Source organism: Juglans regia, chromosome 14 (assembly GCF_001411555.2).
Source record: "Juglans regia cultivar Chandler chromosome 14, Walnut 2.0, whole genome shotgun sequence".
NCBI classification, from domain to species: Eukaryota; Viridiplantae; Streptophyta; class Magnoliopsida; order Fagales; family Juglandaceae; genus Juglans; species Juglans regia.
Genome location: NC_049914.1, coordinates 18,475,749 through 18,533,868, shown reverse-complemented (window position 1 = coordinate 18,533,868; position 58,120 = coordinate 18,475,749). Strand labels below are relative to the sequence as shown.

Genomic DNA, 58,120 nt, shown 5'->3' with positions numbered 1-58,120 from the left:
ATGTTGTCAAATTTGAGGCATAACACAAAAATTTTCAAACGAGAATCGAGATTTTTAACACAAAATTGTTGCTACTATCATCAAGATCATCATCGTGACAGATGAAATCCACGAAAACGGATCTCAGATATGAAAGTTTTTTTATTTTATCCCAAAAATAAAGTTTTTGTTTCAACGGCATCACTTCATACAAACTCAAATTTGAGCAAACAACACTTTAATCTACTATCAAGGAAATACAAGACAGATGGTTTACAGATAAAAGAAACATTTGCAGATGGTTTACAAATGTATCTCACATTTTCCAATCAATGTTCTCTGGAAAAACTATTGCCATTAGCTTCTTCCCACTGCTTGGCCTTGTGGGGCTTTTACTTCAGTGGATCAGTTTGCTGTGCTCCAAGGCTACATAACTCATTCAGAAGTTCCTGGCAAGGGTTGGCTTCATGGAAAGTGGCCTTCATGGGAATGAGAATAGAGTTAAAAAAAAAAAAAAAAAATGAAGGAAGAGGTTGAGAGGGAATAATCAAATGAAACGGTGAGTTTCTTATTCACGTTGGCGCCGATTCCCCGAGGGTTCCCCAAGACCATTACACATAACATTTTCTATAAATAATAGGTAATGCTTCAGTCACTCACAAAAATCATCAAAAACTTTTTATTGATGGTGTAAATTTATTTTTTGATTTTTTCAATATTTTTTAAAATCCATAAATATTTTTTAAAAAAAAATTACAAATTTATTAAAAAATACTTTCTTAACTATTAAATTAAAAAAAACACACAATCGATAGGCCGGTAGCCATTGGGAATATTATTTCCCTAAATAATATGTTTTCATTGCGTGAAAAAAGAAAAGAAAAAAGGAACGCCATAAATAAAGCCTAATTGATGCACTGGAATTGGGGGTCAAATCCTTGAAAATTAGAGCCTGCCTAATTGCTTGAACTAGAAACTTTTATTTTTTTATATTTTAATTTCCTTTTTCTGTGGGATCCTTTTTACTTGATGTCGGTAGAACCTTCTAACATTAAAATAATTTTATATACAACTGTAAAATATATAATTATTATATAATTATTTTGAAAAAAATAAAATTTATAATTAAAAATTAATTTTTTTCATTTAAATCTCATATTTTATTCATTTTTTTCAAAATGATTATGCCGCTATTACATAATTTACTATTGTGAATGTCTTTTCTCATAACTTTAACTGTTGTTTAAATTTAAAATTCATCTTATCTCATCTCAATTCATCTTATATTATTATTATAATTTTTTTAAATTTTTACATAAAATATAATAAATAATTTAATTTTTTTTTAATTTTAAAATAATAATAATATTATTAAAAATAATATTTTAATAATACATTATTCAATTTATTTCTAAATTCAAACCGACAAAGTATCGTGATTTGCAACAAATTAAATAATAAATATTACAAAAGGCACATGCTTTTGTCAGCTAGCTAGCTATTTCAACAACTTCAAACCTTACATCGATGTATGCATCTACGATTGTTAATTCTCTTCTATGAATGTGTCGATTGTAGTAAGAATACAACAAGAAATTAAAAAAATAAATAGTATGTGATATAGAAAATAATGAATAACAAAACTCTCATATAAAAACATTTATACAAGACACGATAATACCTTGTAAGTTCATTAAGGTACTTTATCACAACACGTGTACACTTTTTAATAAGAGCCTCTTTATTAACTTAATTAAATGTATTTTTAAAATTTAGTCAATATAATATTTTTTTTATATTTATTTATTCTATTTAAATTTAATCTTTATATTAAATTTATTATTTACTCTCTATATAATAATAAAATATTATTAAATTAATAAATTTTTTTTAATTTATTTATATCACATTTTATAATTCTACCAATTTAATATTAATAATAATTATATTCTAATTAAATATTTGATCAAACTCATCTAAATTTCTTAATTACAAACCAAATAGTATTTTTATTTAGAGTGAGAAATTAACATTTTAATATTTTGTGAATCAATTATAGTTCTTTATTTTTAGTCAACTACTGTAGTAGAAGTCTATCTTATTTTAGATTTGACCAAGTTAATGTGATGCTCTAAATTTTAATCTATTTAGATAATGAGATGAGTCGAAATAATTTATAATTAATAATAAAATTAATAATTAAAATAAAATAAAATAAGGTGATATAAAATGATTATTTCTCTATCTGCAAACCGACCTAACGCACCTAGTTTGATTATGGAAAACTCTAAAGTCAAGCGAAATTGCGTACCGAAGTGCACCCATGTGCTGACATGGATCAATTTAATGAAACGAACCGTTTTTTATTTTACTTGAAGGAGCTGAAGTTTGGGCGGGATCTGAAGATAAATAAAATATTTTGACAAAACGCATAGTTTTGAACGAAGGGCACAGTCTTCGTGCCTTCTCTCTTCCTCTTTCTCTTCCTCTTCGTGCCCTCTCTCTTCTCTGGTTTTTTCCCCTTCCCGTCCGTGCCTTCTCTCTTCTCCGTGTGCCTCCTCTGCTCTGCCTGGCTTCTCTTCAGGTATCGATTTTCTTCTCTCTTCCACCTAAAAGCTTCCATTTTTCGTTTAACCCCCATTTTTTGGTCCAAGCCCTAATCTTCTCCGCGTGCCTTCGTTGCGGCTCTTTCCCGCGAACACAACTACATCCACTGGTATATCTCTCTCTCTCTCTCTCTCTCTCTCTCTCTCTCTCTCTCTGTAGCAGATAATCATGCAGTTGATTAATTTTGTATTGTGTATATATTTTGATTTAAGAGTTTTCAAAAGTTAGGTTTTGAATTTAGGTAATTCGTGGAATTTTTCGTCGAAAAATAGTCTCTAAATCAGGTAATCTATCCTTCTTAACCAGGAAAAGTTCTCTGCTGCTTCTCAAATTGGATTTTTACGGATTAGCTTGTGAGATAGAACTTTGCCCTGTTTTTGGTTGCTACGAAAATGGGAAGAAAGTTTTTAGTTTTTGTGTCTTTTTGTTTTGGCTTTAATAGTTGGGAGGTCACTAGATGTATGCTAATTGATTGGCTTCGGATTGAATGACTATAATAATTTTTAACACCCTTTAATTTTTAATTTGCACTGAAAATATCCTTTGTTCAAGTAGAGTGAGTTTACATTTCTTTGGATATTGGTTTACGGGCTTGGGCATTCTCACCATTATGTTTTCTTGTTTAAATTTTGAATATTGTTGTAGGGAAACTTAAGGTTTGTGGAAAAGATCCAAGGTATAAAGTCTTGAGTTGGTTGGGGAAAGTGAGAATTTGGACTTAATCAAGTTACTTCTTTTTTTGGTTTGCACTAAAACCAAATCAGTTGAAATGAGTGTGGTGGGATTTGATATTGGAAATGAGGACTGTGTTATTGCCGTGGTGAAGCAAAGGGGTATTGATGTTTTGTTGAATGATGAATCGAAACGTAAAACCCCGGCTGTGGTATGTTTTGGGGAGAAGCAACGGTTTATGGGATCTGCTGGTGCTGCTTCTGCATTGATGAATCTGAAATCCACAATATCTCAGGTCAAAAGACTAATTGGCAAGGAATTCTCAGATATGGATGTACAGAACGAGCTAAAAAAGCTGCCTTTTGAAACTTCTAAAGGTCTGGATGGGGGCATTTTGATTCACTTGACGAACCGGGGTGAGAGCTATACCTGTACACCAGTGCAGATTCTGGCAATGCTCTTTTCTCATTTGAAAGAGATAATAGAGAAACGTTTGGAAATGCCCATTTCAGATTGTGTAATCGGGGATCCCATCATACTTTATGGACTTGCAAAGATGTGCATATTTGAATGCTGCGACAATTGCTGGGTTAAGGCCTTTGAGATTGATGCATGACTGTACTACCACTCACTTAGTTTTGGAATTTATAAAACAGATTTCCCCAGCTCTGGACCAATTTACGTTGCACTTGTTGACATTGGTCATTGTGACACCATGTCTCTATTGCATTATTTGAGGCTGGACATATGAGGATATTATCACATACTTTTGACATAAGCTTGGGAGGGCGAGACTTTGAAGAAGTTTTGTTTACTTATTTTGCTTCAAAATTTAAAGAGTAGTATGGTATTGATGTGTACTCTAATATCAAGGCATGTATCAAGCTGAGGGTATCATGTGAAAACTATAGTTGCTTATAATAATAACTTATAAGCAACTATGGCTTTCCTTACACAAAGACAGGATCACTTGCATCCATTGTAAAATTCTGGAAAAAACATTGTTGTCCATTAGGCCCACAGGTCAGTCATTTACTAGCAATAAATCTGTTGATCATCGAATTGGAAATAATATGATTTGCAAAGTACTAAAATCTGTTTATAGAATGATCATGGCAAATTGCATGGCAAAAAGAGACCATCCTCAAATGTTTTTAAAATTCCTGCACTCAGTGTCATAAACTCTGAACTTCATTCAAGTCCCTAATTTCACAAACTTCCCTTGCAACATCTTCCAAGTAAAAGAATATAAAAAAGAGCTACAAATATCAACATGTTTTTATCAACTTCCCATCCATGTATTTAACACCAATCGTCCCAAAAAAAATATATTTACATCTGACAATATATCAACATGTTTTTAACAACTTCCCATCCATTCTAAAATAAAACAACTATCCAACCAACTTCTCCAAGTACATTGACTTATAGCCACAGTTGTGTCCCAGACAAGCTATTTGGCTGGGTTCCATCCACCACCCCAAGTTTCATCTGTGAACATAATATAATAGTTAAAAACTCATCCACATGTAACAAAGTCAAATAGAGAGAGTGACGAAGTGGAACAAAAACCATTACACTTTCTTGTATCTCGATCTCTGCCGTGCCAATCTGGATTCCACTAAAGTCCAACACTTCGGTAGTGTTTTGGGGCAACTAACAACAGATAAAAAAAAGGGCATATTATATATATAGTTGAGAAATCTTACAAAAAAATCTGCTCACTTCTTAAGCATTATAGTTGATTTAAAAGCAATCCTATGAATAAAAAGAACAAAACACAATATAATTTAAAAGCACTAATTAAGAGTTATGTAACCTGAACGGGAACACTCTCTTGAGTCCCAAATAAATTATTGCACGTGCCAACTGAGGCATATTGCAGTTGAGGCAAATTACAGATAGCTAGAAGGAAGAGGCACAAGCTAAATAATCATGCAGCTGACTGAAATATGCCAAGACAGATTAGAAACTTTAAGTCATTATCTACATACTAAACTCCAACTTAGCGTCCATGGAATGGTTAGTAGAAAAGACAAAATAAATGGATGAAGAGGGACTAATTTTAAATGCAAGACTATAGAATACACAATTGAGAAATGCCCTTCTTCATCCTAATCTGTCATCCCCAATCACACTTAGAAAATTAAAATTTGTAGAAAAATAATTTGTATCTTATAGAACCCTAAAAGTACTAGAATTTATTAAAAAAGAAAAAGAAAAGAGTAGAAATAAAATATTAAATCCCACAACAACATAACATGAGAAAATTTCCATTGAGTTGACAACATGTTTCAGAGCATTTAGCTGGAGATTCCTAGAATTTAAAAAGCCATCAACATTACTAACAACCAAGCCCATTTACCATCACATAAGCAAGCTAGACCATTCATTTTTTTTTAATGTGTTGCTGGCCTAAAGAGGTACAAGACTCCAAGGAACATTGGATTCAGAAGATCATATTGGCAATGCATTGATTAGTAGTTTAGCAACTCTTGTCAAAGGGAATAATGAGAGGTATCAGACAAGACATCCATCAAATAATGGGGTGGAATACCCTCTCAACATTGCCATAAGAAGCCCGACTTGAGCAAAAGGGATTTTTACAACAGACATTCTTCTGACTCTCTGCCAATGACATAAGCAATCCCTTCCTGTTCAAGAAAAATATTTGGTACAATGGTAAAGTTCTTTCTAGCATACAAGAATCAATAAGAACCAAACTCAGGAAGGGTCTAGTCTAACTCCAACCCAACAAATGGTTTGCCTTGGACATTAAGCTGTCTGAACAAAAGTATATAAATCCACAGAAAACAAAGCCACTTGAGAATTTAAGATGTTGATACTCCAGATTAATAACTGACAGGAAGACCTACTATTTAATCCTCTATACAATTTCTATTTTTTTTTAAGATCCTCTCAACCAGATTTTCAACCGTGACCATAGACAAATTTTATGACGGATTTGCCAAAACGAATATATGTTGAGCATTGAAGAAAATACTAACTAAATTGAAACCACAATGGTTATTTGTGGCACCTGTATATCTATCACTGCCGAGAAAAGCTTTTTGCAAACCAATTTTTTAAGTTGAAGGTTTTAGAGATGTATTGAAGGATTATCCACTCACGGGATGGGGGTGCTTTATTGGAGCAACCATCAACAAAATGTATGAACCAAACCAGTTTGGCAAGAATAGATTATTTCAGACGCATAGATGGCAGCATCTGATTTAAAAAAGAATGCCCTTCTGCGTGAGCACAGAGATGAAATCATAATATTCACATACATTTTTTTTACAGAGGATGGAGTACCTGGGATCGTCGACACAAAGAAGACAGTCACTGTCGTGCGCAGAGGAGACCGTCGCGGTCGCACGCAGAGGAGACCCTCGCCATCCCGTCGCGGTCGCGCACAGAGGAGACCCTCGCGGTCGCGCGCAATGGAGACCCTCGCCATCCCGTCATCCTCGCGGCAGAGGAGCCTCGCCATCTCGTCGTCATCGCGCGCAAAGGAGATTTGGGAGAGATGCCTGCGTTGAGGAAGAAATTTGGGGGAGATAATGCATTGGGATCAATAGATTTGGGAGATTTGAACGCGGGCTGCCTTTTTTTTCCCTCTGTTTTTCTATTCTCTACATTTTCTTTCATTTTATATTTTTTTTTTATTCTCTGACAAAGTTCTCCACGTAGGCCGTTGATACGCAATTGATACGCAGCATCGCTTGCACCCAGAAGAACTGTTTTATTATTGGGAAAACGATTACTGAATAATATTATAATGTATTTAGAAAAAAATTGTCACCAACTGTTGGCGATAGCCCGACAACTCTAGAAGTGGTCGCCGTCACCCTCGAGTTGGCTGTACGACCATCCCATGCTGTGGCTCCCAAGGTGGGGCCTCCAGCCAGTCCACTTGAGGTGCCGCCTACCACTCGATGGCCGAGTCACGGGAAAGTTTTTATACAATTTAGTGTGTACATTCTATATATTTTATTTTTTTGAAGAAAAAAAAAACGAGATTTCTTATTAAAATATAATATTTTTTATATAAATTTCATATTTATCTATTTTTTAAAGAGATGTACTTGGAGCCGTCGGATTAGGATCGGGACTAGCATTATAGTGTTGTACCTACAAAGCATCGTAATAATAACACCTATTATAATTTTTCGTAGAGACTAGATATGGAATGATTATTTTTTTATTTTTTAATATTACATCCGTGATTCATTTAAAGAACAAGAACCACACATGTTATCATAGTTAAAAACACTTAATAAATTATAAAAAAAATGAATTTTTATGATTAATTTATTATAATCAAAAGACTATTCACAACTAATTATAATTATAAATAATAATTTTCTTATAGTGATATTTCCTAGTGCCAAACGACGAGCCAATTTCAATCTACAAGATTGGTGTGCTAAAATTTGGTACTACGATAATGAAAGTTAAATAAACCCAATCATCAACTCCCAAGATCTCCTAGTCTTTATATCATAGATATGCAAATCTCTTCATTCGATCAACTACTTTATGTATGTAGGTTATGCCATATTAATAATTACGTCCCATCACCAAAATGAAGAAGTTGCTCTACATTAAAACACAAGTAGTTGTTTTGGCATGCATATAGGGTTATAAGAGAACTAATTATATATAACTTCAAAAAGGGTAATTTTCTTAGAGACTAGGATTATAGTGTTGTACCTACAAAGCATCGCAAGTTGTTCTACACACATTTATTAACTACCACAAATTGACCATTTTGTTTAGGCATGATAAGTAGTGTTTGTAAGAGGATTGAGTTCTGGCAGGAGAGGTATACTAAGGGATCTTAATTGTCCCATTGTGCCAATAATCGCTAAATCTCTAGGTGTGTGCATGGTCAAGGCCATTTGCAGGTTTGTATAAACTGAATGCTGATGGTGGTTCTTGTGGGAATTCGGGTGCGTCGGGTGGGGGAGCAGTCATTCGGGATGAATATGGAAAAGTTGTTGTGAGTTTTTCACATTCTTATGGACATACAACAAACACAGTTGCGGAGTGTCGGGCTTTTCTAGAGGACTTGAGATTGTGTCATCAACTTGGGTTGAGAGATATTTTAGTTAAATCTAATTCGAATGTAGTGGTGGGATGGTTTTTGTCGGAGACTTGTAATTACTGGTATTTATGGAATTTTTGAGATGAAGCTATGGGCCTCATTACTTCTCTCAATGCTTGAGTGTGTCATATTTTTAGGGAGGCTAATATGGTTGCTGATTTTCTAGTAAAAGAATGGATAAATGGTCGGGCAATAGATTTTTTAAGAGATGTTTTTGGTCCGGAGAGATTTCGTGGGCTTGTTCGTATGGATAGATAGGATATACCTTATATTCGTCGGTAACCTTTGTTTGAGGGGTTGTTTTATGTTTATTTTGGGTAAAGTTGTATTCATGGTTATTCGTCTACCTTAGTGAGGGTTGTTTAATAAATGGAGGTGCCACCCTCCTTTCTTTAAAAAATAAAAAAATAAAAGAAAAACAAACCCCTTGAAATTTGAAAATTTCTAGTAAAAATAGAATCTTTAAAAAAAGAGAGATTGGGCCAAACCATTGAGTTTGAAGATGTGCTGCAAGAAGGAATGTTATGGTTTTAATTGTATAGGGATGAGCCAAGGAGATGAAATTATTGTACCTAGCTACTCACAATTCCAAATGTAACTCTTAACATCTCCCCTTAGGCCTTTTTGGATATAGAAATACTCTCAACTTATATCATTTCATCGTTAGAACTTTTTCAAATTCTCATACAAACTATAATAAATAATTCAATTTTTCAAATCTCAAAACTATAATAATATTAAAAAAATAATATTTTAACAATATTTTATTCAACTAATCTCAAATATCCAAATCAGCGCAATCATGGCCATAGAAATCTCTTTTAGTTTTAGCTAGATCTATAAACAGTTTGTCAAATCCAAAATGTCCATCTACTAGACTACTGTGAACTAATCCTAGAAGCTTGGACTTGAAGGTTTCATCTTGGCCAACATACAACCATACTCTATAGAAGAGAGGTCGGTCTATCCTCGATGCAAAACTTAGAAATAGAGCCTTTTTTTTATTCTACATTAATAAATCGTATCCTAATGCCCATTTATTTTTTGACTATAATATATTGATTATGACGTCATCTATCCTTTAATGCCCTTTTACTTTGACACTACTACATAAATATCCAGGGGTCTGTGTCAATACAAATGCAGCTTGTGAGATTTCTAATTGCTAACATAGAAGGTCAAATTGATGCAAGGACAGAGATCATCAGTTTGTTCAACCAAAAGTTTCAAGATCAAAATTCTTGCAATCAAACTTTTTTAAGAGTGTGGTAATTGCTAACTCAAGGCTGATTTGGTTACACAAAATCAAACTATCACATATCATCTTATATAATCATTACAATTTTTTCAAACTTCTATACAAAATATAATAAATATTTCAATTTTTTCAAATTCTAAAACAAAAATAATATCAAAAAATATTATTATAATAATATTTTATTTAACTTTTAACAAAACATATCATCTCATCTCATCTCATTTGAACTGCATAACCAAACAACTCCTTAGCTTCATCGGGAACTTTTCAATAAATAAACCCAACTATTCCGACACGTGCATAAGTTTACGCCTATTGGTTGGATTTTTTTTTTTCTTTTTTCATAAGTACCTATTTGTTGGATTTGATATAAAATGGTTCTCTAAAAAGCATTGAGAGTTGGGAATGTCTTACCAATATGATGAATATAGGTCGAAAATATGTGAAATGTTTCGAGTGACTTGCCCTGGCCTCTTCATTCTTTTTAGGCTTACAGAAGAAGTATTATTAATATTTATCCATGTACTGGAAAAATCATCCTCCTATTTCCGCGTATTTTTGACGATTAGCTAGATTAATAAAACGGCAAAATAAAGGAGCGTTTAAACGTGTCAAATCAATAGCTTGAAATTGCAGGGCATGTGCAAGCTATTTGTATACAAGGTTAATTGAAATTCTAACAGCTCCTTTCTAAAACCTCTAATCTGATACTCCTGGAATTACATCAAGGTCTAATTTTAATGCTACAGGAGCTCCATCAAGGCTTAAAACTGGAACTGCATCTCGCGAGTGTATCCAAGATCAGCAAGAATGGCAGCCATAGCCTTGTTCATTGGCGGTGGCCCACACCTCAATATCTGTAAAAAAAGAAGACAGAGATTAGTCCTAGCTACTGGCATATTAACTTAACTAATAAGAGAGGCGAGACAGGTTGAAGGAGCCCTCATTCCGAATCTCACCTGAATATCAGGTGCCGGTGCAGGGCAGAGTGTTTGAATCATTTCCTTGGATACAAAACCAATACCACCATCCCATCCTTCAGGTGGCTATAGATTGTATTCAAAGTCAGTATAACAGGTTAACAAATAACAATGAAATCTACAAGAGTATTAACTTTTTATAAATATTCTATGCTTTTCATGGAAGTTGGTGGAGCAGATCAAAAGGGTACGATGCATATGGAATCAGCACCCATTGGTGACAGACCTGGGGCTTACTTGCGTGTAATAGTCTGGAAGATTAGATTTCCTTTTTTATTTCATGATTTTATCATAATTTTAAGAATTCGATATTTATGTTTTGATTCTATGTGACTTGATGTAAATACAAGAATATATAATAAATGAGAAACTCAAGCTTTGGGACTTCATAATCCTTTACAATTCCATTCTCTCTTTTACTCATCTCCTATAATATTTCATCAAGAAATATAATTATTCAACTCAATTACTAAGGATAGAAAAATGAACATTAGATAGTCGTGTCAATTCAAGTAATGAATAATACCTGATTCAGAACATAGTAGACACTGAAGCGGTTGGGAAAGTTAGTGGCAAGGTTATCCAGCTCTTCCTGTATAATTAATTGCAAGGAAATTAACTTAAATATTTAGCAACTTCTGCTATCCATTAATTGCAAAGCCACTTGTAACTTAACATTGTGTCCAATAATTCTCACATGTTGAAACTTCATAATCCACAATATTTCAAGGACACTGTCATCACATAATGTCCAATCTTTATGCCTTCTTTCAGTAGTAAGAAAACCCCTTTTTTTCTTTTTATTATTTTCATATGAAAATCTAATCAAATACTTCCACATTCTTTAAGCATCTACCCTATCCTCATTCTCCAAAAACATCATGTACAGTATGCTTCCAGAAACGATTATTCTCACCTGTCAGCATCAAAATAATTTGGAAAATGCTTCTTAGCCTCCTCAATGTTACCGCTCGAATATTTTTATTTTTTATTTTTTACTTAGTGATTAAGGAAGTGATTATTAGTGAAATTGTATATTTTTTTTATTTTTTCTTATGGTTAAGGATGTTAAAAAAATATTTACAAAAATATTATAAAAAAAACAAACTACACATTTGTGCTAGCGGTATGCCAAGCGGTAAGTGCTGGGCGGGGCCCGCTAGCACCACCCAAATAATTTTTCACCATTCATTTAATAGCGCATTGTTTTTTAAGAAAATGATTGCTTTCAAATTAAGTCATGACGAGAATGTGAAATTTAATCACTGCAAGAAACCACACGTCCCATACCTAAGCCTGTCTATAGGAAGGTTTACGAAATGTGTCAAATATCACTAGAAGGTACAGCATAGTGTGCCCTTCACAAAATGCTGGAGGCTTGGGTTAAGAAGTTTTGTTGGTCTTTAATCAATCACTGACAAAGCTGTGCATGCTAGCTATATTTTATAAGTTCCAGACCGGAAATCGGATACCCAGGCCAGATAACCGACCCATCTAGTAAAAGGCAGATCACAAGATCCAGTATCCACCCTACACCCGGGTGGATAGCAGATCCAGTTCGCATCCCATTTTTTTAAAATAGTAACAAAATATACAATACATAATTAAATTGAGATTAAAAAAAAGTGACCCTCGTGGGTCCTTCGGCAGCCCAGGTGGAGCCTCCTACAGGGTGGCCCTTGTGGATCAGCCCTTGGGGGTGGGGGGGGGGGGCGCGCTCGCAGAGGCCCACTATGAGGTGGCTGATGGTGAGATGGCCACCCCTCATGGGTGGCATTTTTTTTAATTTGATTTTTTTTAATTTCTGTTTTTATTTTTATTTGTACTTTTTTCAAATTTAAAAAAATTCAGTATTTACAAAAAAAAAAAAAAAATCTAGATAAATGCATATCCCAGGATGTAAATGCTTATCCGGATCTAGATATCCGCATCCAGATTTACACCTGAATGCTGATCCGGATTACATCCAGATTTGCCTTTGATCTGGATGAACAGTACTAATCACCTATAGGTAAAAGGTTGTATGGACTAAAATGTGGAATAAAAAGTTTTAGAGGCACATAGCAAGCATCAAACATGGAGAGGATGTCAGGGGAGTCATGTCTTGGTAACCCTAGAGAGAGAGAGAGAGAGAGTTTTACCTTCAAAAGAATGTCCTCATGTGTGACATTGGCATAAATGAGATGCACGTTAGTTTTGTCATCTGAGTCTTCTAGTATGGCTCGTGTAACCTGAAGAAACCAGAAAGAAAAATTATTATAAAACTGAAAGTATTGACAGACTAAAGAAGGGATTCAAGAAAAGCCCTCTAGTCTACACTTCAAAATACAATACCTGGAACATTGGAGTAATGCCAGTTCCACCAGCGAGCATCCCGAAAGCTCTAACTTGGTTGGGCTGATACTTGAAGCGTCCCTAGAAGCAACAATAATTACATTATTAACTATTTATTGAATTTCTATATTTTTATATCAACCGGTGATTCAACGCATTGGAACATTTTCTGACTTATAAAACTTAATAAATGAATCACTCGAAGACCATTAGCAATCCCAGAGAGAGATGGATGCAGTGTGGCATAGTGAGAAGCTGAATCTTCTGACACAAAAATCTCAATCCTTTGTATATCTCAAAGAAACAACCCCAATATCAAAGGAAAACTAAAAAAAACCCACTTAAGCGGATTATACACCTACTGAAAATAAGAAAATAACTAGTTTGGCCAAAACCAGCCTTAATAGTTTAAATAATGAAAGAAGTCAAACTCGGGAAAAATTCTAAGAAAAACAGGATTTATATAAATTATCCATGATAGCTCAACCATAGGTCGCACACGCATTGCATGGCCTGTTTGTTGCCAAGCCATCTCGCTTTAGCCAACATGTAGAAGTTGAGCAAAATTCTCCAAAGAAATAGCCACAAAACTTGCTCAAGCGGGTCGTCACGCAAGGGTAGTGCAAACTCTTGGCTTTTGTAATTTGAAATCAGTCCCACAACTTGCTCAATTCAGGACCGCAAAAAATTCCAATTTTGTGAGTTTCTCCATCTTCAAATCTCATTCTTGCCCTCAAACCTTTCCAGGAACCAATTGGCAATGTTGTATATGCCATCCTCCTCGGGTTACCCGAATTTGGGTCTCATCAAAAGAATCACAAGTTAAAGGAACAAAGGGGTTAACATCAAATCTATTGGATGTTTCAATGCGGCTTCGAAGCTTCAACCTCTATGCACTCAGATTGATCTTCTCAATAATTTCCAATGGCCAAATATTTATTGTAGGCAACTCCTTGTATTCGACCATAGAAAATTTGTCTTTAGATGTATTGACCCAAACAAACTCACCAACATAAAACTCTACCGCTCAACAGTTCTTGTCCGCACTCATCTTATACGTAGCACTTGAATCCTGTAGATGCTTTGACAGTCGTCTTATAGACCTTTTAAATATGAGTAATCAGATCCTCTATGCTTAGGCATTTACCCACTTCAAATCTTGAATAACAGCAAGATCAAGTGGGGCATGTGGATTATAGTCATAAACAATGTACAAAGGTAGCAAATTCCAGTTGATTAAATTCTGATCCCACGATCTGAGATGATAACCTACTAGACCACAAAGTAAATACACCGTGCACAATTGACAACTCTGTCTGCCCATATATTTGCAGATGATAAGCATTGCTGAATTCCAACTTGGAGTTAGATAAATGCAATAGACACCTTTAGATGTGGTTCAGAAAGTGGGTATCTCTATCAAATACAATGGATAGTGCTAACCCATGAATATGGTAAACCTACCAAAAATATGACTAAACAACATTATTGCATTTGAGGTCTTCTTGCATGCTATGAAGTAAACCATCTTTGAGAATCCATTCACTACTACAAAGATAGTTACTATCGGGTTGTGTTGAAGGTAACCCAAAGACTAATCCATGCTAACATTGGTACAAGGTTGATGAAGAAAGGGAAATACATGTAAAACCTGGCATTTGTAGTACCTCCTTTAGATAATTGGCAGACCCGCCATCACAAATATGGCAACCTCTCTATTTTTAGACTAGGCCAATAGAATAGGACGTACACAAGCTTCAGAATCTCATCCTGTTCCACATGACTTTCATTAAGAGCTACTGGATAATCTTTAGGCAAAATCACTCACAAGGCCATAATATAGGTTAGTAGACAATCTCTAAATAGATCAAATCTAAGTACCTTAGCCCCCATATTGACCATAAGGGATGCATTCCCGTTGAGCACATATGTTACCGTGTGCAAAGCATGAGGCCTGTGCTTGATAACAAAAAGAGAATTGTTATACATATGCTGCCCGCCGCAGATGCCTAAATGAGAGCTTATCCTGGTTGTCAAGATGCGTCAAAGTTTTCATGATATGAACACAGGATGAATTCATTGCAGACTAAATAGGAACTTTCCTACTTCAAAGCTTGAATCACCATAAAACTGCAGACCATAGGTATTGTAATTAAGCTTAGACCCACTCAACCATTCACTAAAATAAGCCATAGGTCTGCTACCTTGGTTAAGTATAGCACCAATCCTGACCTTACAAACGTTCATGTAGCTCAAAAGGTTGAGAGAAATCCAGTAATGTTGGTACAAGAGAAACAGTCAACTTTGCCTCAACCCACTCAAATGCTGCAGTTTCTTCCTCCGGTCAAAAATTTCCTAGCCTTCATAGTCTCTGATTGGTGCCATCTGGGAATGAATTCATGAATGAAATGTCAATAAAAGAGCATCAATCCATGAAAACCAGGCATGCCATGAACAATAGTCGGTAATGGTCACTCCATAACATCCATCACCTTACATTCAACCATAGACATACCGAAGAACAACACAGTATCTATCAACAATGAGCATTTGAATATGGCCGTAAATACTTCTCCCTCCTAAAGCCCTTTAATATGTACACAATTATTGTAGGTGCAACTCAATGCAAACATTGTAGATCATCAATCCATGAAAACCACGCATGTCATGTACAATAGTTGGTAATGGTCACTCCATAACATCCATCGCCGTAGATTCATCCATAGACATACCTAATAACAACACAGTATCTATCAACAATGAGCATTTGAATATGGCCGTAAATACTTCTTCCTCCTAAAGCCCTTCAATAAATACACAATTACTGTAGGTGCAACTCAATGCAAACATTGTAGATCAGGACATCAATTAAATAAACCACCAAGAATACACCAATGAAAGGCTGAAAAATCTGAATTACCAATTCATGACTATTTTAGGGAGGGGCAATTGACATCCAAAGGGCATCACCAACCACTCATACAGCCCTAGACAACTTTAAGGCTGTCTTCTACTTCTCCAATATGGATACAGACGTAATAGTAGCCACTTTCCAGATCCAGTTTGTTAACATAGTAAACCCATAGAGTTGGTTCAACAAATCATCCAACCAAATAATAAGAAAGACTGAGGCACTCTAGAATATGAACTTTTGCCAACAAGTTCTCCACCTAACTCTTGAGCACTTCATACTCCTTAGGACTCATACAGTAATGTGGACAGTTAACAAGCTGGACCTTGCACCTAGTCAATCTGATGTTGAATGTTCCTTAAAAACAGTAAACCCCCCGTATAAATCTCCTAGGAAGTAGGAACACATCAATAAATTCATCCAATAAATCTTTTTATGAGCTTTGCTACTATTCCCTTACTATGAACACAACTCTGGAATCCATCAGCTCAGGTACAATCTCTTTCTTTGATAAGAGATTTTTACATTCCCTAACTAATGGTTTAAATTCAACCTCGGTCAATAAGAGTGCAAATTTCACCTTATAAAAAAAAAAACTGTATGTATCATGCTTCCAATCATGTACAATTGCTCTAGGATATGACCAAGGTCTACCTAACAGAAGATGATAAACATCCAATGCTACCATATCACACCACACACTCCCCTAGTATTTTGACTCAATGAAAAAGGCTACTAATCAACACTGGCTGTCACCTTGTTTCTTTTGTGAGCAATGCCAATTTGTCAAGACTAAGATGCTTCTCCGTCTCCAACCTCAACTTCTTGGCAGCTTTCTCAATAGAACATTCTTACAACCCCTAAAGTTAATCAGAAGTCTGCAGACATCACCCCTAACGCGCTGCAAGTGAACTGGAAAATAGTATTGCGACACCAATCATCACCTTCTGACTTCCAAGGTGTAAAGCAAACCATCTTGACTACCAACAAAGTCCATCATCGCCATGGAAGAGTTCTTCCCCCCATTCCTTCTCAATTCATAATTAGGGCTCTGCTCTGCTCTACACCCACCGTAGTCTCACCAATGGTCTCCTGAAATTTTATAAAAACTCAATCCATATTGTTAACTCTTCTTCTTTTCTTTTTCTTTGCTTTTTTTTATAAGTAAGAATTTTATTAATAAGAAACTAGGCAAAGCCCAAGTACACAGTTCCTATACAAGAGGAGAGACCTAGTTAAGAAGAAGAAGAAGAAGAAGAAGAAGAAGAAAATAGAAACAAGGAACCCATGAACATTGAGATCATTAAAATCTCTAGTCATTGTCCAAAGAAATGACGTTTTAATTCACTTCTAAGCTCCTATACCAAACATTCTTTATTTTTGAAACCCTGGTCGTTTTGTTCCCTCCAAATACATTATAGGAGGCATATGGGGACCATCCTCCAAATTACTATAATTTGCTGAATACCATGAATGTTTCTCCAACTGGCTAGGAGATCAAAAACCCTCCCTGGCGTTGCCCATGCTATTGCAACCATGCTGAAAAAATCATCCCACAAGGCCCTGACAACCTCACTGTGAAGAAGAAAATTGTCCACTATTTCGTCACTTTTCCTGCACATGCAACACAAGTTAATTACAACGATCTGCTTTTTTCATAGGTTGTCCATTGTCAATATCTATCCCAATGATGCAGTCCATACAAAAGAAAGCAACCTTCTGAGGGGCCTTACTCTTCCAAATATTCTTCAAAGGGAAAGAAGTGTTCTCCTAATTAGTAATGGACCTATAGAAGGAACAGACAAAATTCTACCTTTATGGATGGAACCCACCACATCTTGTCTACCTATTGATTTATTATCCCCATTGAGTACAACAGGTTGAAGAAACCTGCAAAGAACCTGACTTCCCAATCATGGACAGCTTTAGGGCTGTAAATAAACAATGCTACCCAATAGGTAGCTTGACGGGCACTACTCACTCGAAATCAACTCAATTACAGCCATGGGCAGCTTTGATAAAATTGACATTCCACTGAAGAGAACCACCTGAATCTCCATCCGCAAATGAAGCCTCTTGTCTACCGGCAATTCTATAAACAATTGGAAAGGTGTCCTTAAGAGTTCTATCTCCACACCAAATGCCGTGCAAGAATCTAATCTTGGACCCATCTCTCACCACAAATCTTGTGTCAAGAATATATGCCCCACCCCCTTCTAATGTTTTCCACAACCCGACAACATAAACTTCTTGCAACTCCATGGAGCACCATTCTCTCCAAGGACCACCTATAACGCCGTAATGGAAGACCCAAACCATATAGCCTATACTCCAAAAGGATTAGTCAATGATACAATTGGAGCCCCATTGGAACCTTATAAAGAGTAAGAACTTCCTTCCCAAGCAATGTGGGATCCCATACATCACCTACCATTATCTTTATCAGATGGAGTATCACAATGTACCCTTCTTAAATTCCCAGCATCCTCGTCAGGCCTGTCCTTCGAAGGTGGCACAGCTCTAGTCACAAATTTTTGGTTGGAATAGACTTTGATATCATTTGTAATGCAGGCCCAAACCACATGACCTATACTCCAAAAGGACTACTCAATGATACAATTGGAGCCCCATTGAAACCTTATAAAGAGCAAGAACTTCTCATTTCCAAACAATGTGGTATCACACCACCATATTTAGAATCAATCATTGCCTATCACAAGGCCTCCCTCTCACTGTGATAGTACAACAGTCTTTTCTTTTCTCTTTTTTTTCATCAGTATACAAAAATTTTATTGATGAAATTGATAGGCATCGCCCAAGTACACGAGACATATACAAGAGCTATGCATTAGTGACTAGTGACACAAGGAAGTCATGGATATTGAGGCCATTAAAATCTATTATAATTGACCAATAAAATAAAGTACTAAAAAAGATAATTTTAAGCTCATCCATTGGCTGCTCGTGATCCTCGAAACTTCTTTCATTCCTATCCCTCCAAAGACACCACTATAGTGACCATCTTCCATATTGCTACAATTTGCGCACTGCCACATAGGCCTTTCCAACTAGCAAGGAAATCAGTAACCCTTCTCAGTATCACCCAAGCTAATCCCACTCTAGCAAAGAGTTCATTCCATAGAGTCCTAGCAACCTCACAGTGAAATAGTAAGTGATCAACAATCTAACCACTCTTCTTGTACACGCATTACCAATCCATTACAATAATTTGGCATTTCCTTAAGTTATCTATCCCAAAGAAATCATCCATACGAATAAAGCTGCTTTTAGGGGGCCTGGTTTGGATAGTGAGTTAAGATAAGATGAGATGAAAATTGAAAATTGAATAAAATATTGTTAGAATACTATTTTTTAATATTATTTTTGTTTTGTGATTTGAAAAAGTTGAATTGTTTATTGTATTTTGTTTGGAAGTTTGAGAAAGTTGTAATGATTAGATGAGACGAGATGAGTTGAAATAGTTTCACTATCCAAACTAGGTCTAGTCTTCCAAATACTTTTCAATGGAAATAGGTTTGCGTTGTACATGATGAGAGACTTGTTTTTTTATAAGTAAAAATGTAATAATATCAATAGGTGTAATCCTGTTATAATAAAAGGCTTGATAGAAAACTTGATAAACTTTTCTCTCCGATGAGTTTTACATGTGGATAGTGAGTTTAGGTGAGTTCGAGTTTAGGTTAGTTATTGTGATACCCCATAAGAGATGAAGAAGAGTAGGTGGTGTGTGGGATCCCATATTTGGGAAGGAGAAGTTTTTGCTCTTTATAAAGTTCCAATGGGGCTCCAATTGTATCATTGACTAATCTTTTTGAAGTATAGGTCATGTGGTTTGGATCTTCCATTGAGGCATTACAAATGGTATCAGAGACAGGTTATTGTGATACCCCATAAGAGATGAATAAGGGTAGGTGGTGTATGAGATCCCACATTGCTTGGAAATGAGAAGTTCTTGCTCTTTATAAGGTTCCAATGGGGCTCTAATTATATCATTGACTAGTCCTTTTGAAGTATAGGTCATGTGGTTTGAGCCTTCCATTGGAGCGTTACAGTTATTGAATCAAAAGACTTCGTTTTGATTAGGGAGGGAGGCTTCTTGATCATTACAAAGAGGAGTTTGGAAGGTTTTGAAGGAGATACGTACGGGGAAAGCAATGGTACACTGGTTTATTAGAGTATTGGAGGAATGTCTGAAAGGTGGGATGAAGGAGATGTATGCTACGGCAAGGGAAGGTGATAGAAGCTTCATAGCACAGAGGTTGCTCAAATACTCGCAGCAGATATATGGCATTGGTGGAATGGGGGGGGAGGGGGGGTTGGAAGGCGTAACTTTATCTTCATTCTAGAAGATGTGGAGGGGAGGGGCTAAAGGAGGTTGGCAGATGTGATGAAGGACCTTATCTCGGAGGAAAAATGTATGAAACATTGTAGAGGTGGGATTCTGCAGAGGTTACCAGTGATGAAGTTCAATACCCAGCATCAGTCGTATAGGGTGGCGCTGGTGCAGTCCAGGGAACAACATAGGGGTGGAGGCACTGGCAGTAGGGCAACTCATGGTAATGGCTAGAAGTCAATAATGGTTCCTAAGCCCTCGGGTACAATATGTATGCAGAGGGAAGGAGGCGAGGGCAGGTACTTTGATGGCTTGTTGAAGAGAGGCGTGCACGCTACCTTACAAAATATGCAAACACAGGTGGAGGCACTATAGGAGCAAATCAACTTATTGATACCGTGCGTTGGGGAAGATGAAGAGGTGGGCTTGGGCTTGGACCACGAGTTAGAACAAGGATGTGGGCAAGCTGAAGTTGTGAGCTTATCGGATGGTATGGGTCGAATTGAAGGGCATAAGTGCCAGGTTTGTCGGCCACAACCCACGAGGCTCGTCAAGAGCAAATCCAAAGCAGGAGCCCAGCCCATTTGGAGAATCAGAGGGGGAGGAGAGGCTGCCCTTCTACCGGCAGGAGGCTGCAGTGTACACCGACGAAGAAGATCCCGATAGTCTCATCCTAGCCAAGAAGCTGTCGACGGTGAATAACCAAGTGGAGACTACGGCGCTAGAAGAGGTTGAATATGATCCTAGGGCTGTCACACAAATGAGTGTCGATATTTAGTCCCAACAAGGATAGACAAGGCCGACGGACAAAGGTGGAGAGCCCCCCCTCTTGAGATTCAGCAGGCAACCCGTGTGCTATTTTCAGAGTCTGGAAGCGACAGGGGGGAGTCCGTGGGGCCTTCAAAGGATGCTAGTTGTTACAAGGGACTCCTGAAGGGGGGAAAGGCCTATCTGTATTGAGAAAAATCTAGAAGTGCCAATGAAGACACAGTGGGCACCCAAGGACACGATTGACATGAGGGGGGACCTGATTCTGCTACAATTCCTACTGCCAGATCAGTCCAGTGTTTCCAAATGGGTGTTGCATAAGGTAAAGGAAATCCAACATTGAGTAGGAATTGAGTGTGACGGTTTTGAGAAACAATTTATGACTTTACCAACAGCCATTGAAGTGGGCCATGGTTAGTTAAAGAAATAAGATTCTAAAAAATAGCGGAAACTAAAGAGGCTAACATGGTCACTAAATTATGAAGGTAGCTCAAGCTCCAACAGAGAAAGAGCTAAGGGGAGGGGACAAACTCCACATTTATGAAACCCAAAATAGTATCTTGGAATGTCCAAGGGCTTAAAGCGGCAAATAAGCACTTTCAGGTGAAAAACCTGCTTCATGAGTAGAAGGCAGACATTGTGTGTTTACAGGAAACTAAACTGAAATTTATCACAAGGAGGATTGTTCGGAAGTTATGGAGTTGTACATATGTGGATTGGGTCTATCTTGCTTCTGATGGGGCATCGGGAGGTGTTTTGGTGATGTGGGATAGAAGGGTGGTGGAGAAATTGGAGGAGTTTATTAGGGAGTATACAATGGCATGTTCTTTTAAGAGTGTAGATGATAATTTTGTATGGGCCTTCTCTGACATTTACAAGCCAAATATGGACAGCAGTAGAAGATTATTGTGAGAAGAACTTACTGGAATCCATAGCTGGTGGAATTTACCATGGTGCATAGGTGGTGATTTCAACGTTATACGATTCCCAAGCGAACGTTTGGGAGACAGCAGGCTGCAACCAGCAATGACAGAATTCTCAGAGTATATATTTTACTTGGGTTTGGTGGATATCTCCCTCATAGGACGTGGTCCAATAATCATCCGTGGTCTAGATTGGACAGATTCTTAGTCTCATCGGAGTGGGAAACACACTATCCGAACCTTTGCCAAAAGAGGTTGCCCCGCCTTTGTTTGGATCATTTTCCATTATTATTAGATTGTGGGGGCATTCGACGAAGGTGTCGGTATTTTAAATTCGAGAATATGTGGCTGAAAACAAAAGATTTTGTGGAAAGGGTACGATAATGCGGCAATGGTGGTCTTCATATCAGATTCATGGTACCCCAAGTTTATTTTTCGCAGGTAAATTGAAAGTTCTAAAGAATTATTTAAAGTTATGGAATGCCCAATCATTTGGTGATGTAGGTGACCGTAAAAAGTCCATGTTGGAGGAGCTTCAGAAGGTAGAGAGGACACAAGAGGGTCAGGCTCTCTCCTTAGAGAAAGTTTCTCGGAAGGCTGAATTAGTGGCAAAGCTAGATAGGGTTATGTTATTGGAGGAGATCTCTTGGTCCCAAAAATAAGAGCATTCTGGTTGAAAGAATGAGACCGAAGTACAAAGTTCTTCCATAGAGTGGCCAACTCCCATAGGAGAATGAACAACATTGAGATGTTGAAAATAGATGGCAAGAACTGTGTGGAGGCTCTAGTGATTAGGGAGCATGTTACTGAATTTTTTGAACAATTGCTTTGTGAGCAGATGGGATGGCGGCCAAAACTCGATGGACTAGCTTTTGAGTCCATTGATACACAGCAAGCCTCGTGGTTGGAGAGGCCCTTTGAGGAGACGGAGGTTCACAACGTGGTAAGGAGAATGGTCAAAGATAAAGCATATGGCCCAGATGGTTTTTCCATGGGATTTTTTTAGACATGTTGGGATGTGGTGAGGGAGGATTTAATGAGAGTGTTCCATGAATTCTTTTTGGTTGGGAAGTTTAAGAAAAGCCTCAATGCCACATTTATCGCACTTATTCCCAAGAAGCCTGGGGCATCAGAGGTGAAGGATTATTGGCTCATTAGCCTCATGAATGGGATGTATAAAATCATATCGAATGTGCTCGCAAATCGCCTAGGGGAGGCCCTGAGGAGAATCATTACAAAACCCCAAAATGCATTTGTGAAAGATAGACAAATTCTAGACTCAGTTCTCATTGCTAATGAATGTCTAGACAATAGACTAAAATCTGAACAGTCGGGGATTCTATGCAAATTAGATATGGAGAATGCGTATGATCATGTTAATTGGGAGTTTCTACTTTATTTGCTTGTGAAGTGTGGGTTTGAGGAGAAATGGTGCTCGTTGATTAGATGGTGTATCTCAACGGAAAAGTTTTCAGTCTTGGTGAATGGCAGCCCAAATGGTTTCTTTAACAGCTCCTGAGGTCATAAACAAGGAGATCCTTTATCCCCACTTCTATTTGTCATTGTTATGGAGGTGCTTAGCATAATGATTTTAGCCTTGGTGAACAATGGGTTTGTTGATGGCTTCTCGATTGGGAATCCTACTAGGGACTCCATTATTATATCTCACTTATTGTTTGCAGATGATATACTGATATTTTGTGAGGTAGAACAAAACCAAATTCAAGCATTGAAGGCATTATTACTCTATTTTGAAGCGGTATCAGGATTGAAAGTGAATTATCATAAATAAGAGTTGGTATCAGTGGGTAATGTTCGCAATATCCGACAGTTGGCTAATACTCTTGGATGTAAGGTTTCCTCTCTCCCCATGAATTACCTTGGTCTTCCCTTGGGGGCAGCAGTAAGGTCTATATCGATTTGGGATACAATGATTGAGAAGATTGAACGCAGACCGGTAGGTTGGAAAAGATTGTATCTTTCGAAAGGTGGCAGGATCACTCTAATCAAAAGTACTCTTTCTAATCTGCCAACTTACTTTTTATCTGTATTCTCAATCCCAGCAAGTGTGGCGAAACACATCGAAAAACTTTATTGTGATTTTCTGTGGAGTGAGTTAGGAGATGAATTCAATTTCACCTAGTCAAGTGGGATAAGGTTTGCTCTCCAATCACCTCCGATGGGTTGGGTATCAAAAAGTTGAAGATTTTCAGTCGAGCCTTACTTGGGAAGTGGATGTGGAGATACATCATGGAATTGGAGGCCTTTATGGAAGTTGGTGATTGATCTTAAATATGGAGGTATGTCGAGGGGTGGTACACTAGAGAAGTTCATGGGGCTCATAGAGTTGGAATTTGGAAACACATTAGAGGAGGGTGGGGGATTTTTGTTAGGCACACTCGGCTGGTGTTGGGTAATGGGTCTAGAATAAATTTTGGACTGACCGATAGTGTGGAGATCATGCTCTAAAGGATTCTTTCCTTTCAATTTTTAGAATTGCACATGAGAAAGATGCATTAGTGGCTGATTGTATGGAGTTCTCTAGGGACCTAGTCCAATAGAACGTGAATTTCACCAGGGCGGCCCAAGATTGGGAAGTTGGTAGTATTGAGGAGTTTTTTGGTCTTCTATACACCGTGATACCGAGAACACCAAGGCGCTGACACGATATGGTGGATACCCACCGGTAGAGGTATATTCTCAGTTCGCTCTTTTTATAAGACCCTCACACAACCACAAAACATTGAGCTCCCATGGAGAAGGATTTGGCAAAATAAGGTGCCTCCTAAAGCGGCATTTTTTGTATGGGCAGCAACATTGGGTAAGATCTTAACTTTGGACAACTTACGAAAACGAAGGGTGATCATAGTAGAGTGGTGTTGCATGTGTAGGAAAAATAGTGAAACTGTGGATCACTTGCTGTTGCATTGTGAGGTTGCTAGAACATTATGGAATAAGTGTTCAACAGGTTAGATCTTGCTTGGGTGATGCCTGCCACAGTGATTGAGCTCATGGCCAGTTGAGCAATCTATGAGGTCTCCCACAAATCTCAACGGTGTGGAAAATGGTTCCGATATGTATTCTGTGGTGCCTGTGGAAGGAGGGAAATGACCGGACGTTTAAAGACAAGGAGTGTTCATTGGAAGAACTTAGATTATTTTTTGTCAGCACTATTTTTCTATGGGCCACAGCTGTGGATTTTCGTGGCCTCAATTTTCATGATTTTCTAGTTTCTATTTCCTCTTCCTAAATAGGTGTTACCTTTTGTATACCATATTGTGTACTTGGGCTATGCCTATTCATATCAATATAATCGTTTACTTATAAAAAAAAAATATCACTAGGTGTAACCAAGTACACTGGATATATATACAAGAGAAAATACCTAGCCCATAATGAACAGTAAGCACATAATAGGGAACAACGCTCAAGAGGGAGAAATGATGAGAGACGTGTAAAACGAAGTAACGCTGAACTTCCCTTTCTTCAAAGGATGTCAGACAATCTTATCAGCTGCTCCCACCCTTTTAGTGCACCATTCGTTTCCCAAGAAGGGCCAAATTGAACATCCTTAGATTTCAAATCCCCAACCCACCACAAGAGGTCAGATAACATACCTTTTCCCAATTGACTAATATGAAAATGTTAGACTCTTCACCCAATCCACTCTAAAAGAAATCACGTTGGAACCTCTCAATACGACCCACCACGCCACCCAAAAGAGGGAAAAAGGATAGGAAGGTAAGTCAACAACTTTGAGAGTGTACTCTTGATTAAGGTGGTATGACCACCTTTTGCCAAATACAACCACCTTACTTTTTGAGTTGGTTATGGAAGCCTTTTCAGGGTTAAATCTTCCAACTTGCGAACCCACGCTCGGTCATCACATCATCCCAGATAGACTTTGCTTTGAAAGGGTCAACCAGGGGGGGTATTTCATGGGCATAGACGAAAACTTGCACCCCAAAGTTTTGGCCAAACTCTGAACATTGTTCATGCCCCACTAGAACCATTTCTGATTTAAACAAGTTCACTTTTAGACTAGAAACAGCTTCAAAGAATAGAAGAAGTGCCCTTAAAGACTGGGTTTGGCTTCGAACTGCCCCCACAATATTAGCATATCACCTGCGAACGATAAATGTGGGATGCTAAGAACTCCCCGCTTAATGTCCCCCACCGACAAACCCATCATAAAGCCACCGAAAACTATCGTTAACAAATTCTGGTTGGGACTTAAATTATGATAACAAATGAAGGAGGAGATAAAGGATCAGCCTACCTCAGCCCTTGAGATCTATTGAAGAAATCAACCGGGATATCATTCAACAAAACAGAGAGGCAAGCTGTGGATACACAATACATGATCCATGAACACCACCGTTCCCCAAATCCACACCTCTCCAATATTTGAAACACAAGACTTAGACACCAGTTGAACCCATCCCATTGGGTGGAAGTTGGTTTCCCTCTATTTTGTGCAGGGCATGGAGCCACATTACAATTTGGGGGACTGGTTTTACACAAATACTACCAACATCATCTACTATTGCACCCAATGGCTTCCTAACGAAGTCTATTCTAGATTCAATGCCCTCTTTTGCGCTTTAGATCCCTTATGTTTTTTCTTCTTTTTTTTTCTTGGCACCGGGTGTCCAAAACAAAGTCCCAACTAATCACAGGGGGCCCTCGGCAAGGAGTTACCCTCAAATACACCTCGGATAATTTAAGGAGAAATACCCCCAATCCAATGGCCCCAAGAAGTTTTTTGCACCCAAGATACATTCACAAGATCAAAGAAATTAAAAGATTTCAAAATCGGTGTCTCATACATCTACTAAATTGTAAAACCGGGTGATTATCATACTCCCTCAAATCTACAAGTGTCACCAATCTATAGAACTCTGCAGTAGACTCATCAATCTATCACGTGTCCAACTTGAGGTTTCGAAGTTGGTGATACATCATCCTCACGTAATTGTGGGTAAGAGAGCTACCCTTGTGTGCTTAATCAATTTCATCTAACTAATGTACTTCAATTTTCCTAGGTAGACTCGACTTTGCTTCAACCATTGCCATAATACTGTAGCTTGCGAGGCAAATTTGGTAGCCACCAAAGGTACTCAACTGTCATCAGGAACCTCCTTGAAATCCATTACATCCTCAGCAATAGTAACCCCATACAAGAACTCTTTAGGTTGTAGATAAATTTATGATTCTAATATGTCGAGCCTAAAACCAGACTCCCATCTGTCAATGGTCATTTACCAAGACTATTATTGTCATCATGTTCCTTAAAGAAAGCAAATCTGATGACGTTGATGCTTGTTGACCACATATAAGGCCGCGAGTTGTTCAGATAACACATGGAACTGATAATGGAGCTTCCTGAATTGCACATTTAGTCATTATGAACATTCGTCTAGTTGCAAATCACATATCGCCTAATAACGTTAATGCACCTCGCCAACCTAAGCATGTTGTTCTCCACGTGATTTCTGTATCTAACACCAACTAATGTATCACATGAGGTGAGAAGCTGAATATGCTAACATAGATCCCACCATTTTAAAACCAAAAGAATAAAATGAAGAAAACTCTCTCAAGAAGATTATGTTTATTGAAAACAAGAAAAATAACTAATTCAGCCAAAACCAACCCTTTTCTTTTGATAAGTAAACTAATTCGGCCAAAACCGATCTTAGGGTGCTTAACAATGATAAGAAGTTAGAACAAACCGAAATTCTAATAAAAACAGGATTTATGAAAATTATCGCAGGGTCTCTCAAGCTAAATGTTCACTGCCAACTCTCTCGAGCCAACATCACACAAAAAGTCAAGTGAAATCCTCTAAAAACTAGCCATAAAACTCGCTCAAGAATGTCTTCATGAAAACTATCAAGTTGTGCATTCCAAAATAAGTCCCATAACCCACTCGAGCATGAGCCAAGCAAAGGCCTCATAAAAGTTCGATTTTTTGCAGGTTTCTCCATCGTGAAGTCTTCTTCATGCCCTCAAATCTCTGCAAGAATCAATTATCAATCTGCTCTACACCTCAGAGAGAGAGGGTGGGAGGGACAAAATTGATTCCCAAGTTTTCTGGAATTAGTAAACTAAAATCTTCTGTATTTTGACACTTATATCTGGACTACAAATTGTATTTGCATGTATAGCTAAAAAGTAATGTTCAGTTGTTACCAAAAATATGCATATAATGTATGCTTTAGGCTTTGGTATCTCCTTCATTTAATCTATTTCATGTATGAGTGAATGTGAGAGAGGACTAAAATGTAATAGGGCACCACCATTTATGCAATGTGCCTTTTAATGCTTATAGAGATCAGCTCATTCAATAGACCATACATGCATTCCCATAATTAATATTACTCTTCAGTTTGTTCAACGTAAATCATGTGATAATTAATTAAGTGTCTCACTCCAATTGAATCGCACAATTCAACGTGCTACCTTGTCTAGGGGACCATTAGACAATATATCAAATCGAAAATAATGCATCTCAAAGGGAGTGACTTTACCTTTGGACCCTTCACAGCCAAGTAATCACCTTCAGACATCTCTCGAAAATGGTGGGACATCCTTCCTTGTGGATACATCTATTTAAAAATGAAATAAATGAAGTAACATAAATAAATCCACAATACTTCATTGAAAATATCGTCAATTCACTATTGGTGTAAAAGCTTGTTATTTACTCCAGTCAATGAGAGATCATGTCAAGACTCTTATTTCTTCTCAGATATAACCGAGAAATGACAGCCCAGTCTAAGAAAAAGAAGACCCCAAAATCTCCGTCTTCAACCCATCCGACCTCATTGACACTTTTTGTTCAAAAAGAAGGGAAAATTCTCTCTCTCTCTCTCTGTGGGGTTCCCTTTTCACTCTCAACTGGACCCTGAAAATAAAAAATGAAACAGAAGCTATTATCTTTGTATTTTGGGAGTTTTATCCTCAAACTCTGCATGGAAGCCCAGAAGAAAAAATGGCAAGAAAGAGAGTTTTTTTTTTTTTTTTTTTGGAGAAAGCATAATGTATTGCCTGCCTGCCCATGTGCTCTGTTATACTCTTGCAAATCAGTGAGTTCTCTCTCCTGTATGTTTGGGCATTTTTCTCTCACTTTTGTCTATTCTAAAGAGAAAAACCAACCCAGTTTCAGAGGTCTTTTTTCCAGGGATTTGATTTTTCAGTCAGTCATTTCCAAATAACAGTTGAAGAACAATTTGTGGTTAATTTCAAAAGTTGACAGCTATACAAAGTTTGTACAACAATGAGAGATGGTAGTTCCACGAAACTCTTCAACAGTTCAACCTTTCTAAGTCCATTTCAGCCATTTTTGAAAAGGGGCAGTCAAAAGAGTTGGAAACAGAATTCTTAGTTGGGGCAGTGAGCATAGTTCCTGGACAGGGCGACCGAAGGAGTTAGAAATGGAGTTATTAGATGAGGCAGCAAACAAATTTATCGGACGGACCAGCCATTGGAGCTGGCAACAGAGAGAGAGCAGATGGGAGGAAGGGTTTTAGGCCAGATGAGATTTTAAATAGGGTCTCTTTTTCATTGGGGCAATAATTCCATGGATCTCGTTTTATTTGAGAAACAATGAGATTCTGATGTGCCAATCTCTCATTAGGCGGTGTAAAACCAAACTTTTCACCATATCCGGACAAAAGATGCTCTCTAATTCATTCATGACAAAATGTAATTCACCAATGGTAGGTTGCAGAGTATGTTAACCTTTATAACTAATTCAAAGTATCCAACATCTGAATCCAAAGTTGTTGGTGTATATGGTTTGATAACTTCTTCACCAAGAGCATCTTTTCCTCTGGAAGAGAACAGAAAAGTGTGGAATCATCGTGATAAACCATAAAATAACAAGTTTCATTCAAGCAGTACACACTCATACTTCAGCATTTATTCTCATTAAAAAGTAAGCTGGGCATTGGCATTGTTTAATGATGTGGACAAGTAAGAGACAACTTAGAAATCAAACCTGCAACTCATATGCTGTCCAATTGGAAGACCCAACACAGAAGTTGGTGTAGGAAGAGAAAACCTGAACTTAGCCACATTATGACTGAGCTGGGTGCGCTTGACAAGTTTAAATTCCTTAAAGCTCTCAGGGTCCAAGCAACCTATTAAGGTACATCTAAGTGTCATTGAAAATTGCAGATAAAGAGAGGCATGCCACATGTATGTATATGCACACAAAAAAAATGAAGCGTGGGGTGAATAGAGAATGCAGATAAGTGAGGAGCAGAAAATGAGGTTGTTTTAGTTTGAATAACTCAGAAGGAAAATCAGCGAAACACCCCCATAGCTTCTAAGTCCCCTCTCATTTTTTTTTATAAGTAAAGGGGAAAGTAATATTAAAGGGGGCATTCCGAGAATCAAACTCGGGACCTTCTCGCTTCTAAGTCCCCTCTCGTAATCTTTGGATCTTCTGTATGATTGCCATGACCTCAAACAAAGCCTACATATGTTTAGGTTCAAGCTTTCACTCACCGCAGCTTTCACTCACTGAAATTATCTCCAACATAAGTTTGGCTTACTGAGACACCAAGACACCTAGGTACTTGTAATACAAATAGTAGTAACTAATTCTTTTTTTTCTTTTTATAAGTGAAACAATATTATTAATAAAGATAGGCACAGCCCAAGTATACAAGATGATATATAAGAGATGAGACCTATCTAGGTTGAAGTAGAGGAAACAAGAAAATCATGAAAATTCAGGCCATTAAAATCTAAAGCTATGTCCCATAGACATAAAGTACGGAAAAATAACACTCGAAGTTCCTCTAGTGACCGCTCCTTGTTTTTGAAAGTCCGATCATTACATTCTTGCCATATGCACCACATGATGCAAATCGGGATCATCTTCCACACCTCCTTAATTTGTGGACACCTCTCGAGAGAGTCCAGCTAGCCAGTAGCTCAACCACTGTTGCAGGCATTACATACGATAACTCCACCCAGCTAAACACTTCAGTCCACAAGGCTCTAGCTGTCTCACAATGTAACAAGAGATGCTCTACTGTCGCGCCAGATTGCTTACACATACAACACCAGTCTAGGATGATGACCTTGCGCTTCCTCAGGTTATCAGTTGTCAAAATCTTCCCCAGGGCTGATGTCCAAGTAAAGAAGACCGCTTTAGGAGGCGCTTTATTCCTCCAAACTTTCCACCATGGGAGCTGGCTGTTTGGTAAAAGTGTAAGGGACTTGTAGAAGGCGCGAACTGAGAAGGCACCCTTACCTGCTGGTATCCACCATAGCCTATCAACTTGTTGTCCATTCGGCACCATAGAATATAATAGGCTGAAGAAAGCCTCAAAGTTGTCTACTTCACAATCTTGCGCCGCTCTATTAAACATGACATTCCACTGAACTTGGTCCCCTGATCAAAACATGAGGTCTGCTACTGAAGCTTCTTGATCACGTGCCACTCGGAATATAGCTGGAAAGGAATCCTTCAAGGCTTCATCCCCGCACCATATGTCGCTCCAAAATTTTATCCTAGGAACCCTCGGCCACCACTAATTTAGAATGGCGATTAAACACCCCCCACCCACGCCTGATGTCCCTCCACCAATTTCCATAGGGCTCCTGGTTCCATATTATACCTTCATAGCCACTTCTCGAGTAGGACCCGATTGAATGTTCTCAAATTTTTTATACCCAACCCACCTGACGAAATCGGCCTGCACACCTTGTCCCAACTAACTAGGTAGAATTTGAATTCATCCCCCAACCCGCTCCATAGGAAATCACAGTATAATTTTTCAATCCAAACCACCACACTAGCTGGAATAAGGAACAAAGACAAGAAATATGTAGGTAAATTAGAAAGGATACTCTTAATAAGAGTTAACCAACCACCCTTTGACAAATACAATCTCTTCCACCCTGCCAATTTCCTTCCTATCTTCTCGATGACTGTATCCCAAAATAGATGAAGCCCGTGAAGCAACTCCCAAAGGCAATCCCAAATAAGTCATAGGGAAAGAGGCTACCTTACACCCAAGTATGCTAGCTAACTGTCGAGTATTGTTGTCGTTCCCCACTGGCACTAACTCTGACTTATCGAAGTTCACTTTCAAGCCTAACGCTGCTTCGAAGTATAGTAAAAGTGCCTTCACTACCCTCAACTAGTTTTGATCTGCCTCGTAGAATAACAGCGTATCATCTGCAAAAAGTAAATGAGACAAAGTAATAATGCCTTGATTGGGGTCACCAACCGAGAAACCAGACACAAACCCATTTGTAACCACCACCGAGATCATCCTACTGAGGGCCTCCATAATAATCACAAATAAAAGTGGGGAGAACGAGTCTCCTTGCCTTAAGCCACGAGAACTACAGAAAAAACCAATGGGACTGCCATTAATCAAGACTGAGTACTTTGTCATTACGATGCACCAATTTATACACGTTCGCCATCTCTCCCCGAAACCACATCTCTCCAACAAATAAAGAAGGAAATCCTAGTTTACATGATCGTATGCCTTCTCCATGTCTAATTTGCAAATAATCCCCGTGGAGTCAGACTTTAATCTACTATCCAGGCCTTCATTTGCTATAAGGACTGAATCAAGGATTTGGCGACCCCGAACAAACCCATTTTTTGGCTTCGTTATTATCTTACCCAACACCTCCCCTAATCAGCACCTTGGAGATAATTTTGTATACCCCATTAACGAGGCTAATGCGCCTAAAATCTTTAACCTTCGATGCTCTAAACTTCTTCTGGATTAGCACAATAAAGGTAGAATTTAAACTTTTCTCAAGCTTCCCAGCCAAGAACAATTCCTGGAACACATTCATGATGTCCACTTTTACAACCTCCAAGCATGTCTAGATTAAGCCCAAAGAGAAGCCATCTGAACCTGGTGCTTTGTCATTAACCATGCGTCTTACTACATCAGATACCTCTGCTTCCTCAAACAGACGCTCCAACCATGACGCAATATGTGGCTCAATAGAGTCAAAACCAAGACCATCAAGCTTTGGCCTCCACCCACCCCTCTTGTTCTGTTAACAGCTGTTCAAATACATCCACCACATGATCCCGAATCACTAAGGCTCCCTGCACTCAGTACTATTGATGTTCAGCATCTCAATGGTATTATTTCTTCTATGAGAGTTAGCCACTCTATGGAAAAACTTAGTGCTTTAGTCCCCCTCTTTCAACCATAATGCTCTTGACTTCTAATGCCATGAAATCTCCTCAAGAGATAATACTCGCTCCAACTCTAAGGCCAACTCTGTCTTCCACAATCCTTCTTCAGGAGAGGGCTCTATCCTCAAGTACTCTATCAAACTATTGAAGCCCCTCCACCAGGGTTTTCTTTTGCTCCCCTATGTCTCCAAATGATAGAGAATTCCAAAGCTTAAGGTCATTCTTCGAAGCTTTCAATTTGCTAGCTAGAATGTAGGAGGGGTTAACTTGAAATTGATACGATGACCACCATTGCCTAACCCTTTCCACAAATCCTTCACTTTTAAGCCGCATGTTCTCAAACTTAAAATAGTGGTGACCACCTTGGATACCACCACAATCCAACAAGATGGGAAAATGATCTGAACAAAGACGAGACAACCTCTTTTGACACACCTCCGGATAATGCGCTTCCCACTCTAGTGAGATTAAAAATCTATCCAGTCGAATTCATGTCTGATTATTTGACCAAGTAAAAGAGCCTCCCATGAGAGGAATATTCAACAAGTTCAAGTCAAAAATACAATTTGAGAAATCTGTCATTGTTGGGCGCATCCTGCTATCTCCAAATCTTTCACTAAGGAATCTAATGATATTGAAATCTCCACCTATGCACCAAGGAAGATTCCACCAGCTATATAACCCAACAAGTTCCCCCCATAAAAGTCTTTGATCATTGTCTACATTTGGCCCGTATAAACCTGCAAAAACCAACAAAAAGTTATATTCCACACTCTTAAAGGAGCAAGCCACTAAATACTCCCCCACAAAATCCTTCATTTTCTTCACAACTATTTTATCCCACATCACTAAAATACCACCCGATGCCCCATTTGATGCAAGGTAAACCCAATCTGCATAAGTACAACTCCAAACACTTCGCACTATTCTCCTAGAAACCAATTTTAGCTTGGTTTCTTGTAAACATAATATGTCCGCCCTCCATTCCCGAAGCAAATTTTTTATATGAAGTTGCTTATTTGCCTCATCCAACCCGCAGACATTCCAAGACACAATTTTTGGCTTTATAAAAGAGAGACTAGCCCATTCCCTTTGGATCTAACGCAGCTGGAGCTACCCTCATAATTCAACGACCAATTGAGTCATTTAAGCTCCCACTGTTTCTTAGACCCAAATTTCTTGGATGTGACCCACTTCAATGGCCATAAGAAGGGCCATAAACTATTCTTCAAAACCCACACACTCCATTCTCACACAAAATTGAATTTCCTTTACCTTGCGAAGCACCCAATCTGACACACTAGATTCATCTGGTAACATACGCTTCAGAGGATTGGGCTCCCCATCACCAGGAACCCACTGCAAAAATGCTAGTGTCCCCCTCTCCTCCTCCCCACATAGGTTTCCGCCCTCTCCAACGAACCTCCCTTCTTCGAAAGGAATGAGCTTCTGAGATAGCCCCGCAACCACATCCTCGTCACTACCAGAGAGGGAGAGAGCATTAGATAGAGCATACCCACAAGATTTCCCTTCTTCTCGTGGCACGGTATATGGTTCCAACGCAACAGGGCCTCCGCCGGAGAAGGAACAACCTCAGGCTGCTGTAGATCCACTGTCGGAGGAGATATTACCTCCTTACTATTTGTCGGCACTATCTGGCTGGGATCCACCACAGATACGACACGTTGTGGTGGAGAAAGGACCAGATCCTTGTTTATCATAGCTGCCGACGGCTCTCCACTATCATCATCGGCGCCCTTTAGGGCCCCGTCGGCGGTTCCTCGACTGGTCGATGTGCTGCCGGACATCTCCCCGGCGAGTCTGCGCCACTCCTGCCGGTCGGGGGTCGAGGATCACCCCCCCTTCCGAATTCTCCAAACAGGCTAGGTCCTTTGCCTCTCAGAAGGCCTGATTCCCACTGGGTGAGGCCCAACAGGGAGGCCCACCATGTTGGGTTCACACGAGAGACCTTGATTCACTGCAAGGCCACTGGGTCCTGCTTCTTCTGGGCCCACGCCCTTCTTAATCTCATTTACCTATCCACCCAGGCCCACCTCAAGCCCATCACCCGAATTAAGCCCATCAACCAAATTTCCTTTAAGTTGAACGGACCATATCATCCCCTCCACTTTATCCTAAAGCTTCCCCAATTCAGTCTTCACGTCCAGCAACAAGCCAAGGCCATCACCCTCTGCCAAGCCGACAACAAGCCTGTCACCACCACCCTTCCACTGTGCATTATGCGGAGCTCTGCCAGAAACGTACCCATTGCCCTTTCTAGCATAAACACCTCTCTGAGCACGCATGTCGCCACCTTCTCCTTTTCTAGTTTCGTGCAGAGGCACCAATGCCTCCCTTTAGGAGCAGTTTTGCGACTACAACACCACCGCCGCTGGTCTAAACGGTGCTCCTCTAGCATTGCTTCTCCCATCTTCAACAAATTCCCCCAATGCTTCCCCCATCCTCCTCCATCCACTGTCATTCTTCTCTTTCGGTATGAAAATAAAACTGCATCTGCCACCACTCCCATATTCCACCAGTGCCATGTATCGGCCTTGAGCATTCGAGCACCAATGTACTATGAAGCTGTGAATGCTCTCCCTAACCGTAGTGTAAAAATCCTCCAAAGCTTTAACCAACCACCACACCGAGGAAGACCCCAAAGTCAGCCTATTCATCACCTTCCAACTTCTCTCCGTAATGAGCAAGAAGTTGCCTTCCATCTCTAAGGAAAAAACTTTTGACTCAATCACTAAATCCTTTGTAAAACCCATCCTTAACACACCAAATAAAAACGAAATCCCTCCGTCGTAGACCACTAAGCATCATTGGAGGAAAATAACTCATTTGTCGTTGTCTGAGTTTGGTTCTACAGAGAGAAAAAGTTTGGTTGTACTGAGAAGAATCTCAACAAAATGATATTTTAAGTATAAAATATAACAACTGTAGTAACTAATTCAATAACTACCTTTTCATCAAATTTTGCAATGCAAAGTAATGTTATTGAATCATGCAATATGTATAATTCATCAGTTCCCCAGTGCTACAAAATCAGTCATTCAGTTTAATGAAGACCTAAATATGCTAGCCCTCCTCAATGTTTTATGAAATAAACAACTCGTTTTGATTATATTTCTTGACTTAAAAAGGGAAAACTACCTGTCATGGAGCAGCCTAGTGCTCATAGGGTGAGATTGGGATGAGCTGTAGACTTAAGAATAGTTTGGATAAAAAGAATTTTGAAAATTTCTCAGAAAGTTTGAGAAAAGATTTGAGATATGTTTTTTTATTGGGTTTTGTAATAGTTGATAGAAAAACTTAGATAAAGGGTTTTTGAAATATGTTTTGTATTGGGTTTTTGAAAAAAAGTAGGAAATTTTGAAAAGTCATTTAAATACAATATTTTTGGCCTTATTAATTATTAAAAAAAAATATTTTTGGGGGGTTTTTTATTTTGATAATTTTTTGTGAAAGTTGTTTTGGATTTTATGTTTATTTTTTCACAGAAACCTAAGAAAATCATTGTATGACAAGTTTTTACAAGAAATAGAAAAAAACTTCTGAGATCTAGTGATGTTTGGATTGAAGTTCAAAACCTTTTTTGAAACATTTTGAAAATTACTGTATCCCGACATCCATTCAAACATTCTAAGTTAACTTTGCACTAAGAGTTCTCCTTAATTACTTTTACTTCAAAAAAAAAAAAAAAAACAGAGCTCCTGATCCTGAATTGCCTGATACACAGTTCTGATAGGAAGGGTTGTAAATCTGGAATTTACTCCCCAAGGGTGGGCCCAAAGGACACAACCATGGTGAAATCCCACGTCATTAGAAAACAAAGGAAAAGTAAGAAAACAATAAAAGCATAAACATGTTATTTTTTCTTAGTAAATTTGACTATGATGCATTGAGAGCTCTAATTTCCTTCTATTCTATTGATATTTTATGTTAAAAAAATCAACTAAACAGATAGTGCACAGCCAAAGTACATGGGAGGAATACAAGAGATACTAAAATAAAAAAATTACAAATATATTTATTTATTTCCTATCTTTAGCAAAAGATTGTAGATGTATGAATCCATATAATAATTTACCTTGTATACAACAAAATTCCTACAATCTTGGTCTATTGTTGGTAGCAAGCCATGTAAGTGGATACATAATTTGAAGAAATATGCACTCTCTCATTGACTATGAGTTGAAGGGGTTCACCTGAAATTCCCCAATTAAAAAGAGAGGGCCCTTTAGCCACCTTGCTGTCAAAAGCAGTTTTAGCATCTGGATGCTGATCTTTAAGTTCATCTTTTACATTTTGATGGGGTAACATACTCCCTTAATGATGAGCCAAGATTTTTTACTTTTCGCCCGCAGGTCATAACTCATAAAAGGGTCCAATCTATTTAAAGAATCAATGTTTGATTAAACAAGCCTTACTTCTTTGGAAGCCCAATAATTTTTTTAAAAGTCCCCGATACAATATGATTATAATGTATAATTATGTTTTAATAATAAGATTAAATACTGAATACTTTGACAGTCCCAAGCTTAGAGGGATGAGTATTTGGAGGCTTGACCTGGTCACAAAGCAGCATTTATACAGATCCTCTTCTCTCAAAGATCTTCCCTATGTTTATCCTCACAATCATGTTACTGTAGAGATAGCCTTAAAAGTCCCATCTCTCTCAATTCCTTTACTCACTTCATCTCCTCTACCCAGTCGAAGATCGACTTCACCGAGAGCCCAGTCTTAGCAAATCACAAAACTGCTGCTGGGTAATTAGTCTTCACCATTCCTATGTTTTCTTTTTCCTATCTTCCTGCAATCTCTTTCTCCTTCACTATTTCTATTCCTTCTCTAGTCTCACTCAGAACCAACTATTTTCTTTTTTTTTGGTAATGTTTTATGTTTTAACCACCCAGGTGAGCAAGCTGGCTTAGATAGAAGAACCTAGTGTCAATGAAATCAGTGTGACTAGTTTGTTTAGATTTTATGTTAGCATGTTCTTTTATCCGTTTCCTTCTGCTTTCAAGACTCCAATTATGTTTTTATATTTAATGACTTCATTTTAATGAAGAATTTATTTTTACGTTGGATCTCTTACCTGCTGTGAGTTACGTAGGTGTGTAACATCCCTAGCCTATGGAAAGGACTGTTACAAATGGTTTCTTAGGGCTTTGAAGTAAGGAAAATGAGCCATGAAGTTCATGGGACTAATATAAAATCCACTGTCGTTGTAATGACCTTCTAGAGCATAATGAGTTCCAAATAACCATGCTGCATTTGCAAGAATGCGACAGAAACATAATATTCTAAAGTCCATGTTTTTGTAAACAACATGCGAGCACGGCAGCAACCTACTCGCCACACCTAATTGAAATCTGCAATTTTTCCTGTTATTTGTATTATGCTTTTCTCACAAGTGTTGATATAAAATCTTAAATATTTTTCTTCTCCGTTCATCAATTACAATAATTAGGAACAACTATCGTTGCTTTAAATTAATAACTGTAGTTTGCTTTCTCTCCGATCAGTTCCATATTTTGAATCTATTTTAATGCATCATTCAGATCATCAATTCTAACCTGAGAGGTGCAGTTCTTAGGAGCATTTAAAAACCAATGGACGATACAATCATAAACGAACTCTAGAAAAGAAAAAAAAAAATTGCCATGTACTTGAAACTTCTCGCTAACTATAATTAGGCTTTAGATAAAGCATCACATTGCACATGCAAGCAAATAGGAAACAATATGTTGGGAATCAGAAGCAATGTAAATTGAAAGATAAATGCCGAAAATGAGAAACGACGCGAGGGGCGAAAGCCGAACCTTTAGGTTTCTTGGTGAGGTAGTAATAGTAGGAGGTACCAGCGGCAATGGCCACGAGAGCCACGGCTATGCTTATCATCTCTGCCCTGTGAGACTGAAACAGTTCCATTTTGAGACGAGAGGGAGAGAAAGGTTCCCGCAGCGGAGGCACTTCAGCGCGACTGGCCGTAATTAAAATTCTGGTCCGCAGTGGAAACGAGAATTATAACTCTATATTTATAAGGACGAAAAACAAGGGGGGCAGGAAAAGAAATTTTCTGGGTTGCTTTGGATTGCTGCCACAATGAATCAGTTTGCCATGTGCCGCGTTTACATTGCCCAACGATTTAGCGATAAATGCTCTTCTGGTGGAGGATGAAGAATAAGAGCACTTTTATTAGATTAGTTAAAATTAGAGGATAGTTTTTATAAATATAAAAAAAAAAAATTATTTTTGATTATTTTATTTATATAAATTTTTATATTAAAATAGTTATTTTTTTATTATATAATAATAAAATAATATAAAATAAATTTTATTTTAATTATTTATATTAAATCTTCACATTAGATTATACATTTATTTATTATATGGTAATGAATAATTAATAATTTCAAAAATATTTAATTTTTTTAATTATTAATTTATTTAATTTTATCATATTTTACTATTCTACTTATTATATGTTAATTAATAATCATGTTCTTATTAAATTAATATATCACTAAGTTAAATTAATATATTAATTATGATAAAATATGTGATAGAAAGAAATGGAAAGAGAAATAATTAATAAAATATGTATTTGATGTATGTATAGTAACCTTCAAATTTGGAAAAACTTTTGAAAGTCACTGTAGCCAAATTCTAATTAGAATTTGACTAATCCAATGTGAGCATATTTTACTCTATAATAGCTAAATATTCATTGGATTTAGCTTTTATCTAATCCAATGAGAATGCTCTAAACAATGTTACACAATCTTCTTAATTTTTAATATTATATTTTTTAAAATTTTTTAATTTTTGTTAAATTTATTTTTTTAAATTAATTTAATTATTCTATTTATTAATCATATATTAAATATTTGATAAAAAAATTTTAAAAATGTAAAGTGCAAAAATTATTTAAATAATAAGAAATTATGTAGATTTTTTTATTAAAAAGAAAGTTGGGTTGTAATTTTAAAGAGGAGAAATGCTAATTTTTTATTTTTATTTATTTTTTAATATTTTAGTTGAGAATGACTACAATCTCGCTTAGGCCTTCAATCCTAACTCCATCTTAACATTTTAATAAATTATATAGAATAATTTTATTTAAAAGTTTTTACACTACATATTATTTACATATTACTTGATATTAAGCATATAGTAGATTTTGTTGAATCTCTTTCATAGCTCGATAAATCTTTTTCACAACTCGATATATAATTTGATAAACCAATCATTTTTTTTCTATATTTTAGAATGCGATTAATTAACATGTTAACTAAATTTCTAAAAACTCTAATATTAATTATTTTAAAAACAATTTTCAGACACCATTATGACAATCAATTGAGGTGGCCGATTTTAGTTATCATCCTAAGAAACATTTCGAGAAATCACATAAATAAAACTAGTCCAGTCATAGTTCGAGATGGTGGCTCTCATCAACACTAGTGGTTACTGCCACCATCAGGCGATCAGAAAAGTCACCAAAGCTAATACCAGAGTCGAGAAGATTTCTAACCGCTGATGTGGATGAATATTTTCAGTTCTAACACCTCCCCATCGTCAAACACAGCAGTTCTCTCTTGAGCCCAAAGGTGGCTGCTAGTCACCTGTAACGGGTTCGGTCTGATCTGATTTTGGATATTTTTTAAAATTAAATCTGTATACATTGCTCTTGAAAATTTAAGAGCTGATATCGAACCGATTCACTACCAAATCTGAAACTTTTAATTTTTTTAGTTTCTGTCCAATTTTTTCAGTTTTATGGATAAACAAACTCATATTCCAACAAAACTTTAACAAGTGATTGACCTATTTTCTGCATTTTTTGTTATATTAATTTTATGAAATAACATTAAAATTTATGTTATATCAAAATTCAAATGTTATATTAAAAATTATAAGATTAATTTATTTTATATCATAATCAAATGTTATATTAAGATTTATATGATTAATTTTATGTTCAATCAAATATTATATTAATTTTATGTTATAAGATTAATAGACATAACTAATAAGATTTTAAAAATTCATATTATATTAATTAGCAATTTAGCATATAGTAATAATACAAAAAAATATATATAATATAAAATATTAAAAATAATATATATATATACCGGTCTAGTTAGGTTCTAATCAGTGTTCTAAAAATCTGGAATTAGACCGATTTTCTACTGATTTTGCTATATAGGAAACGGTACCAAATTGGACGAGTCTGGTTCACCGACTTCCCGATTTCCCGATTTTTTATTTTTATATATTTTTACTTCCCTAGCCAACCCCCACATGGGTCACTGAACCATCCATTTGTTTTTTCTTTTCAGTTATACAAGTCGATTGGTAACATTGTAATATCTAGTATCAAGTAATATGGGAATTTCTTTTTTCAAATATGGGACCCATTATAAAAAAAAAAAAAAAAAATTAAAAAATGAGTTTTTTAAGTGAATTATATTTAAAAAAATCTACACGAGACATGCACAACCTAAACCTGCATAAATCAAATAATATGGGATGAAGTTGCGATCTCATCTACTTTTAAGATGAAAAATATAGGTGAAGTAAATTATGTGCTTAGAGTTAAAATCTCAGAAGATGGATCTAGAAAACTTCTCGATTTGTCTCAAGAAACTTGCACTAACAAGATTTTAAAAAGATTTTGTATACACAACTCCAAAACCATAAACACTCTAATTGAGAATGATTATACATTGAACTTAGAACATTACTCTAAGAATGATGAGGAAAAGAAAAATATGACTAGAATTCCTTATGTAAGTGCAATTGGAAGTTTGATATATGTTATGTTGTGTACATGACCTAGTATTTTCTTTGCAGTTGGAATGGTTAGTCATTATTAGAGTAATCCAGAACCTGTTCATTAGCAAGCAGTTAAGAGGATTTTCCAATACCTTTCATGGGACAACGAATCTCGTTCTTTGCTATCAGGGTAGATACATGAGATTGAGGATTATAGCGACACTAATTAGGCTACTGAGATTATGAGTGTACATTCATGACGAGTTACATATTTATGCTTAGTGATGGAGCTGTTTCTTTGTGCAGTAAGAAACAATTATGCATTATTTTGCCTATGATGGAGTCTGAGTATGTTGTTTGTTCAGTAGCAGTACAAGAGGCTATTCGGTTGAGGAGATTTTTTTAGTACCTAGAGATTACGACTCTTGCAGATGAAGGCATTAAGATATATAGTGATAGTATGACAACTTTGGTATATGCCAATGATTCCTAAAACCATAGCAGAACCAAACACAGATATTCGATTTCACTACATTCGGGACGTCGTTGTGCAAGGTGAGATGATCCTAAAATATATCTCTACTAGTAGGATGGTATCAATTGTATCAGTGAGATTATTGTTTTTATCTCATATTATATTAATTGATATTAAGTAAAAAACACACAGTATAAAAATGTCACTTGGTTAAGATCAGTCCACTCATATAGATGATCACCTTGGCGCTTGAATAGCAAGCAAGATAAGATAAATTGATTACTTTGTCACTTGAAAAAGAAGCAAATAAACATCTTGATACTTTGAAAACATTGAAGATAAATCTAAAGAATATTGTTTCAGCTTGACTAAGATAAAACTTACAAGAATTGTAGATGAAGTATTTGCACAACTTCATCCAGCATGACTCAAGTGGAATGTGAGATCTTAGGCAGGCACTAGATAAGTTACTGTGCTAAGAAACTCAAGTTAGGGTGTCTTCATGGAAATTAGATTAAGATCCCTATGACACTTGAATGTGACAAGCCTAATTAAGTAGACCGAAGTTCTACCGTAGTATATATTTCATACTATATGTGCTATAAATTACCATATAAAGGAGTGATTGGATGGGTCCATACTCCATCAATATGTAAGCCCTAATGGATCAATAGATAAACTATTTCTATGCGCTTGAACTTAGAACTATATTATGAGATAAAAACTTGATGCTATTACTTGAGCTTGTTATCTCAAGGCCACAATTTATATGGTCTCAGGAAGCATGTCTAGAAAAGTAGTAAACTTTGATTGAATTGATATGACTATTGAGGGAATATCTGAGTAAATAAATTTATTCATTCACTCCTATAGTTTACTAACATGTCATGTCCTCAGCTTCAACCTGTTTCAGTAGACTGAAAATTTGGGTTATCAGTCTCTTGTTTATCTTCGTATTCTTCTGCTTTGCTCGCAACTTCCACCGTGTTAAGCTTGGAAACACGAAACATTGCCAAATGAGTATCCCCTAGCAATAAAAAAGATCTGAAGTTAATCAGCTAGAGATGGAACTTCTGAAGCTCGTTGAATAAACAATGTTCACCGGCCACAGACTCAAGAATGCAATTTTAAGAACTTCACACTAAAGCACATGTAAACAACCTATGATTTATCAAACCCATTAACAATGTGATATCTATGTACCAAAATTCGGAAGATATTTCCATGAATCTTTATATAAAACCATATATATATATATTTTTATATATTTCATTTTCCACATTACCTGCTTTCACGTGATATACAAAACACTGGATCGGCTCCATATCCACTGCTTATGCAAACATATACTGAGTTCAATGTCCTAGACTAGTAATGGAAAATCTAGTGGGTGGATAAGAAATTCCTAAGCATTTATTATGTCATCATTTTGGCCATCAATATTAGGTTTTCACTCGGAGATTAAGCCTCGTTTGTTTTCAGAGATGAGATGAGATAAGTTGAGATTAAAGTTAAAAAATTGAATAAAGTATTGTTAGAATATATTTTTTAATATTATTTTTGTTTTGGGATTTGAAAAAGTTGAATTGTTTATTTTATTTTGTATTAGAAGTTGGGAAAGTTGTAATGATTAGATGAGATGAGATGAGATGTTTTCTGAAAACAAATGATTGAAGGTCTAGGTTTTGAGTCTCTAAACTTAGATTTTGAGTCTCTAAGTTTGATCTGGCTGGAGGGAAGAATGTACAAGGCATTCAACATTGAAGGTCTAGGTTCTAATTTATTTTCTGAGAACCAAATTTTTTTGATTACATGGAATTAATGGCAATCAATCCAACTATAAGGCCAGTTTTTAACTAGAAATCTAAATAGGTAATGTCACAGCAAGTTTGTGGTAAAGGTGGTGAAAGAAGAGGGATAATTTCCAAGATGTGAGAGAGAGAGAGAGAGAGACTTCTAATAAATTTTATCTCGTTAATTCTACGATAGAATGTGCTATTCATAGATTTTATGGTATGTTTCATCAACCATTGTGATTCTTCTCAAGATGTGGCTTTCCATAAAAAAGATACATTTTCACCAATATGTGTATTTTCATCTCTTTTCCATGCGGAATTCTCTTTTCAAGGCATTTCATAATTGTTCATAAGAATAACCATCCAAAAATTACTGACATATACATGTGTATGTATTCTTAATTTTTGATTTTTTTGACACTTTCCCACTATCTTTAATACTAAAAATAAAGTTGACAAAGTATCAGGAAAATGTATACACAACTAAAGGTCTTGGGGGACCATGCCTTCACATTGTGGTAGCATGTCAAAGTTAACTAGGATGGCGTTGTAGTAAGAAATTTGAACTAGTGATCCCTATATGATTGGTCAAACATCTCAGGGAGAAGTTTTCTTCTCTTCAGGTAGTTTTAGAAGCTGATATGCAGATTGACCCTTCGTTTATATTCTGGTTTATGGTTTAAAAGTGCTCTAAAGACAAAATAAGTCTCCTAGAAGTGTCATCACTTTTGACACTCATATACATACACAGACTTATTAAGGTGCTCTGTAATTAAAACACTTCAATAGAAAATTTGTTACAAGCCTATAAGAGCTTACTGCTCAGCCACCCATTCACATCACACTTACCAAGTAACTCATATGTGTACATTGCTTATGGCGTGTGCAATCACAACTTGTAGCGTACTTGTGCTTGTTGAACTAAAGATCTTGATTATTAATTGTTAAGCTGTGTTCCCGTTATAAGTGATTATCTTTTATGCAATTTAATCATATCCCCTTTAATATTTTCCACACCAATCCCTTGAAAGTCCTTTTGTTGATGCATTTTCCAAATTTAGTAATCAGTGATAACTACTTCATAAAAATCACTATTAAAGTTAATGGAAAAATAGAAAAAGACAGTCAACAAAGTGCAGTCAGCAACTTCTAGGCCTCTCTTTTTTCTATGCTTATCACTGTCCTTTGATTATCCCTCCAACTTAAGCTCCTGAAGTTTAAACAGAGTAAAAGGACTGGTTGGATTGAAAGTAGCCATCCATGGGATTTTACCGCCCAACTGATATTTTCATAACAATAGGCTCCATGTTCCTCAATGAATTAGAGGCATGCTGTGTCTAAACTTCTGCTTGAACTAAAATTAGCTGGTGGAAGACTGGAACCATGTATACCGCAAAATTGAAGGCAACTACCAAAAAAAAAAAAAAAAAGTGGCACCTCTGGAACCACCTTGAATCAAAGTCAATAACAAAAAAGACTCAAGGAAGAAGAAATGGTACCTTAGTGACACATTTGGGACTGCCTTGAGTTCAGAGGTAATTTAGAAGGGTGTAATTAGCTCACCAAAATTATTTTGATTAGTTTGAAACATATTAAAATTTTCATGGGACTTGAGTTGAAGTATGGTCCAACCCATGGCACTGCCCATTAACAATCATCATCTTTGGTGGGTTCCCGATTACCTTAGGTGAAAGACAACAATTCTCCCACTTTTACACAGGAAGGGTACGGAAGGAATGAAAAATAACATATTACGTTGAGTTTATAAAATCATATCCATAAGCATACAGAAGGTAATGGAGACTGACTTAATTTTAGGTCTAGAAGTTAAAAGTTACAGCTTATCAATTCAAAAAAAGGAACTACATGAGTATGTTTTCCCCAAAGAAATATGGATAATAAGTAAATATGATTTAGTTAAGAAAGCAATACCAAATATAATGCGGCTCCCAGATGATGCAGTGGAAACAACTCCAGGTCTCAACCGCTTTTCATCAATAAATGTCCCATTGGTGCTGCCCAAATCTGTGACCAAGAGATTCCCTTGTTTCTTCTCGATGCGAGCATGCAGACCAGATACTGTTAGGTAGGAAGAAATGTTTCAAAATTCATAAATCTTGATCTTGAAAAAAAAATATTTCTATTCGAATTAATATCAAAACTGTTTGCTGAAATCCAAACATGATTTCCTGATGATGAAATGATCTAAACTAAAAATAAAAAAGGAAGGAATCTTATTTCAAAAAGGATCCTATTGAATTTATGCAATCCACAGCTTCCTCTGCAAGAGGTATGAAATGCTTTGTTACTGAAAGCATATTAAGGCATTTTATGTATGATAAATCTTTGTGATCACTTCCATGTTTCTTTACTCTAAAAAAAATAGATTGAATATCTATAATGAAATTAATAACTCCTTCATTTTGACTGTTAGTGTATGAGATAACATCAATGTTTTCTCAAGGGATTTAGGTGGAAATACCTGTTGCAACTGGAATTACTACATCAGCTTTCTCAGGAAGTCGACCAACAGTCACCTCGCCCTAGATAACATCCAAATGAAAACTTATCTTGTTGCATAGTCAAGTTATACATATAATAATTATTAGAAAAGATGCTAAGAGTACTTACAGAAGCAATTTCAAATGCATCAGGCATTTTGACATTGTAACCTATGTGTCTTGTATCTCCATCACCTATGAAGCAGCAAAAATGCAGACGACTTGTTATTTCTTAAACAGGAATACACCATCAATGTAATATAAAAGGTATGAATCTAATGTAGCAACATGAGAAGATTACAACCTAATCCAAATAAAGTTCAGATTATATTTTGAATTATATCAGTCACAACAGCACAGAAGTTCCTATAGTTTTGAATGAAAGCACAGATGAGTCTCCTAATTCCTGGAGAAGCATTTGGGATATTGGTGCCAAAATGCAGGTTGCTTATCCAAAATCCAACAGCAACACTACCATCTCAAGAGAAAAGAAAATGTTTATTTATACCTCTCTAACATTATAGCTTGAAATTATCTTATACCTCTCTAACATTATCTTATCAAAAAAAAAAAAACATTATAGCTTGAAATTTAAGAGAGTGATTTCTATGGGCATGTTCACATCAACATTTAACTCATCGAAAGGTGAAACATATTTTATGCAATCAGGAAGGGGTGGGTGTCGATGTTGATCATGTTGAATTGAAAGATCCTAATGGCAGATTACAAGTCAACCATTCCAACCTACAGTCAGGCTAAGTATGCAATTATTGTTTGCATCGAATTCTTGATCTCCCATGCTTAGTTCCTTCTGCCGCTTCCCTTGATGGCAGGAGTTGGTTATAAATGAGCATCATTATGAGGGTTCAATGGCTTCATAGCCTTGATTTGTTGGCACATTGAGAAAGCTTTCCATGAAAGTCTTTGATAAAAAAAACATGTCACTGTTTCTTTTGTTCGTTGTGGCTACCTCAATTAAAATCAGAATATGGACTAGCATACTCCCATTTAAAAGCAACTCCCTCTCGTGAAACACATTTTTCTAAGTGACCGAGTGTTGTTGGGAAAGACATTCACAAGGCAAAGGTAAGACGTCTTATTTTGTTTCCTGTCCAAGTTCAATACTGCCCTCTACTTCTATCCAAAAATGGGAGGGAAGGAAGTGTGCAAGCGCGACATCCAAAGCATATTGTACAAACTTATCACTACAGAATGTCAGAGGACCCTGCTCATCACAGGATCCCGATTTTCTAACACGTCTTTTCTCTTCACTTCTTTAGAAAAGCACTATAAGCTTCTCTTCTCATCAATTATTTTCTATCTAACAATATAGCCAAACATAAAGCTAATTTAAGACCAAAATTTTTCTCTGTAGTGGTTTTGCTTCACAATTACATACCCAAAAAAAAATTAAAAAAGGAAATGAGAAATCCAAGAGGTTGTTTAAAAATAAGAATGCTAGGAAAAAAAATATAGACATTGAATTTCAGGACACTATTCACAAAAATGGTCAACTATTGGAGTGCAAAACTAAATGTACTTATAATTAGATTTCTACAACATTTTCCCAGAATAGCAATTTTCTCCTACATCCTCATCTTTTATGAAAGCTGTATATATAACCTTTTTGTAAGCAATGGAGAAAAGGGTGAGCTTACTGACCAACAGGTACAAGAAGCCATCTTTCTGAAACATCTGTTAGAGGGCTTTCAGCCTTGGAAGCATGTATGGCTCCAACACTCCACTGTTGCCTTGTTTTGATTCCAACTCCTTGTAACTGTGTGAGAAAGCTCTTAGAGGATTGAGACAGTACTGAATTAGAAGAAAGAAAAGAAGCTTTACATTGAAAGAAGGGAAGTGATGGAGGTGCGGGAAAACTTATCAGAGGCTTTGGAAATTTGGAATGGAGAAGAGGATGGGCAGAACTTATTTCCATTTATGCAAAATTCAGTTTACCTGCCCTGCCTGTGACGCTATAAAACTTGCGGTTTGCTCATTTAAGGTTGCCAGATATTGGATAAAAAGATTTCTAGGCACACGTGTGGTGGAATATGTGGCAGCCATTAAATGCTGTGACAAGGATTTGGATAACAAAACCTTGACTCCCTCCAAGTTCCAGCGAGAATTTGTTTACTTTATCTCCGTGTAATCCCGATAATTTTCAATGTTTACTGGTTATGTTTTCTTTAAGAGTCCAAAACTAACCCCCGCTGTGACCCGACTTTTAAGCTGCGTTTCGATATTAAATTGAATTAAATTTTTTATAAATAGTAATAAATTGAAATAGTAGAATAAGTAAAATTTATTTAAGATGAGTTTAAATATGATTGAATGTTAAGATGAATTTAGATATATTATAGAAAGTTGAAAAAGGTTTGAGTCCCGCATGTAAAGAAGTATTAAATTGAAAAAAGTTATGGGACCTACGTGTAAATAGGTTTTGAGTTTAGATAAGTTTAGTAATTTGAGAATTTGATGTTTAGATATTAGATTCAGTTTAAAATTAAACTGAATTAAATTGATCTCAATTGAGTCTATCAACCACATAGGCCTTAGGGTTGCTTTCTCGAAGAAAATATCATACTTATAAATGACAGGCACGCCAGATTTAACAAAATTTAAACATGAATAATGCTAGCCTGTGGTGACCGCTCTAACTTACCGACCAGTGTGGCATGCACCACGTCGTCACTTTCTATAAAAGAAAAAATTGAAAAATTTGCAAACAGAAACAAAAGAACATCTCGACAGAGTGGGAACTTAGCTGTGAACCCTAGCCTCCATCTCGCACCTGCCCTCCCTCCCTCACGAGTCACTCCACTCTGGGCTCCCCACCAAGTTGTTGTTATGCTCGCACTTTTGAAAAAACTTCTTCATCTCGAGTAGGTAGTTGTTACTAAGTTGATGTGCATTGAGCTTCTATCGAGCATAAAAAAAAATTTCTATTCACTTATGATCGTGATGTGTATTGAGCTTCTATCACATTACAGTCGGTCACGAAATACTTATCTGTTACATAATTTATTATGTCACATAATGCTATCTGTTACACGTATGTCATGTCACATAATGTTATCTGTTACACGTATGTTATGTCATGAAATATTTTTTGTTACATGTTACGTCGTTACAAAATGTTGTATATTACATGTTATGTCAGATACGAAATATTGTCTGTTATATATTAAATCATGCTACAAAATGTTTTCTATCTCATAGTTATCATGTCTTTCGTCTCATGTTCATGTCATGTTATGTTACGTCAGGACTTCTGTCATTTCATTTCACGTGACATTTTGTCTCCCATACTTTGAGATTACAGTCCCTTTGAAACTCGTATTGTAATAATGGATGCTTAACATTTCTATATGTATGGATTATGCTTATATATTTGGGATATTTTTAGTTGGTGCATAGTATTGTTTAAGAAAAAATTATCCGCTGCGAATATTACATATTGTTATATGCATGTTAGGTGCTTTGCGTTGTTATTTGTCATGAACATGGGGCAAATAACCTTGTGATGCATCTCCCGATACTTCAGATGTCCGTCTGACCCCAAGTGGAATCTGGGGTCGTCACAACTCGCCTAGGGAACAAGTTGCTTTCATTGTGCTCGCTTGGGGGCGAACACTTTTGATCTAGTGGTGAGTGCTTGGTAGCAAGCTATTTTCTTTCGGTATTGTTCGCTTGGTGGCGATAACTTATTTCACGTGCTATTCACCTACTGGCATCACTTTTCTTTTGATATTACTCGCCTGCTGGTGAAACTTATTCCCCACCAGGCAAGCACTTTGCTCACAACATTGCTCACCAAGTGATGCACCCTTCGTCTCTTGTGGTGCGCACTTTGCTTGTGGCACTCCGTTCTTCATGTAAAGGTTCTGGCAAGGTTCCGTTGTGCCAAGGGTAACAACTAAGCAGTCAACACCCAGGATTTAATAGGGTTAGGCGTGCCTCATTCCCACAAAAGTGCACGTGTGGGAAATAGATATAACATTGCAGTGAAAAAGATATAGGTTTAGTAGGTAATTAGACCTTGCAGTACCTGGGTTTGCTATTGAGAGTATTTCAAGTACTTTCAAACACTCTCACTACTATTCTTTACTTTATTATTACTTTTCACCTACTTTTTACTACTATTCATTACTTTTCATTTACTTTTTACTACTATTCAATATTCTATTATTACTTTTTCATTACTTTTTTACTACTATTCATAAGCATTTTCAAACACTTTCATTATCCAAACGTAGAAGTGCCTACGATAGAGAAAGGTCTCAGTCTTCAAGGTTTGGGTGGGGTTGGCTCTTCCTCCTCGAGCATTACTCATGGTTCTAACTTTACATCAAAATCTATAGTTTTGAGTATGAAACCATAGGCAGATTAGGCAACCATGATAAGAATTACAAATAAGAGATAATGCTCTTGAAGATGCAATGAACAGTTCATGTAAAAAGTGAAAGGACACATACACGTATTCTTTGGCAAGGAATCACCCTCTTATTGAAATGCACATATCTATAAGTATGATGAGGAATCACCCTTTGAGGTGTTACCCTCTTATGCAAAGTCTTATTTAAAGTATATATACTAGTATGGTGAGGAATCACATTTCGCTCTAGTAGGTCAAATCCATAATGATATATTGATTCCATAGGCACAATCATTATCACATAGATGTTCATCACACAGACGTTCATCACACAAACTTTTTCACCTGATGGGCAAACAAGGGGTGAGCTACTCCATCGTCAGACCGGGAAATCCCTTTTACCTGTCCAACCTGGTGCAAGTCAACTCACTTGTACCCCAACATTGGTCAACTCTTACATAGAGATCGCATGTTAAACCAGGGAAACATCTACCTGACCAACCAACTCGAAGATACCAACACGTGATACATCGCAGGATTTTACATCCCGACTGTCAGGTGAGGCCAACACGATATCACCCCACCCCGATCATTCATGGGGAATCCCTCTACCTGTTTGAAGCTTGTGACAACGTCTGCAGGAATGGGCACGGGGAGCTCCGTCCCACTCCATTAAGATTGATGCACGGTACACCTACTCATACAGAGATTTCGACACACACACCGGGATCATGAATCAGTGAAAAATAGCAAACACATCCAAAGTCTAAAAAAATAGGAAAACATAAGATAAACATAATGATCTAAAACATATTTATTTATGTCAAAAAGGGGGAGGTTACATAAATGCAAATGCTTCTTACAAACAAAATTCACCCCACATTTCACAATCTTGTCTTAGAAGCTAACCTACCTCACAACGTTAGACTCGCTACTCAGTCGCATCGCTCCCTTCCTTGTTCCCTTGGTAGCTTTTGGCTACACAAGCTCTTAGGTGTCTAAGATCTTAAAAATAAGAGTTTGTCCCAATGTCTAAAATTGTTTTATAAGGTGGGACTATCAGATGTCCTCCTGACATATCTCTAACACTAGATATACTTAAATAGGAGTCTTTTGGCCTTGACTAACCTACTATAGGATCACAAAGACAGACAACCAGGTCATGGTCTACAATTCCCTACGATCCGCCAACTCCTCAGTCCAACCTTGAATGAGGGTCTTCCAAGTGGCATCAGGTCATGCCTCTGGTTCAAATGATATGACTTCCTGAGTCGTAATCCCTCTAGCAGGCCCACTTCAATTGTTACCCTTTAGTTGGAGTGTGGGCTTCTATGTATGACTCTGCCACTCTTTTGAGCATCTTTCATGTTATTCCAAAAAGCTCTCATACTTGATCTGGCTTCTCTTAGGCTATTGCTCTCCCAGGGCGAGTAACCCTTGCTCGCCTTCTTCGTCAACCCAGGGGTAACCACTCCAGAGTAGACAGAATAGTTCCACCAGGATACTTCCCCATCCTAGCCTTTGGGATCATGATAAAAATAATTTTCATGCAATACTTAAAAAATGATTTTCATGATATGCATGAATGTGACACATTTCAAAAATGATAGTTGTATGCAAAATGACAAAAATGGAACATAAGATAATAAATATAACATTTCATGCTCAAAATGGTAGTTATAAAATGAATGCGACATTTATCAATAAATCATAAATAATCATCAAAGTGTAAGTTAGAGGCCAACTTATAGACTGTTGAACTTCGAAGTGAGGTAGTGGCTGTGATAAAAAAATTACACTAAGTTAGAGTCTATACTATCTTAGAATCTATACCCCTAACTTTCAAATACTGCTACTAATGCAAATGCTCTCCAAACTTAACCAGAATCCAAAGTCCTCATATCTTGCACATTCTAAGATCATCTATGCCTTAAAAATCAAAAGGATCTTAGCCTATTCATCCTCAATTCGTGGCATGCTCTCTAGTTGATGCCTATATGAAATTTTGACTATTGATCCTCATGAATGCATGCATGACAAATTCTTCCAATAAAAAGATGATTACTATAAATCCTTAATGACAAAATAAAAGTTTAACCTTAAGGAAGTTCATCCCAATACTTAGTCATGCCTAATAAAATCCTTACATTCTAACTAAACCTCAAGTGATGCATGATATGACCTTTCTATCAATGACATACTAGAATTAAATCATGCATTCTTCTTATCCCAATCAAAAGGTTTTCTAAATGCTCATATTTCAAGTCTAAGTAAAACAAATTAATTTCCTCAAATGAAGAATGATTAAAAGTCAAAATCATACATGCTTTGATGATCAACACAAGATAGAAATTAAAACCTATTATGACATGTTTCTAACCTCAAACTAAACTTTCAGAAATTATTCTAAGACATACTCGAATCATATCATGAATTATCAAGGCATGCCATAACTAATATCTTCACCAAAAATGATTTAAACACTAAACCCATCTACCAATATTTCGGCTTCTAGCTAAATATGGTATCTCATGCTAAATTCACCCAAGATTAATACTAACACTCAAAGACACAACTTAACGCATAAACTAAGATCTAGAGAGAAAAACTTACAATGATTGCGTGGCCCTCCTAAGCTTCCCACTCAAACTCACAAACTCAAGAACTCACTTAGAACAATTAAGAACACTTATAGAGCAAGGGAAGAGAGCTCTCTAGAACAATCAAGGGAGGCTTGAAGAAATGAAGTGAGGAAGAAGTGAAGGGGAGATGAGTTTATATAGGGTTCGAAGGGGTGGAAGGGTGCGGCAATGGTGGCTTCCCCATTGGGGGGGTTTGGGCGGTTGATGATGCGCCTAGATCCTCCTTGCCGTGGGGTGTGGTTGGTTGTTCTCCATCATGATGACATCTATGTAGGCTGATTTGGCTAGGAAAGAGGGAGAGTTGCCATGTGGGAGTGGAGAAAGGGTGGTGGAATAAATGCATGGCATGAAGGCATCTTATCATGCTGCCGAGTAGGGTGTTTTCCCAAGGCCAACTGTTTTTGTCTTATTCACTTGAACTCTTCTCTATGGTTGTTATGCCTAGCTTAAAGGCACTCTTAAGTGCCCTACATAGGTGGTAGACGGTGGGGGAATAGTTGCCAAGTGATGATGTAATGGCAGCCCAATGAATAAGGTGATTTAATGGTGGTTGCCGAGATACTCAAAGGTGCATTTGGATTTGTTCAAATTTCTTCATGATAATTGGAGGGGCTTTTGATAAATGGAAGTAGAAGAGGGTGGCATGGGGTGATGCTTCTTCCATGGCAAAGTTTTTAATAAAAAAAAAATGCCATTCAGTTGCCTAATAATTGGCGCACTTGGTTTGGGGTTTCGGCTAGGGTGCTTGAAATCAATGTGATCGAAGCTTGGTTGCATTTTAAGAAATGAAATGAGGTGCTTAAAAGACAAAAATGCTTTTGAGAAAAATGGCACAAAAAGGTTTGAGTTAGGGGCACATCAGTCCATTGCGCACAAGAGTACTACACATGGATGCTGATTAGTGGGAATTCCGGGTTGACATGTCATTATCCTAAATGACATGTGTAAATGTTTATCTAAGATTCTAATATGATCTAAGAGTAAATCTATAAGGGTAAATAGGCAGGGTGTTACACCAGTACTACCCATTAGCACCTACAGTTGTCCTCTCATAAGACTTAATGGTCTCCTGCCATGGGATATGCATCCCTCAAGGGCTACATCCACCACTAGATGCATTTCACTATCCCAAAATCAGATATGGTACCAATCTCAGGTCTGTACATCTTTGCTTGAGTCTTTTAAAACATTGATTTACACTATGTCAATAATTCCATCAACTAAGGAGATACCTAAAGCAATGCTATTTGTGCGACCATGCGCAACTTCATGAGTGATGGAAAAAAGATGAAGTTAATCACTTTCACTTAGTTAAACAATAATAAATAGTTTGTAAATAACAATTCATGTGGTTAGTCAAAATTATTAAAATAATAGAACAACGGTTAGCTATATAAACGGTTAGCTATATAGCAACAGTTAGAATAATGAAATAATAGTAAATAGTTAATCGAGACAATAATTAACACTTAGGAAAACAAAATAATAATAAATGTGAAATAATAATTAACAGTTAAGTGGTTAGTCGCATCTGCTAAAATAGTAAATTATAAAATAAATATAATAGTAAAAAAAAAGAAAGAAGAATAAGATTAACTTAGGATAATATCAAGTCATTTTTGTATAGACACTAAATAGGCTAGCATATTCTTCCCTTGCAACCACGATATAGTATAAACTAATTTTAACCATTTTTTTAAAATAAAATATATAGCACCATATAAATAAATAACTTAGATTAATAAAATCAGGATTTATTTTCCTGTTATAAGTAATAGAAAAATAAAAAAATTACTTGTCAACAACTTGACCACATGCAACAAAAGTATCATAAACTACAAAGTGGGTGATTAATTCTCCAAGTATTATATCAATTATAAAAATATAATCGAGTCTCAAAGGAAAATAAATGAAATAACATGATAACACATAGATAAATATTTTAGTTACGAAAAGATCCTACAAAAGTAAAAATTCATAAATTGACGTGGCTTGATGTGGTACCTTATATTATAAAACTACTTTTATTATAAAATAGATCTAACGTATAATATAAAATCATGTCAGTTTGTGAGCTTAATTTTATAAAATCTTTTATAACTATAACACTTTTAATAACCTAAAGCATACCACATAGGTTCCCTTGACATCTCTTATTTGTCCTTGCTTGGCACTTGTCTTTTATCTCCATAATTAGTTTCTTCTCCTGCGTTTGTTCCGCAACCCCAGTAAAATAATCAACATGAACAAGTCTAGTTTTTCTTTAGTTGGGACTCTTCTTTCTTTTCTATTATTTGCTTTTCACTTCCGTGTGCATCTTTTTCTTTCTTTGTTTCTATATTATTGTTTTTGGTTGGACAAAACCCTCTATGACTTTTATATTTTTTTGAAAAATACTTTAGCTACAAAAGGATTATATAAGAGTAAACCCACAAACTGACGTGTCTTGATCTGGTACGTCATGTTGTAAAATTATTTTTATTATAAAGTAAATTTAATGGATCCCATGAAACCAAGTTAGTTTTGTGAGTTTAGTTTTGTATAATTTATTTGTGTCTGTAACAGTTCTCATTTTCTTTTCTAGTACATTTCTCCTTTTCGTCAACTGTTGCTGCTCGTTATTCTTGGTCATGTATTGCACAAATCTGATCCTCTAACTTATTTAAGTTTTCATTAAAGTTGTTTGCAAAGTCGTTTAACTGCTACCGGAAGACTTCATGGTTTTGCTGCATTGGATAATCTACTAGTTCCATGATTTTATTCATCTATGCAAGGATTCCTTGCAAGTCTTAGGGCTTGTTTGGAAATTGAGATGATCTAATCTCATCTCAAAACTTCTTATAATTTCATTCTCAAACATCAATGAAAGACAAACACTTTTCAATTTCAAATTTTTAATATTTTCATATAATCATTAACTATTATTCATTACAACTTTTCTAAACTTCTAAACAAAACACAGAAAACAAAACTTTTTAAATTTAAAAAAATTATATTAAAAAACTATATTCTAACAATATTTTAACTTTATAATATTTTTATTCAATTTTTTCTCTTTTCATTCTCAAAACTCAATAAAGCATCTTAACTCTAACTATTTTATTATTATTCACAAAATTTTCATCTTATCTCATTACCCAAACGAGCCATTATTGAATTCTTTGATGCCAATTATAACACACTCGATGAAATGTGATTGAATGAATGAAAAATGTGAGAAAATGTAAGAGATTTGGTCAGATTGAAAGAATACCTTAGAGGAGAAAAAAATCTAGAGTCTTGTTATGGACGTGTTTCACTGCCACCACTTCATGATCACCTGTAACCAAAGAGTAGACGGCTTGGGGGTTCGATGGAACACCTCCGATCCTAAGTCAATTACTGAAAAATAATAATGTAATTCTCAAGAATCCGATCCCCGTTACGTACCTGGGTTCCCTCCTTATATTGAGCTCCCTGTACTACCTTTGTTCTATATCTGATAATAGTTATCCATCATTTGAATTCAAATATGGAGATGGAGGTGTATCCCTTATTAGATTCAAATAATAACCATTTTTATCTTCTACCGTTGCTGATTGGTTACTCAGTTGGTATTGGCAATGGACCGGATCCTCTTGATATCATTGGGCTTTTCGATAATGGGGCATGCTTTAGGCTAGAGCAAAACCTAGGCCCATGTGGGGGCTAACCGGCCGGGATATCCTCTCCAGTTACCATGTGAAGTCTCATTACGCATAGTGTGATGGGACTTGAATCTAAGCACCGTTTTATTTTTTGAGGCGTGTTAGGGCACCGTTTCATTTCTTCTCCTCGGGCACGTCAACCGTCATCTCACCTCATGTTCTATTTAATGCCCACTGGGATCTTGTTTTCCCTCCTCTTTTGAACTTTTGTCTCCTTCGCACTTCTTGCTTATCTTTCTTAGTTCTTGCCCTCTTTTTCTTTCGAGACTGCTTTCATTCCTTCATGGCTTCTTCTTCTTCCAAAGGCAAGGCCATGGCTTATGTTCGTGGCTCTTCACCACCCCGCGACTCCTCTCCTCGAGTCGCCATTGCTCCTTCGGCATCTATATTCGTAGGTTCGCGTTGGTCTTCAACTATCTCTTCTTGTGAACTGGAGAATGCTCGAGATAACTTCAATATTCTCGATTCTGTTGTGTTGACGGTGCCCAGTCTGAACCAGAAAGCCATCGATGTAAAAGGTATGGTCGTCTCTGTTGTCCTTTATTTTGCCATGTTTACTATGGGGCTTCGATTGCCCTTTGTGCGACCAGTCCGTGACGTGTTGGACGTCTTAGGGCTCGCTCTTGCTCAATTGGTGCCCAATGCCTGAAGCATTTTGATGACTTGTTGTATTTTGTGGCGAAGGGTACTGAAGCAGGTAGGCAACGAGTACCCTGACCTAACAGCCCGTAAGTTTTTGTCTCTACATGGGTTTAGGTGTTT

General features: G+C 36.7%; 3 protein-coding genes across 6 annotated transcripts; all 3 read right to left on the bottom strand.

Moving 5' to 3' along the window:
* Nucleotides 1-4,555: 4,555 nt before the first annotated feature.
* On the bottom strand, nucleotides 4,556-6,862 carry LOC109014023. Of its 3 annotated transcripts, XR_004798350.1 has the most exons (4): nucleotides 6,574-6,862; nucleotides 5,816-5,912; nucleotides 4,837-5,203; nucleotides 4,556-4,749 (listed from the first exon to the last, which is right to left on the bottom strand). XR_004798350.1 is itself a non-coding variant. In XM_018996329.2 (3 exons), exons 1-3 carry the CDS (start codon nucleotides 6,749-6,751, stop codon nucleotides 5,164-5,166), a joined length of 315 nt encoding a protein of 104 aa, XP_018851874.1. In that variant the 5' UTR covers nucleotides 6,752-6,862; the 3' UTR covers nucleotides 4,810-5,163. The 3 variants fall into 3 exon arrangements, 1 of the variants encoding a protein (XP_018851874.1); XR_004798351.1 differs by lacking the exon at nucleotides 5,816-5,912 and having other exon boundaries at nucleotides 4,837-4,914; XM_018996329.2 differs by lacking the exon at nucleotides 4,556-4,749 and having other exon boundaries at nucleotides 4,810-5,203.
* A 3,203-nt stretch (nucleotides 6,863-10,065) lies between these two features.
* On the bottom strand, nucleotides 10,066-39,299 carry LOC109014012 (NADH--cytochrome b5 reductase 1-like). The gene is made up of 9 exons (XM_018996312.2): nucleotides 38,922-39,299; nucleotides 29,902-30,043; nucleotides 29,643-29,733; nucleotides 28,430-28,507; nucleotides 12,941-13,021; nucleotides 12,748-12,837; nucleotides 11,133-11,198; nucleotides 10,586-10,672; nucleotides 10,066-10,483 (listed from the first exon to the last, which is right to left on the bottom strand). Exons 1-9 carry the CDS (start codon nucleotides 39,028-39,030, stop codon nucleotides 10,391-10,393), a joined length of 837 nt encoding a protein of 278 aa, XP_018851857.1. The 5' UTR covers nucleotides 39,031-39,299; the 3' UTR covers nucleotides 10,066-10,390.
* A 3,734-nt stretch (nucleotides 39,300-43,033) lies between these two features.
* On the bottom strand, nucleotides 43,034-48,648 carry LOC109014011. 2 transcript variants are annotated; one of them, XM_018996311.2, is made up of 5 exons: nucleotides 48,318-48,647; nucleotides 46,786-46,850; nucleotides 46,637-46,697; nucleotides 46,087-46,233; nucleotides 43,034-43,385 (listed from the first exon to the last, which is right to left on the bottom strand). In XM_018996311.2, the coding sequence occupies exons 1-5, from the start codon at nucleotides 48,589-48,591 to the stop codon at nucleotides 43,258-43,260; spliced, it is 675 nt and encodes a 224-aa protein (XP_018851856.1). In that variant the 5' UTR covers nucleotides 48,592-48,647; the 3' UTR covers nucleotides 43,034-43,257. The 2 variants fall into 2 exon arrangements, with proteins under 2 accessions (XP_018851856.1, XP_035540850.1); XM_035684957.1 differs by having other exon boundaries at nucleotides 43,292-43,402; nucleotides 48,318-48,648.
* Between the last annotated feature and the right edge of the window lie 9,472 nt (nucleotides 48,649-58,120).

Excerpts from the sequence above, each read along its gene's own strand:
- LOC109014023 (XM_018996329.2), bottom strand. The coding sequence starts at position 6,751 with ATGGCGAGGCTCCTCTGCCGCGAGGATGACGGGATGGCGAGGGTCTCC. Across the intron at positions 5,913-6,573 it reads CTTTGTGTCGACGATCCCAG|GAAGGGATTGCTTATGTCAT; the intron begins GTACTCCATCCT and ends TTTCTTGAACAG. Across the intron at positions 5,204-5,815 it reads CTTATGGCAATGTTGAGAGG|TCAGCTGCATGATTATTTAG; the intron begins GTATTCCACCCC and ends GGCATATTTCAG.
- LOC109014012 (XM_018996312.2), bottom strand. The coding sequence starts at position 39,030 with ATGGAACTGTTTCAGTCTCACAGGGCAGAGATGATAAGCATAGCCGTG. Across the intron at positions 30,044-38,921 it reads CCTCACCAAGAAACCTAAAG|GTTGCTTGGACCCTGAGAGC; the intron begins GTTCGGCTTTCG and ends GTACCTTAATAG. Across the intron at positions 29,734-29,901 it reads GGACAGCATATGAGTTGCAG|AGGAAAAGATGCTCTTGGTG; the intron begins GTTTGATTTCTA and ends GTTCTCTTCCAG.
- LOC109014011 (XM_018996311.2), bottom strand. The coding sequence starts at position 48,591 with ATGGAAATAAGTTCTGCCCATCCTCTTCTCCATTCCAAATTTCCAAAG. Across the intron at positions 46,851-48,317 it reads ATGGCTTCTTGTACCTGTTG|GTGATGGAGATACAAGACAC; the intron begins GTCAGTAAGCTC and ends GCTGCTTCATAG. Across the intron at positions 46,234-46,636 it reads AGTAATTCCAGTTGCAACAG|TATCTGGTCTGCATGCTCGC; the intron begins GTATTTCCACCT and ends CCTACCTAACAG.